The following is a 71,414-nucleotide window of genomic DNA, read 5'->3' on the forward strand; positions in this document are numbered from 1 at the left end:
GTGTGTGTGCTTGCGCGCATGTGTGTGTGTGCGTGTGAGACAGCAGGCCCTCCTCAGGGGCCCCAGGGGGACGAGGCCCTGGCCCTCAGGCTGCAGCAGGAGATGGACAGGGAGGCGCAGGTGGAGGTGCAGCCGGTGGACCTGGAGGAGGCGGGCCTGTTCTTCTGCCAGCTCTGCCAGAGGGACCTGTCGGCCATGACCGCCGAACGCCGCTCCCAGCACATGAACAGGTCAGAGCCCCCGCGTCCCCTCTGTGTATATGCGTCTATATGAGTGCGTACAGCAGGTCTGAGTTCCTGTGTCTTCATCACAGCTGTGATCTCTACGTATGCATCACCATATAATTCATCACAACCAAAATGTCTGCCTGTTAATTGTCATTACATATGTGTACAACAGGTCTCTTCATCACAGCCACAATGACAGATCAGTGTGTCTTCACCGTAGCTTGTAATCTGTAACAGGGAGTGTGAGATCAGAGCCGTGTGCAGTGTGTTGACCCCTGTGTGACTGGCGAACGCGCCCTCTCTGCCGTCCCAAGGTGTCTGGACCAGAGCGAGGACAGCGGGCCACGCCCCCCGGCCCCGCCCGCGGTACCCGAGTGCCCCATCTGTGGGAAGGGGTTCAAGTCCCAGAAGAGCCGGGCCGCCCACCTGAAGCGCTGCTCCGCAGACATGGGCGTGCCCCCTGCCCTGCTGCTGCAGGCCCTGCAGAGGCAGGCCGCCGAGACCGCCAGCGACAGCGCCGCGGGCCAACCGTGAGTGACCGCGGCTCGGCGTGCCACAGAACATACAGAACCGCAAATGACCGCAGACCGGTGTGTTAGAGAACATGCAAAACCATCAGTGACCATGGATCAGTGTGTTAGAGAAGGTGTAGGACCATGTAATGTAATGTAATTGTGTAGAACTGTGGGTGACCGTGGCTGAGTGTGGTAGAGAATACGCACAACCGCAAATGACCGCAGCCCAATGTGTTCTAGAACATATAGAACCGTGTCTGATCCAGTCCGGAGTACATGAACATGTGGAACCAAGAGTGATTGCAGCTCAGTGTGTTACAGAACATGCACAACAGTGAATGACCACGGCCCACGGTAGAATACATAAATATGTAGAACCATGAATATCCGTGACCCATTGCATTAGAGAACAGGTAGAACTGTGCATGACCATAGACCAGCATGGATTACATGAACATCTAGGACTGCAAGTGACCACAACTCATTGTAGTAGAGAACATAGACCCATGCAAGACTGCAGCCCAGTGTGTTAGAGAAGAATATTAAGAAGCTACAGGGAGAACAGCCGTCTCCATAATAGACAGCACATGTCTGGTAGACAAAGAGGAAATTCAGATCAACCCCATGGCCGAAGATGAAGTACTGTTTCTGTTAGTCTAGCTACCGCAACCTGAAGATTTTCTCTTCCTAATGTGTATGTAGTGTTCTTTGCATGTATCTTCTTTCATGAGAGGAAAATCAGACATTAAACACTAAATCTTTGTGTTTGTATTGCAAAGCACAGTTTCTATCAAAAAGTTTTTTGACCTTTTGACCTCCACCTCACCTGCACAGTCAGTTGTGAGCACGTTTGTGTAGCAGAGCTGAAGTGATGCGTAAAGCCTTAGGTAGCGGGTAGCAGGTAGCCGAGTGGTTGCAGCGGCTACGTCACTCCCCCTGAGACCTGGTTAAGTAGCGTTGTCGCCGACAGGCTAACGGCAATTTGCCTTTAGCTCAACTGGCAACGACGCTGGCTTTAAGGGGTTGGCAGCGAGCAGTAAGAACCTCAGTTCGAAACTCACTCGCTCGCTCGCCGACCCACGTAACATTATATTAAAAACACAACGCAAGATACCACCCGTTACATTTGCACTTGTTTCCATTTAAGTCTTTTATTAGAGGATTATAGCAATTATATTCTGTGGTGATTACTTTGTACCCCTCCATTATCCAGGCCCCCGGCAGCAGGTTCGAAGAGGAGGGCCTTATCGGACCCGAACCGGCCGCCCAGGAAGAAGCAGAGGAAAAAGGCTCCGCCCATGGATGAGGACACCATGGTGGCGCTGGCCCTTTCGCGCTCCATGGAGGAGCAGAAAGAGAAGGAGAGGGAGCTGGAGAGGGAGGCCCTGCTGACTGCTCCTCCCGCTGCTCCTGCTCCTGCTCCTGCTGCTGCTGCAGACCTGCGCTGGAGGTCTGATGCAGGTGCAGAAAAATGCCGGCGCTCTCCTGAATCCCTGCAGCTCGAGCCGCAGGGGGTGCTCTCTTTCGTCTCTGAAGTGCGCTCTCTGACATACGGCACAGACAGCGACAAAAGCCCAGCGTTGCTGAAACACAGTGGAAGTTCCAGATTTAGTTTCATTACATTGCTTTACATTATTGCCATTTAGCAGACGCTTTTATGCAGCGCAACTTAGAGAGGTTACAAATTATATATGTTACCCGTTTATACGGCTGGATATTTAACTGAGGCAACTGTGGGTTACGTACCTTGCCCTAAGGTACAGCAGCAGTGCCCCAGCAGGGAATTGAACCAGCAACCTTCTTGCCAGTATGGTTCACTTTCCCCAAAACCTGATCTTAATATGTTGTCATGCAGCTTTATGAAGCTCTGCACTGGTGCAGCAGAATGTGTGCAGTGTGACTGACTGCCCCTCCTGCTCCGCTCTGCAGGGAAGAGGCGCGGAAAGAAGAAGAAGAAAAAAGGGGATCCCCCCACGCCGCCCCCTCTCCTCCTCGTGCAGGACCCCGGTGCCGCCCTCGCCCGGCTGCAGGACAGAGTCGCGGCCCTGCTGCTCCGCGCGCGGCCTCCCACCCCGCCGACTCCCGCCTACCGCACCAGCTCCCTCCCGGGTTGGGATGGTGCTGCCCCCCTGTGGCAGAAGAGTGCGCTGCGGGACGGAGGAGCGAGCTCAGTGCAGGAGTACTACACCCCGGAGCTCAGTCCGCCCATCGAGCCCTGGGTGTCGACCACGGTGAGAGCCTCCGTCTCCCTCGTATACTCTCGCTCGAACCCTTTCCACGCGGTGCCACCTCTGCCTGCTGTTAACATCCCTTTCGCCTGTCTCATTACATTACGTTGTCATCATTTAGCAGACGCTCGCTCTTCTCCAGAGCGACTTACTTACAGTAGGTTACTGTTCTATCCATCTATACAGCTGGATATGTACTGAGGCAATTGTGGGTTAAGTACCTTGCCCAAGGGTACAACAGCAGTGCCCTAGCGTGGAATCGAACCGGCAACCTTCCGGTTATGAGCCCTGCTCCTTACCACCACGCCACACTGTTGTCTCCTTATCTGCCGGTCCCTGTCTGTGTGGTCGATGCTTTGCTGTCTTTCTGTCTCTGTCTCTGTCTCCATCTCTCTCCCTCTCTCACCCTGCTCTCTCCTGTCCACCCCAGCAGGAGAAGCAGAGTGTGGCCGGCCCTGTCCCGGCCCCACTGACGCCCTCGGTGGAGCTCTCCCGCAAGGACGGTGACCCCAGCTCCGTGTCCCCCAGCCCCCGGGTGGGCAGTCAGACCCTGTGTGACCTGATGGAGCTGGCAGAGGAGGGCATGACCCTCACCCAGTGGGGTTACACCCGAGGCCCCACACAGGGTGAGTCCCCCCACATACACTGACGGGCACACACATACTCACAGACGGACAGACGCTCACACGCTCACACGCTCACACTCACACACACACACACTCACACACTCACACACTCTCACACTCTCACACTCTCACACGCTCACACACACACACACACACACACACACACTCTCACACACACGCACTCTCACACACACGCACTCTCACACACTCACACACTCACACACTCACACACTCACACACTCTCACACTCTCACACTCTCACACTCTCACACTCTCACACTCTCACACTCACACGCTCACACACACACACACACACACACACACACACACACACTCACATCCACACAGTCACAGACATGCACAATACAGGGACACACACACATGCTCTCAGAGGCACAGACATGTACAACACACCAGGAACAGATATCAGGTGAAGAACACTGACCGTAAGTAAACCAGGACAGGCCTACGGTTGCTATTGTGCTCCACGGTTGTGAAATTCAGCCCAGACTGAAGCCTTAAAATATTACCGTGCTTTTTCCCTCCCCTTCCCACAGATAAAGAGGCCAGCGTGGCCGACCTTCATCTCAGCGGCTTCGTCCCGGAGAGCACAGAGCCTGCAGTGGCCACTGACAGCGCAGTAAGAGTGCCTCTCCACCTCCTCCTCCTCCTCCTCTACCTCTCTCTCTCCCTCCCATACCTCTAACTACGTGCCGTTGCATTTGCACACCAGCCCCAGCAGGTGGCGCTGTCCAGGCTGGCCGCAGACCTGAGCAGCATGGTCAACAACCCGCAGCTGAGTGACGTCCAGCTGCAGGTAGACAGCGGCGAGGTCTTCTTCGCCCACTCCTTCATGCTGTACGCCCGCTGCCCCCTGCTGGTCCAGATGGTGGGTGCGCGCCTTTGACGGTTTATTTGTACATTTGTGATTTCTAATTTTGTTTGTTTGAGTGACGTAAATGCCATGGAAAGGACGTACACATTTACAGGGACATTGCGTTATGTGTAACACAGTATGGAATAAAACCACAAAGACAGATAAGAAGTGTGTGTGTGAGTGTCTGAATGTCAGTGAGGTAGATGCAACCATGTGAGTGTGTCAGCGAAATGCATGCTCCTGCGTCTGTATCAGTGGGGTGGAAGGTACCCTGGTTGTGTGTGTATGTGTATGGGTGTAGTGTCAGTAAGGTAGATGCGATCCTGTGTGTGTGTATACGTGTGTGTCAGTAAGGTAGGTGTGATCCCCTGAGTGTATGTGTATGGGTGTAGTGTCAGTGAGGTAGATGCGATCCTGTGTGTGAGTGTACGTGTGTGTCAGCAAGCTAGGTGTCATCCGCTGAGTGTATGTGTATGGGTGTAGTGTCAGTGGGATGGAGGGTACCCTGGTTGTGCGTGTATGTGTATGGGTGTAGTGTCAGTAAGGTAGGTGTGATCCGCTGTGTGTGTGTGTACGTGTGTGTCAGTGAGGTAGATGTGACCCTGTGTGTGTGTATACGTGTGTGTCAGTAAGGTAGGTGTGATCCCCTGTGTATGTGTTGTTCCTCAGGTGCACGACTCTGGCTTTGGAGTCCAGGAGGAGGGCATGGCCAGCGCCCAGCGGGTGTTGCTGGGCGAGGTGCCCCCCGGGGCGGCACACGCCCTGCTGCAGTTCCTCTACACCGCCCACTGCCCCCTCACGCCCACGCTGGTGCCACACGTCCAGGAGCTGGCTGTCAGGTCCGTCATGTGACTGCCGCTCCCCCAGGGGGCGCTGTCCGTTTCCACAATGCGCTGATCAAACAACCGGTTACCATGAATAAAGCCTGCAGTCCAGCTCAGAATGGGATTGAGCTGCTACCTGCAAGGGACAGGGTTGAATTTTAACGGCTGGGGTAGATGACGTTAACTGTAAAGTGAAAAGCCCACAGCGCTGTACCAACTAATGCAATTTTTAGAGGTTTTGCAAATGAGCCTTATGCTTTGTGTGTGTGTATGTGCATATGTGCATGTATGCCTGTGTGTATATGTATGTGTGTGTATGTATATATATATATATATATATATATATATATATATATATATATATATATATATATATATATATAATATGCGTATAAGTGTATTTATGTACACGTGTTGGTGTTTGGTCTCCAGGCTGGGTCTCCCTGAGCTGGAGCAGCTGTGTTTGCGCTGTCCGGGGGGAGTTGCAGCGGAGTCGTGGGTGGAATTTCGGGAGCAGGAGGAGAACGAGGAGGAGAACCGCGGGGAGCAGAACTTCCTGGAGCTGCTGCGTTCCATGTGGGAGGAAGAGGAGGAGGAAGGGGAGGAAGAGGGGGGTGGAGGAGGAGAGGGGGGAGGGGCGGGGGTGGAGGGAGGTGGAGAGGGCGTGGGAGACGGGCTCGCTCTCGGAGATGGGGAGGACCTGGGGGAGGAGAAGGTGGACGAGGACGAGCTGGTGGAGATCTACCAGTTCGCAGCCACGCAGAGGAAGATGGAGTCTGGGAGAGAGGGAGAGGAAGACAGCAGAGAGGAGGAGGAGGAGAGCAGAGAGGAGGAGGAAGAAAGCAGAGAGGAGGAGAAGGAGGGAGAGGGAGGGAGTGCTGGCACAGAGGCTGATGATGAGCAGGAGGAGGGAGCAGGGAGAGAGAAGGGAGCTGAGGTGTTACAAAGCCAGTTTTCCTGCGTCAGGACCAAGGAGCCGATTACAGATACAGCAAGAGAGGAGGCAGACACAGGTCTGACCTCACATTTCCATAGCAACATCTCCAGCACACATGGAGGAGGGGTCAGCACCAGTCAGGTGGCAGATGAGGGGATGGACCAGGCCGGCAGGGGACCGGATGGGGCGTCCCAGCCCAGCCTGGGCCACAAGGCCGACACCAGCCTGGACAGGAGCTACAACCGCCTGTTCTCTGAGCCCTGGGGCGAGTACATGGAGCCCTCCCAGCAGAGTGCCCGGCGGTCCCAGCCGGCCGGGGCGGGGGGCTCCAGGGGAGGGGGTTTGGGGGCCTGCAGCCCCCTGTGTGGTACAGGGTCTCGGCTCCAGTCGTCCCACAGCGAAGCGGACGTCATCGACCTGTCCGTCAGCCCGCCCCTCCTCCCCAGCGCGGGGCTGTCCCCGGGAGAGGCGGGCGGGGCCTCGTTCGTCGCCGGGGGTCTGAGGGGCCGGTACAGCCAGACGCACCGCTCGCCGGAGCGCTCGCCCCTCCCCAGCCGCGATGTGAAACGGGAGAGCCAGGGTCGGCGATCCAGCCCCGACCGGCCCGAACCGGAGCTGATCGTGCTCTCGGATTCGGGAGAGGAGTGCGACGGGGATGCCGGGAGCCCGGCTGTGCGGAGGAGTGCCCCCCCTCTGCCCGGTGGCACCTCCCAGGCCCCCACCTCCCGGGATTCGGCGGGCGGGTGCACGGTGGAGGCCGACGGCTCGGCCGAAATGTCCTGGCTGATCCCGGGGACGCCGGAGCCGCCCGGCCGGGCCACGCGGGGGGCCGGCACTCAGACACACCAAAGCATGCGCCGCACCCGGCTCTTCCCCAGGGAGGAGTCCGCCCCCGGCAAGTCTCAATCTTCCTCCTCCTCTTCCTCCTCGGGGGAGGCCTCGGCCGTCGCCGAGCCTGCTGGTGCGTCTCAGAGCCCCTCCCAAGTCCGGCGCAGCGCTGTGGGCACGGTGGGGCCCGGGCGGAGACCGGCCGGCGGCAGCGTCCGCAACCCCAGCTGCGCCTTAAACCACGAGAGTGACGCCTCAGATGAGCGCAGCAGTGAGCGCTCCCCCATATTCACAGCCCCTTCCTCCCAGCCCAGACGCTCAGGTACGGCCAGAGGGTCCCTCCTGAACGGGACACTGTCCCACGGCGTCCCCCCGCCCGCCAGCAGCACCCCTCTCCCCCCTCAGGCCTCCAGGAGCTCCTCGGCCCTCTGTGAGCAAGAGCGCCTCCTAGAGTCCCCGCAGAGCAAAGGCAGGTCCAGCTCAGGGGAGAGCCCGCGCAGGAGGGGTCAGGTGTCGCTGTGCCTGTCCCTCTCAGACTCCTCCCCGTCTCCGCAGAAAGACACGGGCGCCGGGGGGCGGGGCCGGGGGTTGCCAGAGCAACGCAGGCTGTCCGCAGAGTCGAGGCACTTCCACAGTCCCGAAGGGGGAGCGGTTTCACAACAGAAGGAGAGGGAGGGAGAGAGGAGTAAAGGAAGAACCGAGGAGGAGAAGGAGGGAGAGAGGATGGAAGGAAGAACAGAGGTAAAGAAGGAGGAAGAGATTATGGAGGAGGAGGAGAAGGAGGTGGAGGAAGCGCAGTCTTTCCTTCAGCAGAGCTTCGGCACGATGGACCCGCCCATGGCGTTTGACGACTCGTGGGGGCTCTGTGAGATGCAGGGGCTAGCGCCCCGCTTCAGTCTGAGGCTGGACTCCAGCACAGGGGTCAGTCCACCCGAGCGGGGAGCAGGAGAGAATGGGGCACAGGACATCCGAACACCTCCCCCGCCCCCCTCACCCCCCCACGAGCGCAGCAACCCCCACACCAGCCTGCTGGACTCCAAGATCTGGGATGACTGGGAGGGAGAGGAGGAGGAGAGGGTGAGCCTTCCTCTCTCTCAGAGGGTGGCCTCAACAGCCCTCACAAAGAGAGTAAAGGAACTAAAGACGCCAGGTATTGCCTCACACTGTTCATTACCTGTTCATTACCTCTCACTCTGTCTGTTCATACCGCACACTCTGTTACCTCAACGGACACAACCTTGAAACGCCCAAAAAACGAAACCAAGCTCCAGCTCCCAAGTCGCATTCCTTTGCCACTACACCACACATAATACATATACATAAACATAGTGTGGTGGAAGTAGTAAAGAGCAGGGCTGGTAACCGAAAGGTTGTTGGTTCAGTTCCCCACTGGGGCGCTGCTGTTGTGTCCTCGATAAAAGTGCTTAAACCAAAATAGCCTCAGTAAGTATCCAGCTGTATAAATAGATAATAAGTAAAACTGTAACCTATGCAGGTCTCTTTAAGAGCGTCTGCTAAATGAGAGTAGTGTAAATATGTAAGGTAACACATACATACATGTGTACACATAGACTGTACCTATACAGATACACATCCATATACACTATATGGCCAAAGGTATGTGGACACCTGACCATCACACCTATATGAGCTTATTGGACATCCCATTCCAAAACCGTGGGCATTAATATGGAGCGCCCCCTCCCCCCTTTGCAGTTATAACAGCCTCCACTCTTCTGGGAAGGCTTTCCACAAGATTTTGTGTGTCTGTGGGAATTTGTGCCAATTTAGCCAAAAGAGCATTTGTGAGGTCAGGCACTGATGTTGGACAAGAAGGCCTGGCTTGCAGTCGGCGTTCTAATTCATCCCAAAGGTGTTCAGTGGGGTTGAGGTCAGGGCTCTGTGCAGGACACCGGAGTTCCTCCACACCAAACTCGTCAAACCATGTCTTTATGGAGGTTGCTTTGTGCACAGGGGCACAGTCATGCTGGAATAGAAAAGGGCCTTCCCCAAACTGTTGCCGCAAAGTTGGAAGCATACAATTGTCTAAAATATCTTTGTATGCTATAGCATTAATGTTACCCTTCACTGGAACTAAGAGGCCTAGCCCACAATTCTGGTAGGTAGCGCTCTCCTGGCATCTGCCAAACCCAGATTCGTCCACCAGACCGCCAGATAGTGAAGCGTGATTCTTCACTCCAGAGAACACGTTTCCACTGCTCCAGAGTCCAGTGGCGGTGTGCTTTGCACCACTCCAGCCATCGCTTGGCATTGCGCATAGTGATGTTGGACTTGTGTGCAGCTGTTTGACCATGGAAACCCATTTCCTGAAGCTCCCAATGTCCTCTTGTTGCAGCCAGAGACAGTTTGGAACACTGTAGTGAGTGATTCAACAGAGGATAGGCGGTTTTTACGTGCTACGCGCTTCAGCACTCGATGGCCCCTTGGTCTACCGCTTCATGGCTGAGCTGTTGTTGCTCCTAGACACTTCCATCTGACAATAATAGCACTTACAGTTGACCGGGGCAAATCTAGCAGGACAGAAATTTCACAAACTGACTTGTGGTGAAGATGGCATCCTATGACAGTGCCACGTTTAAAGTCACTGAGCTCTCCAGTACGACCCATTCTACTTCCAAGGTTTGTCTATGGAGATTGCATGGTTATGTGCTTGACTTTATGCACCTGTTAACAATCAGTGTGGCTGTGAAACACCTGAGCTCAATAATTAGGAGGTGTGTCCACATACTTTTGGCCATGTAGTGTATATACACATGTACATGTACACATCCATGTGTGTGTGTGTGTCTGTGTGTGTGTGTGTGTATATAGCTGTCCAAATGTGCAGTCTGGTGACCATGTTCACCTTGTTTTTAACTCCTGGCCCCTCCCACAGTGGCAGCATGTAAGAAAGGCCCGCTGGTGCCCATCACCCCCATGCCAGGGTTCTCTGACATGGACACCCCCGAACTGAAGAACCGGCTCAACAGGTAGGCCCCCTGTCGCTTGACAGCAAAAGATGGGTCACCCTAAAGTTCCTAGATTTGTTTCCTCCAAAAAATAAACCCAGGGAAAGCATTTGGTTGAATGTACAAAGCATTCACTAGTCACTCTTGTGCAGGACTTATGTCCTCAGTTTACCTGAACCTAATCGTAATCCGTGCAATCATTTGGGGAGGGGGAGATTAAACTGATCTGGGGTCAGTAGGTGTATGTGGGGGGAATTTTCCCACAATGTTCCCATGTTTGGTGGGAGCGTTTTTAAGCAGACTGCCTCACGTGCCCTCTGATGCTGCTGACAAACCTGTTTCCTCCCCCCTGCCCAGGTTCGGGGTGCGCCCGCTCCCCAAGCGCCAGATGGTCCTGAAGCTGAAGGAGATCCACCAGTACACCCACCAGCTGATGACCTCTGAGTCTGAGGACGAGGGCTCCGCCCCTCGCCCCTCCGCAGACCCCGCCCTGAAGCCCAGCTCTGTCTCCCTGGCATTCAAGCAGCCGGAGAGACCCGTGGCGGGGGTGTGGTCCAAGGACTCCCCCCGGAAAGGAGCGGGGCGTGAGGAGGAAGGGGAGCGGCTGTCGGCCTCTCAGGGGTCCACGGCCTCTTCCACTGCGGCCAGCGAAGACTCGGACAGGTGAGGTCTGCTCTCAGAGCGCTGTTCCAGCACGCTAACGCATAGCCACAGAGCACTGTGCACACTCTGACAACCCAAACAACACTGTCACAGAGTACCAACGCATAGCCACACACTCTCACCGCCCAAACAACACTGTCACAGAGTACCAACGCATAGCCACACACTCTGACCGCCCAAACAACACTGTCACAGAGTACCAACGCATAGCCACACGCTCTGACCGCCCAAACAACACTGTCACAGAGTACCAACGCATAGCCACACGCTCTGACCGCCCAAACAACACTGTCACAGAGTACCAGCGCATAGCCACACACTCTGACAACCCAAACAACTCTCACAGAGTACCAACGCATAGCCACACACTCTGACCGCCCAAACAACACTGTCACAGAGTACCAGCGCATAGCCACACACTCTGACCGCCCAAACAACACTGTCACAGAGTACCAACGCATAGCCACACACACTAACACTAGCACTGTGAGCCAACATACACCTATACAGCACTATCACAGTATGTACACAGCATGTACCTAAACAACACTGTTCCACTACACACTCAAATGGAAACTGCATAAAGACAAATTCACATGTCACTGTGTGCTAACACACCCACAAAGTACTGTCACAGAGTACCAACATTCACAAAAACACTGTCACCACACGCACAAATAACACTGCCTACCAAACAATACTTACTGGGTACCAGTTCACCCCAGCAACATTATCACTGTTAGCGGTCTCCCCTGTTCTCCATATACACAGGTGCTTCTTGGCAGGAGTGAGTAACCTGACAGTCACCTACACCTCTCCACCTCTCCGTTACAGGTCCAATCCGGAGCTGTGCCACCTGTCTGACGACGGCGACTCGGACAGCGACGAGGTGACGGCCTCTCAGGCGGTGTCGCGGGATGCACAGAAGCTGCAGGCGGTGCGCTGCTTCATCCAGTCGGACCCGGAGCTGTACGGCCGGGTCCTGCAGTACGAGCCACTGGTTCTGTCCCAGCTGCAGGCCCGACTCAGGGCCCAGGGAATCCGCCTGGGTGCCACCAAGCTGCTGGACTTCCTGGACTCCCAGTGCATCACCATCACCACGGCCAAACCTGCTAAGGGCGGCCCCACCCGGGGGCGGGGCAGGGGCAGAGGGGGCGGGGACAGGAGGAGGAGGGGAGGGGCGACTAAGGCCTCAGACTGACCCAGAGAAAAGGGAACCGCACAGATGAAGAAAGAGGAACTCTCAGCTGAGGGGAGGGCAGAGACAGAGAGAGACCAAGCACAAGCATTGGAAACGCAATTGGCCAATCAGGTCGTGAAGCCATGGCAACTGTGTCTCCAGGTCCAATCAGGGACCTCTCTGCAAGGCACAGCTATAATTGGCTGGTGTCACTGTTGGTAGTGAAACCGCACTGACACAATTTCACTGTGAATTCATGGAGAACTGTACTGTACTTGTGGGTGTGTGTTTGTGTGTGTATAAGATATTTCTTTGAAATGCCTTCTGTTGAGTAAGCCTTTTTGGAGTGATTAACTTTTTCTGCTTCGATTTCTTGAGCTGCTCTGTCAGAGGTTCCTCTCGCCTGTGGTCAGTTTGGAAGTGTTCAGTCACGGTATTGGCCTTTGCCTTACTCATTCAATGCATTATACGTTATACTATTTTCTACTTCTCTTGCAATTGACCATATTGTGGATGTTGTTGCTTAATTTAATAAGGATGTTTATTTCGAGGTGGAATTTCAGAATTATGAAATTAAAAGAACCTGCTGACTTGAAGTAGAATGTTTTGTGTTCATAACGCTTTTAAACATAACTGGAAAACGAGTTGCTCACATGGTTATAATCAATATGGACCACACTACACTGCCAAACCGAAATGGGAAAAACAAAACGACCAATTTAATGTATAGCTTCTTTTGACTGGCTTCCATTTTTCTCAAAAGACAGTTGTATCTATATTTTATGAACAGTCTGCATCATTTTTCATGAGAGATTCTCAAAACACTAACCGCAGCACAATTCCCATGATGGTTAGAGTCTGCTTATAACACACAGGAACGTCTTGACAGGGGCAGTTGACAGTAAACCTAGTGTCTGACTTGGCTTACTTACTTTAAACACACCATTGCCTGTCCAGTGTGTCACCAGACTGTAGCTTTATGGGATTTAAATGACCAGCTTTGGCCTGGACTTGTTAGTTCTGTTCAATTGCTCATAACAGGGGCGTCATGTGGTACTTTTGGATATTAATATGGTGCACATTTTATTAATGTGTCATTTCCTCCACCCCCTACATTTTCATAAAGAAGCATATTTTTTCAGGAAACGTGGCAAGGCAACTGAGAAACAACAAAAAAAAACAAAAAAATAGAATAACACCAGTCAACTTGTGTTACAGTGACCTCATGTGGAAGAAGATAGCAATGCAAAGTTATGAAACAATTTTGAGGCGTACAATCTGCCACGTATAAGCCGTTCCACACTGTGGTTTGATTACCCTAAATCTTTTAACCCCACACTGCATACAGGAGTCATGGAAGTACGTTACTTTTTTTATTTGCTTTTGTTTTTTTATGTAAACACCAGCCAAGTGATACAGACATTTGCTCTCAGACAATGAGGGCTGCTCACAGAAAACAAGAGGATGAATAAGAAAAATCACTGATTGATTATCTTCTGTCCTCTTATTGGCCAGCTGGAGGTCAGCGGAAGTGGGGCAGTAGCCAAAGGTCGGAGCCGCATGAGGGCAACACGGTTGCCGTGGGGGTGTGGGCGTGTCCCACACTCTGTCCGCCCCCTTTTGTGATGCGGCTCAGGAACAGACCACCCCCCCCCCTCGCCCCGGGCGGGTCCGCACAGCCTCGCCCGTTCCGACCGTTAGTCCTGCGTTCAAGACAGGTTGACGATGTTGGCGAGGAAGCGCTGGGCCCACCACTCCTCCAGGTCGATGGGCACAAAGTCTGAAGAGGAAAGAGAAGCCGGCTCAGTAACACACCCGAAAAAAACGAAATCACGCAAGCACATACATGAGGAAATGCATCCAATATCACTGAGGAAAACAGTCCTCTGACTCTGAGGAGAGGTCAGGTGATCGCTCAGAGACACCAACAATCTGCTGCCAGGACATTTACATCTACATTTCACGTCAACAGTATTAGAAGTGCAGCATAACCAAGGTTCAGTAGTTCGCCAGACAAGGTACAAGCTAGCTGGTAGAGATAAAAGTGCATGAAACCATAGATTGAAAATTTTCTTTAATGGAAAAGAAAGTTCACGATATAAGAAATTGCATTAGGTGGTAGTTACTCAGGTGTTCAGGTGAGCACGGAAGAGCTGTGTCTTCAGATTTTTCTTGAAGATAGCAGAATGGATGGAGTGTGGAAGTTCACTCCACTAATGGGGGACAACCGGTGGAGAAGGTTCTGGAAAGTGGCATTTGTGCCACGATGTGACGGGACCACCAGACGCCATTCGCACTATACAGAGAGTAGTGGTTGGGAAGGAGCACAAACTTAGGACCTGCAAGCGTGGCCCGCGTGTAGGTAGGGTCTGAGAAAGGCTAGCTCTTTTTCCACTGAGGTAAATTTGGGAGGTGCAGAACTAGGCCTGGTCAAGTAACTCTGCAGTGGGAGCTCTGCTTGAGCGATCTGACCCACAAAGACATGATTATACTGGCGAGAGATGCGCACGTGAGTTTGCAATAATGACCCCACAGTAGAGCGGTGACAACAAGGGCCAGCACTGGGGGGGGGGGGGTAACTGGGGTCACAAGGGGTTTGCGGACACCATAAACCCCACTTTGTAGTGGAGGCACCTCAAAGGGTTTGATGTGGAGCATTCAAATTTTTCAGTCAGGCCCAAATGTTTCTTGTGCGTAACTATTTACTACCCCTTCTTTCTGGGTCTTACAGCACATTTAGCTGCTCCTAAACCTCCAGGAAAAGGCCTGGGCAGAAGATGTCTCCATCAGGAACTAAAAGCAGCCACAGTGTGGTTCTCTGGACCCAATGCAACACACACCTCATATCCCTGTTGATGGGGTCAGTCACATTTCACTAAATCATTCACTAGCACAGGCAACCTTGTTCCTCCCAAACACTTTCAACATATCCGAATCACTTAACTGAAGGCACTGTGTAGGTAGTCACCTCGTATAACTGTGACCTGGATAACTGATCCAATAAAGTAATTAGAGGTTTGTAACACCGGCTGGATTCATCTGGAGCCAGGACCAGGACAGCACTGTTAGTCAGTGCAGTTTGAGGGGCGATGCACAGACACCATTCATCTACCAAGGAGCAAGCTATCTGTATTCCCACACATATGAACACAGCAACACCATCAGGGACTACAAGACTGGACTATTACAAGGGGGGGGGGGGGGGGGGGGAGAAGGTTTTTTGTAGGGAACCACCATTTTCTGAGCCTTTAAGGTTAACCCGAAATGAAAACCAAGCCATGATGTTCCACCATTTTCTGAGACGACAGCTATTTTACACGCAACGGTGAAACACCACATACAATCAGTGCATATATGTAACATTTGACACTCAGATATCTGACTGTGGCCTCCATTTCGGCTGGCCTGAAAGCACAGCCACAGCTGCTCGGAGCTGAGCTAGCTGTTCTGAGAATGAATCGGAGACAAGTTTGTTTACTGCAGACATTCCGAGGTTTAAACAAAGCACAATAAATAGGACAAAATATCAGCACCGGGGTTGAGCTGGAGGAAAAGAGGAGAAAGGAAGAAAAAAAAAAAAGGGGGGGGGGGGCGGCAGAATGAGTGCAGAGGAGAGGAGTATGAAAGTAAAAAAAAAAGATGAAGAAAAAGCATGAAGGAGAAGGAGAAAGTGTAAACACGGACAGACAGGAGATGCGAGTAGAGGGGAGAGTGCTGTATGAACGCAAGCAGGCAAGAGAAGAGAACAGAAGAAAGGGATGGTGCAAAACTGACAGGAGGAGGAGGAGAGAGAAAACGGCATACAGAGAAGGAGAAACGGCTTTCACTCACTCTTCATGACTGGGCTGGGGTTCTTCTCCGAGTACTGCACTGGTCCCCGACCGTTCTCTGACTGACCGTTCTCCGGCCGACCGCTCTCCGAGTGACCGTTTTCTGTCCGAGTGCCATGTTCAAGCTGCTGCTCAACCTCCTGCCAGGCTACAGAGCGACAGCACACATCAACACACGAACGCACTCACACACGCACGCACGCACGCACGCACGCGCACAGTTCACAAAGCAGACACACAGGCGCACACGTATGTGCACATCCACACCTTAGGACGGTCAAACCCTTGCCTGTCAGACTGCACCATTTAGAATTATAATTTCCTACCAAAGCACTGTGCCCTTTTGTAAAAAAACAAAGCTTTACGCTCTCATTTCTGTCCATACTCGGAAATACCTCCTTCTCTGCTCCATTGTTCTTTTTGGTTATGACTCAAAAAATGTCCATACCTCACTCCTGAAGGAGTGTGCAACTCCTCTACAGTGTGGACCCGATTTTGCCACTGGATCGTGAAGCAACAGCGTCTGCTGCTTCCTGCCGTTTCCTTTCTCTGCCTTCTCTAACATCCCCGTCCACCCCCTGCACTTCAGTCCCTGACTTAAGCATGCCGGCTCCACCGTTTGTTCTGACTTCACCTGCCAGGGGGAGGTGAACGGGATGTCGTATTGGAACAAGCAGTGAAAAAGCCAACAGCAAGCTTCCTGGCAGGTAAAGCTCTGAATTTGCTCGCACACTCACAGGGATGCGTTTGAAAACACTCTGGGGTGGTCAAACACGGATGGCTCTCATAGTGTTATGTCTGTCACAACCAAGGTGTGCCTCATCACCTCTGAAGCATGTACCATACAGGACAGGTGTGCTGAGAAGCTGGGCTCTACCCTGTTTTGAATATAGCCTTAAAGGTATCCATCTGAGGCTGCTGTAGACCAGTTCAAAAATGAGTCATAACTCCCACCTATTTATCCTGCAGACATTTCGGCTTTTCTAGATGGTTTGACTATGAACTGCCTATATAAGTAAAAACCACCACCTGTACTTTTGGCTGCACGATCTGACCTAAATCGCATTCAAATGCCGGTTCCCTTTCAAAAACCTGTAGCCATCTTCGCAAACGAAACCTCATCCCGGTGCATCCCCACGCCATCACGTCCCCGCTTTCACGGCCGCCTCACCTTCATACACGAACCTGACATTCTCCTCGTGTGCCGCGGTGAAGCCCTCCGTCTGCCCGCCGGCCTGCGGGACCGGCTGCGTGTGGTACCGCTTCCCGTTCAAGCGGTTAAACACAAGCTTCGGTGCCGGAAAGCTTCGGGCCAGAAATAAAGACAGAGAAGGGGTGGGGTGGTGGGGACCAAAAGAGCCGCAATGAGAACCAACGATGACAGCGTGAAGGCTAAGGTTTACTGATGTAGCATGCGTATTTTATTTAACTGAGTGACCAGGTACAACAAACAATATCATGCAGACGACAAACCAACTGGTCGTCATTAAAATGAGATATTAAGTTTAATAGCAAGAAATCACGTAAAGGTAGCTACCTAGCAAACCAGATTTTGGGCGAAATTAGCTAGCTAGCAGTTTCAGTCTCATGACTATAATGCCCATAGCTGTACGAAGTCATCTAGTCAATAATTAGAGAAAATGCGTCACCTTTTTGAGATTATTCTAATTTAATTAACGTTGGCTACTTGATAAAACATTCGAACAGTTATAAGTTACCCTGCTAGCTCAGCTATGGGGAAAAATACTGACTTTGAAGTTAATTAGCTAGACTAAGAAGTTAGTTCGCTGCCAGTGCTTCCACACTTAGACACCGCTAGCTAAACTTCCTACCAAATGAACAGCGATATACTAAGTTCGTAAACTCTTATATACTGCGTATAAAGCAAGTTATTTGTGCAGCTAGCATTAGCTAGGCAGTGCATGTTTTGTTTCCAGTAAGACCTTCCTTACACAGCGGCGTTACTGTAGTGATGGTTGCATTACAAAAAGACCGAATGATTCTGCCAAGTAGGCTAATCCAAGCATATTGTTATAACGCAATTTACATTAAATATGACCGGCGCGTTCAAGGTGGTATGACGAGTCCGTCTGACCACAGACCATGTGAGCAAACCAGAGCAAATGTAGGATTAAAAAAACTTAATTATACGCGATAACGTTAGCGGAGATCGAAAGTACGTTTGGATAGAGTGGATACAACGGAGCGGCCTTAAATCTCTGCGGCTTGCCAGCGATAGACAGCAACCAAACTCCTTGCCTGCGCGCTGAAGCAGTAGTCCATCGGCGTCTTTTGCAGGAATTCTTGAATATGCACGATCAGACCCGTGTTACGACATACGTTACAACATTATCTCCGACAGTTCTGACGTCTGAGGCAACTTGTCCAGACACATGAAGCGCCGACAGCTTCATAGTTAACCTTGCCTAGCACAAGGTCACCACATGCCGATTCAATCATGACCTGGCAGGGATTCTGAAAACTCCACCGTCCATATTAAACAGGTGGGTCTGTGTGACTAGCGTTACAGCTGGTTAAGGAAACCAGAAACGACTCATCTGCAAAGTCTAAATTATGGCGACCGTGACGGGTCTGACAAAATTCAAACGTGGCTAGTGAGTTACACCACACGTAGCAATTACGCACCAGACTTGCAGTCAAAAAAGGCATTCCTGTTTTGTAGCAAAGTTATAGTGATCGCTCGCATAGCTATTTTTAGTTAACTTACCTTGCTGTTGACCAGGGGGTTTGTTTGTGCTTCAGGTCGTTGATTTTGTTTTCAATCTGCTGCGTAGGACCTCCAGAACAAAACGAAGACACACATTCTGTATAATACTCAGTCTACAGGTTTACTTAGCTAGATATGATTGATCACATGGCGGACCAAATGAAGTCGTAGGCTACGCGTTCTGGCCCTGGCTAATGAAATACGAATAGGCAAGAGACATGGCCTCAGCTTGAACAGTTGCGATCCCGAGCTAATTGGTTTTGATTGGACCGTAAGTATTATTAATTAGAAAGGACAAAGCGCGTATAAACAGATGTCTAGCTAGCTAAGCAGACAGCATTAATCGCCACTCACAGGAACCCCGCAAGGTTAACTTACGCAAGCCATGAACTCCACGCGTTCCTTCCTCGCTAGTTACAAACGCAGTGAAATATTACAATGATTCGCTGGATCGCTGTTTTTAGCCAGCACTACCAGCCAAATTACAAATGTCGTTTGCTATCAATATGTGCGAGTGATCGACGTATTCTCACCTGTTCTCCGTTGTGTAACAAGTTTGCTTGGACCTCTGGTTATTGTGTACATCATGTGATAGCAAATTCTCCGTGAACTTCAGTGTGGCACGGCAGAAAGTGTCCTAATGCAAGGTTGGAAGTCAGGTTGAGAGAGAAAGAGCAATAGTTATTCGCATGAAATCCCCGCAATCTCCCGGCTTCGTTTGGTTCTCCTGGCGCAGCCACAGTGGAAAAATATCCAAGTCAGCTGCTCCGCGTCGGCCCACCACCTCGTCTCCCTTTAAATGTTGCCAGCTCGCTGGGAGGCTGACATAAGAGCGATCCCGGTATTGTAACGCGTTTCTGTCCTTGAGAATCGAACTGTTATGCGCATTCAGTGGCCAAGCGCTGTCCGTCTTGGTGTAGCTAGGTCAAACGTGCGCAGTCTTCAAATCGCAAATTTGCCTTTTAGCTGTTGTAGCCGAGCCGGCTTGAACGGGACTGCTGTCCCTCTGTAGCCCACTCTGTTCCACCGCTCTCGAGAAATAGTTAACTTTGCTCCTCAGGGGGGCAACCCGGTCGGTGCTGCACCAGTGCTGATGAAACGAGAGATGTCATTCAACCGCTCGGCATACGCCGCTAAAACCCGGCCTGGCCGGCCCACTTGTGACGCGGCCACACGCCTCCGCCAGCGATTTAAAGGAGGAGAGCGCCTCAAATCACGCCGTCTGGCCCTTCACCTGTAAGTCATCGAAAAGGAGGCGTCCATCCGGCAGCGCGGTGCCCCCAAAATACGACTTGGCATAATTTGCAGAGTCAAGTATTGGTCAGCATTTTAGAGCGAAAGCCAATTTGCCTGCAGACAACTTGTTTTTTGCAACTCCCCGTCAGTAAAGAACGCCAGGTGAATGCGTTAGGAAGTACCTTACAAACACATTGCAATATTAATTTACATGTATAGCGTCTGACCGCCCGTATATGTAAGGGAGGGGGGGTCGAACGAGGAGAGAGTAGGGGGAGATGTTTTGTAACCAGGAATTTGCACAGCGGCTGAAGGCGGTTGAGACAGGCTGTGGCAGGACGATAGTTCTGTATTGCTATCTCATTACGATGTTGAGACCGTGGTATCTGGGTCAAATCGTTTGTCTGACGTTGGTAACGTTATGCAATAAATAATTAAACGGCTATTTGGGGTAGTCATTGTCCCAATAAACAGAACGGCGCATTGTGCTAAATGAATTGACGTGACTCGACATAAAATACAGTGAACCAATCCATTTTTAAGAGGTCTGTGGAGGTATATATCCTCGGTCTCACTTTGTAGGATGAATATTCATCATACAAAGTGCATATTCTGGATGAAGCATCCTGTAAAATAATGATGCAATTTGTACAGGTGTGGAATACTTAACCTCTGGCATTTTTACCGAAGTTTGTGACCCACAGCTGAAATTTTGAAAACGGAATTGAGCTGTATGGCAGCCAAACGGATCTTAAATGCAAACTTGTTCGATGAATACGATGAACCATCTATCTGACTGCCCTAATGATTGTACCTTTGACAAAATTCAGTGATATAGGATATTTGACCTGTCAGACTAGCTTTCAAACCCGATGCATCTCATACCCCGTCACCAAGGGCCATATGGTTGCTTATTATACACCTTTTATTTTACAAATAAAAACAGGGCTTGTAATTCACCCTACCACAATATGACGGGAACTATATAAGATTCTTGCTCCTGATCAAACAACAGTGCATTTTTTCCTTTGTATTTGAGCAATTTATTCACACGTTACGTTTTGTTTTTCTCTTAAGTTGGGGAGGCATTTTTTCAATTACCTCCAAACTGTGGATGTCATTTAAGAAAAAAATGTAATTGTTTCTCAGAGTTAAGGACAAAATACATAGGAGTTTAACAGAATCCCAACCTCTGGGTTTTCATTTACCTGCTTGTTTCCTTGGGCCCCTTTTCTAGCTGTAGTGGGAACCTGCCTGGTAAGCATTTGAAACATTTGCCTTTTAACAGTCTGCTCATATTGTTTTCCTAGTTTTGAATCAGGGGACCCAGTATGAGTGTTGGCTTTCAAATGAGCTCTCTATGAATCCAGTATGACTGAGCTGTTCAGCGGTTTATATTCGACATCATTGACGCATCGCTTAACCGATTTCTGCTGCGAGTCGTTTGCTGTTCAACAGGCTGTTCTGAAACCGAAGCCAGTGACAGCCAAGACTGCGCCTGAGCGTAACGGAGGCAAGTGATGTCATCGTTTGCACGACAAACATTCCCTCAGTGGCACCTGCTTGTTTGGAAACAAAGAATCTGTTTTCTTTACCTCTTTAATTTCAATTCATTTCTTTGACTTAAAGGACCAAACCTTTCAAACAGGTACCTCCCAAACAGAGGAACCGTACAGATCAGTGGGTGTATTTGACAAAGTTAAAGCACCATTATAAATGTAATCTTTTTTTTTTTTTTTTCAAAATGGCTAAACTCAAAGGCTAACTATTAGTATTAAGCAAGCTTTCATGGCGTAAACACATAGCTTCCAGTTTAAGAGGCACCATCTGCACAAGTTGTTGAACCATTAAGATGAAAAAGAAGAGATTAGTGACCTGTAAAACTAAGGTGTGTCCAATGGAGAGGTAGCAGATTAATAGTAATTTGTTATTTGGTATGTTGTATATGCAGAATAGATAACTGCATCTCCATTTGGAGGGAAACACTTGCACAGCAGCTTTAATTTTCATCTTGCAACACAATTTCCTATTTCAGAATTTCATGGTGGATTTTCTCTGAAACATCACATGAAATCATTTACTTTGCAAATGTTGCAATTCAGGGCGGCACACAAGTTATGACCCTTATTTGCCTTGTAGCTCGCACCCTGGTTACACATGTCGAGGGCGTTTTTTTTTTTTTTTTTTTACTCTCAGCAGTGAATTCTTCAGGTTATACTCCACCACCCTCACGTCGGGAGACATGCTATCAGTAGTATGCTTTCCATTAGACTCCAAGGATGTTTAGCCAGCAGCTAGTTTACTTTTTTCTATGTGTATAGTTGTATAAATTGAGTGATAGTCAGGAACATGTTTTTTAAAATGCCTTCATTCAGAATACATACCCCGTAATTACTTAATATGCACTCCCCATATATGATTCTCTCAAAATAAGAGCTGCTCATTTAGTTTATTTGCATTCATGTTTCCATTTCAGCACGCATAGCAATTTCCACCTTTTAAACCACTTTTTTTTTTTCTCAGAAACGTAACAAACATAAAACTAAAATTCAAGCAAGTATCAGGACTAATTTTTTCTTTTTCTTTGGGACTACATCATCTTCAAGGATTAATGAGGTGATTGTTACACAATGGACAATATCTGGCCCAGGAATGGAATGGAGGACGATACTGGTTGACACTGTAGTAGCTGCCGATCCACCGAGTGGAGTTCATGGAAGAGTCCTGGCCGTGCCTCTTGAGTTATTGCTGTCACCTCAGGCTCTCAGACCGCCCTCAGTTGTCACGCCACCCTCTGTCAGTGTTGCACTGCGAGGGAGTGACACTTCCCCAGAAGCAGAGCGACTACTCAGGGTTCGACTCAGGGAGGGCCCCTGCGAGAGCCGGGCGGCCATGTCAGATGGGATCAGATCACAAGCTTTGCTCAAATTCAAAATGCAGTTCCTTCAGCTAACGTAAAACTGTCTGAGAGGCCCTTGCGCTAGGTTGCTCTTGCTTGTGTGGCTGTGCATCCCAGAGGCCATTTTGGATTAACACAAATGTGGTGATTTTTACGTCTCTGGGTACCTGACAGTTGTCTTTGTTGAACAGTTGGTGCTGTTAACCAGTTCTGTGACTGGAGGAGTGCTTTTAGTATTAGGAGGGAGACCTGATCAATTAGCAACTACTTCAACTACAAGGCGCACATTTTGAGTGTGTGTGAAACCGACATTCTACTTCTCTCCCAGGCCTTGATCCCAGGCCTCTGTCCAGCCCGTGAACATTTGCACTTGCTCACACTCATGTATGTACGGACTGCAGAGCTTCCACAGCAAGCCTGTGGCTCCAGGTGCAACCAATGAGCACTCACCTCTGGTCAAAATCCAGTTTTGGCCAGATGAAAATAGCCCCCCCCTCCCCCCCCCCTCCCCTTCCAGGCTGTTTTCACACTGCCCTAATTATTTTGAGGTAATTTACTGTTACACAACACCCCCTTCAACTCCCCGTACTAAAATCCGTGTATGTCTTACTTGTGCAGTTCGGCGAGAAGTAGCAGCCGACTGTACTTCTCTCTGGCCCGCGTCTCTTGTCCCAGCGTTAAAGTACTCTCAGCTCTGAGACTGTGAGACTGTGTGAGTGTGTGGGGTAGTCCTGTGTTCGTTCCTGTGCAGTGCTACATTCAATAGTGTGGCTCGCAGTCCTCTCTCAGGCTGTCTGTGATGTAGCTGATCTTCAGCAGGTCCTGGTAGTACTGCTTCTCCACGGCTGTGTTGATGGTCCAGCCCACGACCTCCACTCCCCTCTCTGCCCAGTACTGCACATAGTCCCTGCGGGTGTGGGAGGGGGGAGAGAGTTGTTAGCCGAACAGGCTGCCACTGACCGCATGGCAATTTGAACCACCTGTTATCGCATGCGTCTTAGGGCTGCTGATTAAAAGGCATGACACCGATGTTCACTAAGTTGTTTTACATGATAGCTCCTGTTAAAAAAAAAATATATATATACAAATGACAGAGCGAATGTGGAACACTAGACTAACAGGCTCAGTTAAAGGGCATCTAAGGTTGCTCTGTGGAAAAACCTCTTTAACTTTACGCTGTTTGCAACATCTGGGTAATTTTATGTTCTCTGGAAGAAATCAGTTGACAATTGAACTCACAGAAGGTGTTTCAGTGGCCATACCAATCAAACAACTAAATGGCCTCTACCAGGCTGGTCAGTAAATAATTGGCCAGCCTGGGTTATTATTACATGTTAAAAACAACATGTTTTCAGCAAACAGTCTCAAGAAAGCACAATAATTAACAATAGCAAAAAGACTAATAATAATATAAGAAATATTCATATGTGGATGATTTCCTTGTTTGTCTGTCATCATTATTGTTTTGTGTCATTTCCTGGATGCCCTTTGTGCTTGACTTCCGGAATTGATCTGGACAAGAGCGTCTACTGGACTGTCAACAATGTAAATATAATGTTAAAATGTACTCATCTTGTACATAATGTACATTACTGTACATTAAATGTGTGTATTTGATGCCGACGCTGTAAATGTGATGCTAAATGTACTCATCTTGTACGTCAGTCTGTAAAAGAGCATCTGCCGTGTGACAAAATATAAATGTGAATAATAATCTTAAAATAAAAAATATTAATATTATTATTAGTTCCAGTACTACTAGGGGCACCAGTAGTATTAATAACAATATTATGTATAGATATCTATATACTGTAGATATACAAATACTATTGTAATAGATCATTATCAGAATATATTAAAATATTAATAAATTAATATAAATTATAAAGTAATATATTTAAAAATATATCAATATGTATTATTAATGCTATTATTATTAACATTAACAATATTATTAACATATATTCTACTGCGGTGCTGCACCCACGGGGAGATGAAGCTCTTCTGCACCAGGAAGGCCGACACCCCACACAGGTTCCACAGCAGGTGGTGGTGCGCCCAGTCCAGCAGCACGTCCAGCGCCTGCATCCAGTGGTGTTTCCACGGCGACTCGAAGCGGGGCGTGCCGTCACCCAGCCGGCTCAGGCTCCACGGTCGGTGCGTGAGCGCCGTCACCACCTCGGGGTCCGCCTGACGCATCTGGGCCAAGGGGGGGGAAGGGACGAGGTTACGGCGGACTTACTAACCGAATGTTCTATTGCAGAGATTAATTTTTCAGTATTATTTTCAGAAGTGTAACATAGTGGTAAGAAGCAGGGCATGTAATCGAAAGGTTGCTGGTTTGATTCCCTGTTGTGGCACTGCTGTTATACCCTTGGACAAGGTATTTAACCCAGAATTGCTTCAGTAAACATCTAGCTGTATAAAACAGATAACATGTAATAATTGTAACCAATGTAAGTGTCTGCTAAATGCCTGTGATGTAATGTAATGGCTACTCGCACTGAAATTGCATCCACAAACAAAGACCGATCTCCTGTTCTCAGGTTTAAATCAGAATGGACAGACGTAAAATGCTCAGATCTGTTTAATCCCCTCCCCTCTGGTGTAAATCACGTTAACTGGGGGCTATGAATGCGAACATTGGTTTGTAACAGATTAGCCAGAGTTTAGCATACAATCAGCCAATCAAGGCACTGTAAATCTGCCTCATTGACAAGGTAATTAGGAAACCGATAATATAAAAATAAACCACGTACCTCTGAATGACGGGCTCTGCTGTTAAAAGGGTGCAAGCATAAGGACTGCTTTTTACAATGTTTACTAAAAGGCTTTAAAATTATAAATGGCATTAGTATATTGCACAAAGACACAGATTGTAGGCAGAATTTACCTTTGTAATGCCACTGAGCTGTTTAGTAATACCAGCAATAATATTAATAGCAATAAATAATTACATTACATTATTGCCATTTAGCGGATGTTCTTATTCAAAGTGACTTACATATTCTGCAGTTTTTGTTTTTTTTTTACGTTACCGTTACTTATACAGCTGGATATTTACTGAGGCAAATGTAGGTTAAGTACCTTTCGGTTTCTACCGCGCCCATGACAACCACGCTCCAACCACACCAAGGGGGAGGGGAGACACATGCTGCTCCAAACAGCTGGTAATTTTAAAGTGGCTCAGATGACCATTAATATCTACCACCAGCAGTACGCTTTAGAATGTTCACTTCACTCTGACCCTGGGCTGCCTGTTGCGTAAAGGGGACCTACACGGCCAAAGTGCTTTCCAGCGGTGACAAAACATTACACTCTGCAACGTGAGTGGAGGTCATTGGTTTGAGTCCTGAAATGAGACACCACCATTGTCCCCTTGAGTATGTAAAACGAGTCCAGCTTTGCAAACAGGCTACAAGCACTGGAAACTGTAAGCACTCTCAGTAGTAGACGAGCAAACCTTTCTTGTCAACCCATCCATCCCATGACCCCTCACTCCAGGGTACCTTGTAGATGACTTTGGGCTCGAAGGAGCAGACGATGCTGGTGTTGTAGAGCACGGGGTGTTTTTTATACATCTCCTTCAGAGCCGCAGCTGCCTGCGCACACACAGATAAGACAAATAAAATGCATCTGGTTTCACTTCTCACAAGGAAGAGAATTTCCCTCCTACACAAAGCTCTCAGCATTACTCACAACGCTGTGGTCTTACACAAGTCGATTTGAATATTTCAATTAGAACTTGCAGTTAAAAGAGAAAGAAATGAAACTGCCAATCCAGTTCTACAAGGAAGCGCCTTCCCATTTGCTTGTGGTGTCTTCCCATTTGCTTTGGGGAGAATTTTTTGGAGGGTTTAAACATCATTCAGACCAGCTGTAGGCACAGCTGTGAATCTTTCAGTGACCGTTCCCCGCTTGAACTCTAAGGGCTGGATTCCTGGGGCTAGCTGGCTGACACAAATTCAGTTTGCCTTTGCATCATTGAAATAAAGCCCACTGCACCCTCAATGCTGGTACTTGAGTTCACCCATTTCTTTCCTAACATTACAATACTGTTCACTTGTAGTTCATCACAACACATTGCCGTATATAACAGTCATTCAGCAATCCCCCCTGTATCCACTAGGGGGCAGGTGTGTGGACCCATGCAGAGAAGATTTAAGATGGAAGAGGAAGACAAGATTCACTTCCAGATTAACTATGGCTCCCAAAGAAGAGTGGGGAAAGCTAAGATGTATTCTCCAGAATCCACACCAAGTCTAAACAAACTGTGTTTACTGCAAACTGAGCACTGTGTACTGTTTACACCTGACACAACTGCTTCTGTCCTGTATTTAGGTTATCGGTGTGTATCAGCGTTGAGTATATTACGGGGGTGCATTCAGTGGTTGTGGCGTTTTATTTGGTTAATGACATTAATCCATTGCTCAGGAGCTGCCTCAGAATTGAAATGGTTTCCGCAAGCCAACTGTGTCAAAGGCGTTTGTCCCACCCTTACCTCGTCCGGGTGACCTTTGACATCGAAGTAGATGGTCAGCTGGTGTTTGATGCACTCCTCCACCGCCTCCTGCAGAGTGGGGACCCTCTCGCCCCTGAACTTCTCCCTGGGGACACAACAGACACACACACACACACACATCATGGCCTTGCTTTCTCTGCCCGTCCTCTCTGGGGACGTGCAAAATAAACCACAGCCCTGCTATCTCTACGTAGCTGCTGCTATCTTTGGTCCTGTCCCATTTTTCCACTCAGTTTTTTTTTTTATTTTTAGTTCACGCTTTCTAACTCAACTCTAATGGAGCTGCAGACAGGGTGAAGAGAACACACACAAATCATCCCAGATATAGTCCATGAAGCTATTTTGTGATTTAAAACAAAACAAAACAGCGGTGCTACTTGCACCACATTTGGGCCGTAGGCTATTTTCTGCTAATATCTGTCCTCCGCACCCTTGGAGAGATGACCCTGAATCTTTCTCATCTTCCTCAGCTTTCATCTGTGTCATCTTTCTTATTGTCCTTAATTAATACATTTCAGTTCATTTCTAGTTAATTGCACTTTGTTTTAACCTCTGCAATGGATTCCAGACGACGCTCCCAACACCCTTCATATCAGGTTACACTGCTCCCTTTAATATCTGGGCCATGACATTTCTCAAGTTTGATGACCCCCCCTCTCTGTCTGTCTCTTTGTCTCTCTGTCTCTGTCTCTCTCTCTGTCCGTCTGTCTCTCTCTCTCTCTCGCTCTCTGTCTCTGTCTCTCTCTCTGTCTCTCTCTCTTTGTCTCTGTCTCTCTCTCTCTGTCTCTCTCTCTCTCTCTCTCTCTCTGTCTCTCTCTCTCTCTCTCTGTCTCTCCCTCTCTCTCTCTGTCTCTCTCTCTCTCTCTCTGTCTCTCTCTCTCTCTCTCTCTCTCTCTCCCCCCCCCCTCTCTCTCTCTGTCTCTGTCTCTCTCTCTCTCTCTCGCTCTCTGTCTCTCTCCCCCCCCCCCTCTCTCTCTCTCTCTCTCTCTCTCCTTCTCTCTCTCTCTGTCTCTCTCTCTCGCTCTCTGTCTCTGTCTCTGTCTCTCTCTCTCTCTCTCTCTCATCCTGAGTGCACTTCTCACCTGAGCCTGTGCTTGGCTGAGGCATCCAGCTGGCTCAGCTCTGAGAAGCGCAGCTTGCTCAGAGGTCCTGATCCATTGGTAGTCCGGTCCACGGTTTCATCGTGCATTAGCACCGGAACGCCATCAGCTGTGAACTCCAGGTCCAGTTCCACTCCTGTCGCCCCGTTCGCGCTGGCCTGGTGTGTGTGTGTGTGTGTGTGTGTGTGAGAGAGAGAGAGAAAGAGGAAAGAGGTAAGAAATACAGTATTAAAGGAATAAAGAAGAAAAGGAGAGTGAGGAAGCACATCACATTATTGTCATTTAGCAGACACTCTTATCCAGAGTGATTTACATAGGTTACATTTTTTTCTACATATTATCCATTTATATAGCTGGATATTTCCTGAAGCAATTGTGAGGGTACACCGAGGGCACAACAGCAGGTAATTGAACCAGCAACCTTTCAGTTACAAGCCCTGTTGCTCACCACTATGCCACACTGCCACCCATGAGGGGAAGAGGGGACTGTTGGCGTATACTGTACTTCAGCAGTAATCAGAGCCGCCAGCTGGATTCCAGCATCCACAAATCACTTCATACATGTCCTTACTTGCCATCAATGCCAAATTAACAATTTTGACAAGAGTTCCCTTTTTGAAGCAATGTGTCTCCACTCCTGGGAATGTGGTTACGCTGGGCATGTTGGTTGTTTCAGCTGACCTCTTGGTTACAGCAGGTTTCGGTCTTAATGTTTTAGTTTCAGGTCTTCGGCTTGAATGAGCTTTCATTACATTACATTATTGTCAGTTAGCAGGCATTCTTATCCAGAGCGACTGACATAGGCTACAAAACAGTAGCTTTCAACTGAATGATGATCCGAGTTTGACTTCATTCTCACAAATTCCCGCTTTCTTTGTGTGTCAATGAAATATACTATTGGAATGGTATTTGTGCTAACGGAAAACTGCAAGTAAAGGTATTTCTTGAACTTCTATTGATTTGTGCCTTCTAAGAAATGAGAATTCAATTAATGGTCTAGTGCCACCACGGCATTTTTAATGGGGCATGTATTAACAGGTGTTTTAAGGATGTGAAAGGTATCTTTTTTTACTCACAACGAAGCACATCCAACAATACATGTTTCACAAGGGATAAGCACCAGATTCAACCGCTAACAGACGTTATAAATATAGGTCAGCGTTTAGTTTAGAGCTCAAACAAACCTTAAAAATGAAGCGCACTTGCTACACAGAACAACACCACGCTTAGCGCGTACTCTCAATATCACGGCTGGGGAAGCGGAGGAGTGCACTGTTAGCGGTGTGGAGGGACGTTTATTGGTTGAACCAAAGCAACGTGACTCGGGCAGAAACAGGAAGTGCCCGGCTGAAATACAAGCCTGCAAACACTGCAATTCTCCAGGACCAAGGTTGAGTAATCCGCGACGGTTACACGAGTATAGACGAGGCATTCTTTGATTGATTAGTCACTGTTCGCTCTTGAACAACAAAATTACGGAAGCATTAATCGCTTCTTATAAACCATTAAAAATCAGCAGTCATGGGAATCACCTGGAGTATTGTCAGTAACTAAGTAACTAAAACTAAAAAAGTAGCCAGTTTTAGAGTATGTAATTTGGATGAATGTAATGAGAACTGTCAAATACACGCTCAACGTCGGACTGACTAAAAAACCGAGACGTCTAGATAAGCAGTTGTCTCCTGTACAACAGATTTTCACAGCTAACTTACATGTAGCAGGAACTAACTATATACTTAATGATACATGTACAGTGTAGCGGTTTCCTTTCCATACAGACCGCTACATGTTCATATATGAATATGTGAATAATGAATAAAATGTATGTTTTAGTATAAGGCTGCAATATGCATGTTTTTGTCGGTGAGCGTCACATAGAACAGTTTATGTTTAAACAGATTTTAAACAGTTCGCCCTGAACTTGTTTTTCACGATATGTAAACAAGCAGACAACAGGTCAAACGAGACAGGGCAGATATTTTATCTCAAGCATCAGCGGTACCATTTTCCATTAAATATATTCAGTCCTAACAAAATATAATGGAGCTAGCTAAAGCTAAAAGATATCCCGACCTTCACTCACCTCCCGGATCGCTGCAAGGGTGTTCTCCGGGGCGTCGTGCCCCCCACCGCGGTGAGCAACCACAGAGACGCCGCCGCTGCCTGTGACCCTCTTACTGGGCCGTAACACCTGTCTTGCCCGACCCGGGGGGACTTGAGGGTACCGGTACATTACGAGGAAGATGTACAGCGAGGCGGTGAGGACAGTGGAGTAAACGGCGCTCCTGGTTCCGAGCAGAGCCACAACGAACACCACCGAGAAACAAGCGAGCCCGTCTCCGATCTGCAACATTTCTGCGGCGGCCGCATTAAACAATCAAAACGCTTAACAGTCTTTAAAATGCGGCTAGCTGTGAGCGCTGACAGTAGGTTGACGTCCAGAGTTAGCCTGCTAATGCAAATCGGAACGCAAGACGGTCATATTCCCGCTGCCTGCGTAGGGACCGCGGTGCGTTCAACGACGAAGAGGTTCCGTGACAGGAGGAGATCGGGCTTCATTCCCGCAGCGCAGCGGCGAGTTTAGGTCCGAGGTCCTTCTGCATGAACGCTTCCTAAAATACACGCAGTGTGACGCAAGGGGTGGAGAGCAGGGAACGCGTTTTTGCAACATTGCATAATGTCACAGATTGTGACATTAGCGAACACGCCTTATAGCGGTCGTGTCACGTGACCGGTAGTGTTCACTTTTCCCCTGCCGGTGCCCCGCCAGCTGTGTCAAGAGGTCCTTCACATGTGCCGAGCCGAATCGCGACTCAGGTGTTTTCTCATAACTAAGCAGTGTCAGTATCACTCATTGTTTTTAGCGTCTTCACATGTCAGAACCTGATTGCAGTCAGAGTTTAACGAATAACAGACTATTTGATAAAGCGTGGTAAAGTTGGTTTTTTATTGGGATATTGGCTGGATATTCCGTTTTCCCTCACCTATACCCCGAAGAATCGCTTCAAAAAAGACAAAACCGGTATTATTTGTTTCAGCAGATACAGAATCTACTACAACATGACATAATAGCTGAAATTTTCGATATTTGTTTTCGCTTTACAGTGTAGTCTGAACACAGTAACTAGTCGTCGCTTCAATTTCTGCGTTTCGTAAGGGACCTTTAAAAAATGCACGTACTGCACTGAAGGAAGAAAGGGTCTAAGCATTTATCGATGAAAATTCGATTATACTCTCCTTCAGCTGCAGGTTGTAGTAGCAAATGGCATGCTTGATTTCTTAAAAGTGAAAGGTAAATAAAAGTACCATTATAAAATACATACAATTTTAAAACCTCAATAAAAATCAAGTAAATAAAATTTTCTCCTTCTGTTGTTTGTAATAGGCTCCCAGTGAGATGACTGATTTACATTAAGTGAAATGTGGCAGAAGTCCTGTTGTAGGGATACAGCACTAAATCAGTTTTGAAAAAAAAAAAAACAACAACGCATTTACAATCAACAGAATGTCTTTTTCAAAGTATGAAGGTTGTAGTAGATGCACATTAAGATGGATGACTTACTGCAAGTGAAATGTTATGTAAAAGTCATTCTCAAAACACTTTCTTATCAGGTAAAATCACATACAGTAGCTAGCCAGCCAGCAAGATGGGGTGATGTTAGCTATCTTGTAACTACAACATGACAGAGCTTGTGAGCTAACTAGTAAAGAATTTGCATGATTTTCTGACCATAAAACAGCCTTTTCTGGCCCTTTAATTTACTTAAATAGTAAGACAGTGTACAGGAATCACAATTTTCTCAGCAACAGCCAAAGCCCAGTTGCTAAAATGCATAGGGTAAATGTGTTGTGCAATCACTCCACTCTCTTTGGTTGAGAGACTCCTGGGAAAAAAAAATGGGAAAAGATAACATTTCCAGAGATTGTTGACAGGATGGCTCTGTTGGGCTCAGGCAGGCTACGAAAGGAGGCCTTCCACCCAACAGCAGCCATGGAAACAATGTCATGGGTTTTCCAATCAGTATATGCTGATCAGCGAGAGGTGGGGCTGGAGAAGCATTTGTTGTTGAGATGGCATGAGGGACAGAGGAATCAAGAGAGAGTCCAGGAGGCATTGATAAATTTGGCAGCCTTTTCAGGTTTGGTTTTAGTATTATCTCTTTGTCAGTCATCTTTTTGAAATGGGGGAGAGCCGCTGGCCTCTTTTTACTGACTATCTCCATTGCTTGACATTATTTGCTACATTTTGAAAGAAAGTGGATCTCTGTCTCCTCTCCTACATCGCAGTGATCACAGAGCCTGTCCTCGTTGCCTTTCCAGGGTTGCCTGTGTTGTCGCTTTTCAACGGCCAGGCCGTGATCACTCGTGCCATGTTTGGTCAGGGTCTACATCTGCTTTTCATTTTTAATATTGATCGTATATTCTGCCAGGATATAATCTCTAATTTTGTGCGATACAGCCTGTTAGGTTATGTACCTCTCTCCAGGGGCGTAGGAACAACTGTTAAGCATTATAATTAGATATATCATTACATCGCTAATATTTACACATAAAAGTACAGTTACTCTTCCACTATATTTGTCGGAATGACCTACGGAGGTCACTGCTACATCCAACACGCCCATTTTCTCGGTGCAATGGTACTGAGATTAAAGTAAGACTTTCTATTTAAAAAGAAAAAAACATCAAATGTCATCAAATCAAATGTTTTTATATAATATTTTTCTTCCTTTGAAATCATGGGTATGAATAAGCTACTTTATTCTGAAAACTTGCATTTTCATGTGGACTGAGATTTTTTTAAAACGGTGCTTGTGTGGACGGGATTTTTTTTTTTTTTTTTTTAAGAACAAAGGAGGAAAACCCACGTTTTAAAAAATACTCATGTACGTGTGGACTTGGCCCAAATCTTATGCCTCTCCGCTTTGGCTGTCTGCTTTTTATTCTACAGGTTCTACAAGCAAGTCAGTGCATTCAGTAGGTTGTTTCAGAGTCATTAGGTTCTGTAAATGCATTGTGGCAACAATAGAAAAATGTGTTGACATTAAAAAGAAAATATACTTTTGAATACTTAAGTATTTTTAAAAGCAAGTACTCCAGTACTTGCAAGTATTTTAACTCAAGTAAGAATTTGACTGAACAACTTTCACTTGTATTGGAGTAATATTTGACCAGGACTATCTATACTTTGACTCAAGTAATGGAGTTATGTACTTTGTCCACCTCTGCTGCAATCAGCTGTTGCTATAGCTAAATAGCTAGTTAACACCATGAGTAGTTGTTCTGCTAGTTTGCTACATTTTATAGCTCCATCAGAAATCCTTAAAATTGATGTCGAATACTTTCCCCTCGCTTTACCATATGTACTCTAATTCAAACATAATCATTTGGAGCTTCATATATATTTTGTTCATGATAATGTGTAAGTTGCATCAATGTCCTTTATTTCAGGTAAAACTGTGCGTGCTACCTAGTCAGCCAACAACCTGGAATGATTTTATCTGTCTTGCAGCTACATAGTGGCAGATTGAGCTCACAATCTTACTGTTAAACGAGTTTTGTAATCACAAACAGCAGTTAAATTTTGTTAACTTTGGTGTTTTATCGCATTAAAACAACCATTTTAACGATTGACAAGTAAAAGAATTTAATAATCACAAACATCAGTAAGGTTAGCCATTACCTTACTTTTACAGTAGCCTGTATCTTTTTGATTGTAACATTAACTGGCATTCTGTTTGTCTTCTTTTTCAACTTGCAAACAGCCCGCAAATTCTGAGTGACTGAAATTACTGCTTGCAGTACGCATTTGTCTTTCTCTGAGTCATGGGAGGGAGGCTGACAAAGAGTTGTTGGAATTTTAGTATTTTCTGTGTAAGACAAGCAGAACAGGCATGGGCATTCTAAAGTAATCGTCTTTCTCACATTGTGTAAAATATAGCAAAGGGTATATAGTAATCAAAATAAATAGAATCTTGGGCTTCTGAAGGGTGAGATTTTGAGAAAAAAAAATCTGATATGACCACACTTCGATTCAAATCAAATCAAATCTTTTATTTATTTATTTACTTTTTTTTGTTATAGTGCATTTTTACAATTGACACTGGTACAAACCCTGTATATACAGGTTGGTGGATTTTCCAGAGGGAATCAAAAAACCAGAAAAAAACCCAGGCCAATCGGGAAGAAACTGGAAAATTATTCCCTGACCCCGGAAAAAGGCGGTCGAGAGACTCCTGGAAAATAGTGAAAACGTTGTCAAAGTGATAAAAACACAAAAGGAGTTGAATTCGATAATCAGAGAAGTGAACATTGGATGATGTGGTGGGTTTGGGTCGGGAAGACTGTAAGTGAGGATCCTAAACCTGACAGTAGACAGTGCAGCGATGGTCCAGGCATCTCATTCTTTGCAGGCAGTAGATCAGCAGGTGGCGGTGCCGCAGCAGCAATCTAAAGCTCCAGCAGGTGCTCGGAGTGGAAAAGGGAGAGGAGAGAAACCATTATTAGGGAGACAAACAGATTAGAGAAAAGTAGCCTGTTAGAATAAGGATGTCGCAGCATAACTAAGGGATGGGATGTAGAGAGCTGGCGCAGTTAGACCTGAGTCAGGGCAGTCAGGGCAGACCTGAGGCTGCTGCCACCAGATCACAGCTGGAACTGCTAAACATGGAGTTACCATCCGTAACGGATCAGCTGCATGATAAATGTGACTGTATTGAACCACACACAAACAGATAGCCGACAAGTCACCAGGTTTCTCCAGGAGCACAATATGGGAGGTTTAAAACGATATGTCTTCAGACATAAAATTCTGCCCTCTGAACATACACGCATGCACAACGTGTGCTCATAAATATCACATCCCACTTCTGACGTCTGCTGCGTATGTTAAGCCCTGCAGGAATAGAATGTCTGATCTTGATTGCAATGACTCTCTCCCTCCTGGATACACTAATGCATGTTTTGTGAAACAGCCATAATACGTGAAAAGGTCGCATTCGTGAATAGGAATGCACAGAGAAAATAACAGGCCGTTTTTCAACATGTTAAAACTTACATGGATGCAGCACAAAACAAAGCCACGATTTGAGTATTGAAAAATTTCAAACTTATTTCAAAATAAAGCTATACCCAGGGGAAGTTTGTAAATATAAGATTTTGGCCTCAGTCAGAGGTGTCATATACTGCATCTAAATGGTGACTTGACATGTTTTTAAGCAATTCTTGTTTTCATTTTTACACTAAACTACAGTAGTAGAAACAGGAAGAAAAAAAAAAAAGTTTATTCTAATTTTATACAAACACGATTCCACAAACTCCTCCGGGAGGTGCCACGAACGCCTGCTGAGCCCTTGGGAAGCCATGTACCTCTGACTCTGAAGTGGGGTACTCCTAGGTATGCTCCCTACAACACAGACAACACAGGGGCTTCAGCCTCAACTTCCGAGGAGGCATTTTCAGTTTGTGATTTCTGTAGTTTTCAACTACGTCACATAGTTAGACACTGAGATATGCTGCCTCCATTGAATTCAATAACAGATTTGAACAATTCAAAAATATCACAAAATGTCACATACAATCTACATTATATTACAACTAAACGTACTGTGAAACCAAGACGCCGAACTTGACACCCACACCTATCTGTGCGTTTCAGTGGCCGACGTGAATTTACACAGTCACTTTTCCTCAATGTCATTTTCCTTTGATACTTACCCCTGTGCAGCAGCCTCATTTTCCTGGCACTTGAGAAGCAATGCCCAGACCTCATCCTGGATGGCTTGGATCTGAGCTTTCCTACAACAAGAGAGTACAGTGACTGCAGCCTTTATTCTGATGTTTTATTACATTTACATCCCAGAGTTACACAAGATACAGTGAATCTCTTTCCGCCAGGAAAAGAGTTGAACAATTAAAAACCAACATATGGAAAGTGGGGATATGGTCAATGGCTACATTGTTTATCTGGAGTTAGGATTCAATTTCTTCAACAAGGCTTCTGCAGTCTTAGAAACAACATGTGATGTCCCTTGTATGTATTGATACAATTCGACTAATGTTATTATAAAATCAACAGTAAAACTCTATATACACAACCTCTTTCCCTCTGCAACATCGTCTGTGATACTTACTGCCGTGCAGCCCCGTCTTCCTGGCCCTTGCGAATCAGCGCCCAGATCTCATCCTGGATGGCTTGGAACTCAGTTTTCTGGTCACCCCCCAAGACGTGGCTTTGTTCTGGAGCAGAAGTGGTGACATTTCATATAAAGGCTTCAATATAAAACATTACTAAATATTAAAATATTAAAACATTACTATATTAAAATATTTCTAAATTTGTAGACTACAGTCGTCTCTGTGCAAAATACCCTCTGGCTCCAGGGTTTTCTCCTCAGTTTCGTAGGTCTCCTGGCTCTGTTTCCTACAATAAGAGAGTACAGGATCTTCAGCCCTTATTTTCAAACAAAAGGTTCCAGCTTTTAATTTCTGTAATTTTATACTAAATTTGCATCCCACTGTTAGATAAGGAAAAGTGGCTGCATTGGTTTTCTGGAGTGAAGACTGAATTTCATTAATGAGGCTTCTGTAGTAATTTGATTCTGAATAAGTTTACTATAAAACCAAGGTGATCATCTTATCAGTTACAGATGTGAAAATTTACACAGCCTCTTTCCACCAAGAACAGATTTGAACAACGTTTTATAAATATGCATATATATATATTGTAAGATTATAGTGCTTCTAACTTCTGACCAGACGTGGTTCAGAATCAGAGAACTGTTAACCTGATGGCCTTATTATCATAGTTACAAAGGAAGCTCCACACCTTGGTGCCACGCTACAGTTGGAGCCAAGAGCAATTGATTACGGCAGGCAGCAGCCATCAAGTCTAGCATACAACCGGGAGTGGGCAATTGGCAACCATCACCACACAAAGACGCGGTCAGCATCAAAGGATCCCGCTTTGCATTGGGAACATAGGTTGATGCTGCAACAGTGTAAAACCTATTGTTTGTTGCCATTTGTTTCATGGTATAAAAGGCCGATCACGGTAACAGTTCTCTGAGTTAAAGCTTCGCAGGCAGAGATGCTGCCGGATTCCATCGCCGAATAAAGCTTTTTCTCCAAGCGCGCTTTTGGTCCGGTTCGTTTACTTTTAAAATTAGAACAAAATCCAACAATATATATGTGCAAATATGCAATGAGTCTTCTTTGTTGATTTCATGTCCCATGTCTGAATAAGCTTATTATAAAACCAAGGTGATAACCTTGGCGAACCTATCTCAGCTTTGCAGTTGCAGACATGTGAATTTACACTACATCTTTCTCTCTCAGCACCTCTTTCGATACTTACTCCAGTGCTGCCACCTCGTTTTCCTGACCCTCGCGAATCAGCGCCCAGATCTCATCCTGGACGGCTTGGATCTCAGCTGCCTGGTGACCGTTCTCATTGCGGCCGCGGTCACCTTCCAGGACGTGGCTTTGTTCTGAAGGAGAAATGGTGACATTGAATATAATATACTGGCTTAAATATGAAAGATAAAAGCATTGCATCTGTAGGCTACAGTAGTCTCTGTGCAACATACCCTCTGGCTCCTGCTTCTGTTCTTCTGGTCTGCAGGTCTCCTGGCTCTGATTCCTATAACAAGAGAGTAAAGGAGCTTCAGCTTTTATTTTTGATTCATAATTTTCTACAATTGTATGTTATATTCATATCCCAGAGTTATATTCTCATCCCAGAGACAAGATACAGTGCATCTCCTTCTGCAGAGAACAGTTTGAACATTTTTTTTTTTTTTAAATATACATACGGTCAATGGCTCCATTGATTATCTGGAGTTAATTAATTCATTAATGACGCTTCTGTAGTAAGTTGATGTCCCGTGTCTGAATGAACTTACTATAAAACCAAGATGCTAACCTTGATCAACCTATCTGAGGTTTTCAGTGGCAGACTTGTGAATTCACAATCTCTCACTGGTCTGGGAGTGTTGTTAGCCTGGTCTGACACTGTTGCTCATTAAACTTGAATGGATACACTTATGTTCTACTGTGCTGGAAATCATTCTGCATAAGTTAATGTGATGTAATGTAATGTCTTTCCCTTGATATCATCTTCTTATGATACTTACTCCAGTGCTGCCACCTCATTTTCCTGGCACTTCCGAATCAGTGCCCAGATCTCATCCTGGATGGCTTGGATCTCAGCTGCCTGGTGACTGTTCTCGTTGCAGCCATGGTCACCCTCCAGGATGTGGCTTAGTTCTGGAGCACAAATGATAACATTTAGGATACAGGTTTAAACATGAAGCATGAACAGCATTATATTTGTAGGCTACTGTCATCTCTGTGCAACATACCCTCTGGCCCCTGAGTTTGCTCCTTGGTCTCCTGGCTGTGTTGCCTACAAGAGTACAGGAGCTTCAGTCTTTATTTTCAAATAAAACATTCTTAGGCTCTTAATTTCAGTAATTTTATTATTATACTTATTATTATATTTATATCTAAGTTACACAAGGTACAGTGCAACTCTTACTGCCAAAAACAATTGCTGTGTTAAGTTAATAATCAACTTCTTCAGTGAGACGTCTGTATTCATTTGATGTCCCTTGTGTGAATAAGCTTACCAAGATACAGAACTCGAGGAACATATCTCAGCTTATCAGTTACAGATGTGAAAATTTACACAGCCTCTCCCTCCTGACGGCACCTTCTTTCGATACTTACTCCTGTGCTGCCGCCTCAGTTTGCTGGCACTTTCGAACCAGCGCCCAGATCTCATCCCGGACAGCCTGGATCTCAGGTTCAAGCTGACAGTTCTCCCCGCAGCCGTGACCATCCTCCAGGACATGGCTTTGTTCTGGAGCACAGGTAATAACATTTCATATAGAGACTTCAAAATAAAACATTACTCAATTTTAAAACGTTGAAACATCACTGTATTAAAAATGACTAGATTGGTAGGCTACAGTAGTCTCTGTTCAACGTACCCTCTGGCCCCTGGGTTTTCTCCACAGTTTTGCAGGTCTCCTGGCTCTGATTCCTACAATAAGAGATTACACAAACTTCAGGCTCAGAAACTTTCCGATCTTAATTTTATTTTATATTTTTATCCCAGAGTTAGATAAGTTACAGTGCACCTCTTTCCGCCAAGAACAGATTTGAACAACGTTTTAAAAATATGCATATGGGCAATGAGGCTTCTTTACTAATTTTATGTCCCATGTCTGAATAAGCTTATTATAAAACCAAGATGTTAACCTTGACAAACCTATCTCAGCTTATCAGTTGCAGACACGTGAATTTAAACTGCATCTTTCTCTGCACCTCTTTCGATACTTACTGATGTGCAGCTGCCTCGTTTTCACAGCCCTTCCAAATCAGAGCCCAGATCTCATTCTCGATGGCATGGAGCTCAGCTGCCTGGTGACCGTTCTCATTGCAGCTGTGGTCACCCCCCAGGACGTGGCTTTGTTCTTTAATAAAAACAGTCATGTTTAATATACTGGCTTAAATATGAAAGATAAAAAGCATAACATTTATAGGCTACAGTTGTCCCTATGCAACATACCTTCTGGCTTCTGCTGTTGCTCCTCTTCAGCCAGCTCCTGATTTTGACACAGAAATAGAGACCACTGTCTGAGAATCTCTGCATTGCTCCTCACATACTTTGATTGACGATGGGCAAGACAATAAGGTTTAAAAATGGCATTTCCAAGGCATCACTGCATAGACAAAAAATCAGTGATACCAGACATGCTCTGTTAATGAAGGGGAGGGAAGTGTGTTACTATTGGCTGGAGCAGCTCACCTGGATCTCCTGCACGCTCTCAGCTTTCTCCAGGCGATACTCGCTTGCCTGGATTTCCTGTTCAAAGGTCTTAGGCTCCTCCACTTTCTCAATCTTGGGGAGCTCAACCTCTTCCTGAACCTCTTCCCTACAAAAACAGAGCACAGGGGTTTCAATACTGATTTTCCTTTATTTCTTTAATTTTATATTGTATTTATATTTAACAGTTACACAAGATACAGTGCATCTCCTTCTGCTAAGAACAGATTTGAATGATGTTGAACAATGAACAAAGACAAATGTACATCTTTCTCCTGACAGCACCTTCTTTCGATACTTACACCTGTGCCGCCACCTCGTTCTGCTGGCACTTTCGAATCAGCGCCCAGATCTCATCCTGGACAGCCTGGATCTCAGGACCCGGCTGACTGTTCTTACTGCAGCCTTGGTCATTTTCCAGGACGTGGATTGTTTCTAGAGCACAAATGGTCATATTTTATACAATTAAACGCAAAACTTAAAAAATAGAATGACATTTTACAAAGCAACAAGCTGTAAGAAGAACATTATTTTCTGGGCAACATACCTTCTAGCTCCTGCTGCTTGTCCTCTTCAGCCAGCTCCTGATTTTGACACAGAAAAATAGACCACAGTTTGAGAATCTCTGCATTGCTCCTCACATTGTTTCATTGAGAATGGGCATGAGAATAAGGTGAAAAGTGATGTTCCCAAGACACCATGACAAGACAAAGATTGGCACCACACAGCTGTGTTAAAGGAGGGGAATACAGTGTTGGCTGGACCAGCTTACCTGGATCTCCTGCAAGCTCTCAGCTTTCTCCTGGTGATAGTCGCTTGCCTTGATTTCCTGCTCGAAGGTCTTAAGCTCCTCCTCCACTTTCTCCACCTTGGAGAGCTCGACCTCCTCCTGAACCTCTTCCCTACAGAAGAGAGCACAGAGGCATTAACATTGATTTTCAGGTAAGTACTTTTAGCTCTTAATTTCTAAAATTCTAAAATTCGTAATTTTATAATGTATTGATATCCCAGAGTTACACAAGATACAGTGCATCTCTCTATGTCAAGAATGCATTGAACAGTTACAAATAAAATATGCGTATACAGTCAGTGGTTACACCGATTATCTAGAATTAAGATTCAGTTCCATCAATGGAGGTTGTGTAGTCTTGGAAACCACATTTTACATCCCTTGTATGTATTGGTACAATGCAACTCAACTTATTACAAACAGACATGCTAAACCTGATATACCTATCTCAGTCCTCAGCAGAACATAAGCAAATTTATAGACTGTCTTTCCCTCGACAGCGACTTACTGCAGTGGAGGCACCTCAATCTGCAGGTCCTCCTGAATCATCGTCTGGGCCTCACCATGGATGGCATCGATCTTAGTTTTCAGGAGACCGGCTACACTTCCACCTCGGTCATCATCAACGTGGATTGGCTCTGGAGCACAAATGGTCAAACTTCATACAAGGAAAATTACCCACAAAACTTACAAAACACATGCCATCTTACAGAACATGAAGTGATAAGAAGTACATTACTGCAACATACCCTCTGGTTTCTGCTGCTGTTCCTCTTCAGCCAGCTCCTGTTCAGAAGGCTTCAGCTCCTCTTCCACTTTCTCCACCTCAGAGATCTTGACTTCCTTCTGAATGTCCTCCCTCCAGCACTGAGCAACGGGGCAGAGTGTAGAGTGCAGAGTGATTTTGCTCTCTTTGTGCATCACGCCCATGTCCTCAACTTGGTCTTGGATGGCCTTCTTTTCCTTCTTTCTCCTTGCAGTCTTCATTGCTGACTTCAGGTAAGTACTTTTCTCAGCAATTTGGAGACGTGTGTTCTGGAGCTCCTTGGAATTTTCCTGAAATGGCATAAAGTGCTGAATGGAGAGTAGCTGACTATTCCATGCAGGTCATAATTCTGGGTGAAATCATGAAAGCTGAACTAGGAGATCCACCTGTATCACAATGTTAGGCATTATTTGCAGTGTTGTCAGTTTTGACTGCATTACTGACAATTGGCAATTTCAGCCTCTCACCTTTCGCACCTCTGCGAGCAATGCTTCCAGTTCTACGACCTAAAAGAGAAAAGGACATGAACCTTGAGAATTAAAGTTTTTCCTGCAAATATCAGTGGGGAAAAAAAGGCTTATGGAACATACTTCTGTTTTCAGGTCCCCAATCCTGGCAAGAATTTCACCTTGCTCATCAAAGAGTTGGGCAATCTTTTTGTGAAGATGTTTTTCTGCCACTACAAGAGAAATGAAAAGGACATAAAAACAAACCTTGACACATGTAAAACATGATTCATGTACACATCTATATTACAAGTATTACCCATAAAATTGAAGTAAAGATACTTACATTCATATACTTTGCCATGACACTGGAGGGAAAAGACAGAAGAGAAAATGAAAGAAGAATCAGAACTGTATGTGATTTAACTGTATGTATATTTTCACTATAGACAGTATTACTGTCTGTAGTGAAAATGGGTTACGGTCCTCACTTCTGTCCAGATGAAGCCGAGGGCAGTGAGGAACTGAAAAGCAGCAGCGATCAGCGCGGCCTGACGAAGCAGAGCGGGATGCCATTCTGGCTGCCATTGCTCAGGCAGGCCGGCCATGAGCTGAACAAAATTCAACAAAAAAGAGTCTGGGTTAAAACACCTGCTCCATGAGACCACACGCTAGGTGATGGTGGAGGTTGAGTTAGTGTAAATTTCTAAGCTTCTTGTTATTCAGGACATACTGTGCATCCACACTTTTAGCCAGTCTGACGATACATATCTGCATGTTTACTTACAAACTCTGACCACGTGATCAACATTCCCCGGACAGTTCCGAGTATGAAGCCGTGGCCGTCAGGTCTGGGGAGCTGTGGGTCTGCGGCGCAGCGCTGCAGGCCTGGGGAAAGGAAAGAATCGCTCTGCATAGGTAACGCTGAAATAACACGGTGATGTCTGCTCCACACGTTTACCTTTTAAACAGACCATTCAACCGATCCAGAAATAAGTCCATTATTACTACTTAATGATAGAAGATAGCCATTACAGTGCCCTTCTATTTTTGGCCCTGACAAATAGCCTATGAACTGAAGCGAGCGTATGAAATAAACAACTATTGCACTGTTTTATTCTCAAACAATGGACAATAATATACTTTAATAGTAATGCAATTTCAGAGTAAATTGTTTATATTCTGAAGAAATAATCTATTTGCCATTGAAATTAAGGTATTTTGAATTGGGCCATCCCAAAGACTTACCACCACATTCTGCAATTTCTAGTATCCAAAAATGGTACACTAAATTCAGGATCCACCAACACCAAATCAGCGCCATGTCGGCGGGCTACAAGTTATGCTTGAAAATGCATGACATACGCATATGCATAACAAAGAATAGCTTCAGGGTATTGTGCTATGTTCACGATACTGATACTGCAGTATTCCGCAAAATGATACCGAAGTCGAACGATCGTCAATTTAAACATAATCATCATCGATGTCATAGACTTGTCACAAAGGGCCGGTTGAACGCTTCTATGACGTTTGAAAGTTCCAAATATAATGAACTTAGTTGCATTAAGCTGTTGACCTGCACCCGTCTATTTATCAGGGGCGTAGGAACCGAAGAGGAGGGGAGGGACACGTCCCCCCCAAAAAAACATTATTTGTAGTCGTGTCACAACAACCGGCAAATTTAGAATAAAATTTTCATTTGGAAACGGAATATCATTCTGCCTGATCACGTTTTGTGAGGGCGCCACTTTTTCTGACTTGATCATTATCAAAACACGCAAGCACAATCAACTTTCACGTTTTACGTTAGTCATCATTTGAATAATTTGGCAACAGCGATTGTAGCCAAGGCTATTAGCTGGCTTGTTTCTGTACTGTACGTTAAATAAAATTTGCTTTTCAAGATACGTTGAATTCATGTTAAACGACGACCGCAAGCACAGTAAACCCATTAAACAGGTGTTTATTTTCGAAGATAACTCAGGGCTCCCGCTCGTTGACACAGCCAGAGGCTCTGGCTACAACAGTCGTTTAAAACGCACTGGGCTAAAAAAAACATTTGAGTTCACGAGGTAACCGCCTTTGTAAATCAAGGACGTAGGAAGTAATCTGGGCTACTCGCCGCACGCTATTTTCGGTATCAAATTCTCTGTAGCCTACTACTGAACAGTGTTCTGTTTGAGTATCAAATTCTCGTTCTGTTTGAGTATGTTGTAAATTTTCATATATAATGTGGTGGATATCCCCCTGGTCTGGGCCAAATGGACCGAGGGTCTTCCTCCACATTTTGATGCCTTCCGATGTAATCATGGTTGTTTGGTTTATTGCATATGGTGATCAATCACATACAGTAAACCGGGTTGGTCCGCGGAGCAACAGGTGTATATGCGTGTGTATACATTCACAAACACTCCCCAATCACTTCCCCCTTCCCCTCAGCCTACATCCATCCTTTATGCCTTTTCTCACTCCTCCTATCCCAGACCACAACTTCCAACTCCTCCCAGGCTCCTCCTTCAAGATCATCCCATTTTCCATTTTAATACACCATTATTTAATTTTTAAGCTGTTACATTTACCCCGCCTGGAAAGTCCCATAAACTCCATAGTCATTAATTGTATATTATTTTTAAACATAACACTTCTGAAATTTCCCATTATTTCCACTCCACACCTATATGATTTTTAAACATAATTAAATAATACACAGCATATATGCCTGGAATATTACCATTATTTCCTGGCCCACATTTAAATAATAAAAAAGGTTAAGTAACTCAGTTAGCCAGACCACGGTGCTGAAGACTGTAAGAAGGCACACAGATATCTATGTGCCATAAGCTACAAGGTTAAGCCTTAAAACAAAGGGTTAATGTAAGAACTAGGCCCCGTCTGGACACGGCCCAGGAGATGGGCCAGAAGAACTAAACCCTGCAAAGGGGGGCCGTTGGCTCAGCACTACTATGATGGGCAACTATGACAAACAGCAGTAAATCCACATACAGTTGGCAAGCATTTGCCAGTAGATGTCAGCTAGGCCAAAGCAGGCAATCAGCTCTTATTTTCTAGCTGTATGACTCCTAAAAGAAAATATAAAACTAATATGGGATGCATATGTTAAAAGGAGGCAAAAACATGCTGACACGCTGTAGGGGCATGTCAGGGGGAGAAGATACAATAAGCGAAGGTGGCATGACTATGAGTCAGAGGAAAAAGATACAATAAGCGTAGACCGTAAACCAATAGGAGAAGTGAAGGGAGAGAAGATACAATAAGCGTAGATTATGAACCAATAGAAGTTGGCATGACTATAGAACAGCAACATAGTGCACGAAGGTTCTGGGGTGACTTCCAGGGAGGGCCAATGCTGAAGGCAGTGTTCCTTCTCCAAGGTCACCCACTGTCCTGTAATAGCCCCCAAGATTACCCCCCTAGCGGTGTTTTACAATGGCCTACATGCAATGTTTATGACCTAGGGTAACCCCCAGCATTATTTAGGCATAGAATCACATCATATTACTTTTCAGTAGTAGTGCTTAATGCAAACAATATTTTCCACCATACGAAGTATAATAGAATACATATTATTTAAGGCTAACATATTAGATTGTCTGGTTTCCTTATACACTTCCAGACCTCCACATGTACAGTAAAGATAAAATAAATATCTAATGTAATATATCAATAACTTCAGTTAATATGTCAATAACTGTGGTTAAAATCAAAAGCTAACATCTGTTGGCAATGCTTATGATGTTTGCTGGCAATAACTTATTTCCACCATGTAACAAGCTTAATCGTACCACGTCAAGCTCCGCTTTTCTCTGGGGGGGGGGGGGGTGAAAGTGGCAATACTCATAATTTACATATGGGGTATACACTTTATCAAAAATTTTCCACCACAATAACGTTAGCTTGTTACTTATTTCGCTGATCGTTAATGAACAAGCTAACGTTAGCTAGCCAGCTGTTTTGTCACTGACATAGGCCTTTTGCTGAGGGAAAGTTAGGTACTTTAGATTAGGTAAATTAGGTTAGTGAGGTATCAGCTAGCAAGCTAGTAATACCGGTGGGAGAATTATGTGACCAACTTTGTGAAGAAAACTTCACCACAGTATTCAGTCAACATTTTAAGTTTTAGAAACTGCAGACTAATAAATGTTTTAAGTTAAACAAAAAATGTACACACAGTATGTACTGTTCTTCCATGCTTTCCTGTTGTTCAAGGCCATAGATTTTCATCAACATTGCACCTGCTTTCCCTGGCTATACAGTGAGGGAAAATCCATCTGCTGTGTATAGTCCATAATTGGCAGTCTTCTGCTGTGATCGGATGGCATGCTATTGTAACGGGTGGTATCTTGCGTTGTGTTTTAATATGATGTTAAGTTGAGCTCATCTGGCAACGACGCTGGCTTTAAGGGGTTGGCAGCGAGCAGTAAGAACCTCAGTTCGAAACTCGCTCGCTCGCCGACCCACGTAACATCATATTAAAAACACAACGCAAGATACCACCCGTTACATTGGTGCCGTGACCCGGATCACTGGCTAAAGCACAGCTTGGCCGCCAGTGGTCACTGAGGAGTCAGAGGAGGTCAAAGGAGGGTGAGTGTAGCAGAGCTGAAGTGTTTAGCTCGTGTGAGTCCTGCGTAAAGCCTTAGGTAGCGGGTAGCAGGTAGCCGAGTGGTTGCAGCGGCTACGTCACTCCCTCTGAGACCTGGTTAAGTAGCGTTGTCGCCAACAGGCTAACGGCAATTTGCCTTTAGCTCAACTGGCAACGACGCTGGCTTTAAGGGGTTGGCAGCGAGCAGTAAGAACCTCAGTTCGAAACTCGCTCGCTCGCTCGCCGACCCACGTAACATTATATTAAAAACACAACGCAAGATACCACCCGTTACACTATCATTACATCAAAGTGTGACATTTGGTTATGTGGATTAGTGTCATACATTTTCCATCTCCACAAGGAAAATAACTCTTATATATACTGCCTAATGAGACACATCCTAATGTTGGGTGACACACCTTCATGTTGGGCAAACTCTGCCCCAGATGTGCATCTCCTATGTCCAGATTTACATTTTACATTTATTCATTTGGCAGATACTTTTATCCAAAGCGACTTACATAGGTTAAAATTCTTTACAATGTTATCCATTTATACAGCTGGATATTTACTGAGGCAACTGTAGGTTAAGTACCTTGCCCAAGGGCACAGCAGCAGTATCCCAGCAGGGATTGAACCGGCAACCTTTCGGTTACGAGTCCTGCTCCTTAACCACTATGCTACACTGCCGCCAGATGAGCTTAGTAGTAACAGAGGTGTGCAGCTCTTCTTGAAAGCACTGAAGCGATGTTTACACGTGCATACCTTCTTATTTCAAGCCATCCTGATATTGTTTTATTCTTCAATCAAGATATATGCTCCTTTAAGGACTGGGATTACATATACAGACATAAAATTCATAGCAAGTTGTGTCTCAAGTTGTGAGTGTGTGTGAGCACGTGTATGTGTGAGAGATCTGCTGAGAACTATGTAAAAGTGAGAGCCTTGTAAGGTCACAGGACACAGTTTTGCAGTGATAGAGCGAGGGTTAAGGTTAGGATTACTGAAATGCTGATACAGGTTGGGGTGTTATAACAGTGCTGAGAGACTGTTGCATTATGGGTATGGAATACTGTCTGTCTGCTTTGTATCCTCATTCCCTTCTGACTCGTTTAGCTACCTGGTACCTGCTGGTTAGCAGAGGAATAAAGGCTGATGTTATATGAGAGGCTGGAGAGAGTGTGGCAGGGGGCCAGACAGGAAGTGACCTCATCTGGGAGCCAGTGATAGTGTGTCAGTCAGGGTTCAACATGAAGGTTTTCTCTCGCTTTCACCGTCGGGCGAGTGGGTCAGAAATCTACTGACCCCAACTAAATTTCTACTTGCCCGGATATGGCCCAGTTTAACTGTAACATGGAGTCAAAGTGTAAAAATGCAGAGATCCATTGCGCCTGTCCCAGGGCTGTCATGGCTTTCTAGGCTCCAATTTTCATAACTGTTCAAACTCTACTCAAAGCGATTAATGATCCTGAATTACTGTCTTTAAAGAACAAGTAAATAGGTGCCACATTTGTCTCGTCTTCCCAGCACCCCATCTCACTTACATTTTAATAAATGAATCAGTATTGTTAATGTAGCCTGTCACAGGAGTGGTGGCCAGTCAGACAAATGTTGCCAATGAAAGGCAATAGTCTCCTACTGCCGGGTCAATATGGCTCCTAGTGACCCCCTTACCTCTGCCTATATTTCCCCTTAGTGTGAAAGGCAAGTTCTTCACTTAAGTGTCTCTTCCTCCTTCAGTAACAAGGCTGTTTAACTCAGTGTATTAGATTTCCACAGAAGCTGGAGGGGACAGTTTACAGTGTGAACTACATGCTGGGATTGCTAAAACGATCAGTTTCACTCTATTTGCGCTATATTTTTTATGTATCTGTTTTTTTATGTATGTTTTAGTTTTTATGTTTTTAAATATCACTTGTATTATTATTTTTTACTGCTGTTACAAAAAATGTTGCTTTTTAACATTTTATTTTATACTTTCTTTTCATTTTACCAGGTGGTCTTATTGAGAAAAAAACTCTTTTTCAAGAAAGACCTTTAACAAGACAGCAATGACAGTTACAGAAATTACAAAAACTCACAGTGCAACCAATATCAAATACAAAACATACAAGAAGTTAACAATATAAGTACATAACAGTGTGAATGTACAAGTAATCCAGCCAAGAGGTGAACATTACATTATTTAGCAGAGAGACTTACATAGGTTACAGTTCTTTTACAATGTTACCTGGGTTTGTTTTTGTTTTTGTTTTCCCTGTCCATGTGCTTTTGTTTTTCTCTGTGTTCCAGCCCTGCCCTGCTCTCCGCCCTGTCTCCGCCCACCTGGTCACCTGACTGGCTCCACCCACCTACCTGCACACCTGAACCCCATCTTGTCATCTTGCGACCTTGCGAGGATCGTGGCCTTTTCGTTCTGTTGGTGGAAGGAACGAGGCGTCTGGATGTGGCAGAGCGAAGTTGTCGAGCGGATGCGTAGGTTAGGATGAGGTAGGTCGGGGCAGTCTTTTTTGCAGCAGAGAAGGTGAGCGTCAGGGTTTAGAAGCGGATCCTGGCTTCGACCGGGAGCCAGTGGAGGGACCAGTAAAAGGTTAGCGCAGAAGCCTATGCGTCATTGTATCATAGCATGCACACATACTCTATGGTCACTGCTTGAAAACAGACACTGAAAGATGCAGGTATATGCAGAACATGTCAGGCATTGTTGCGGTGTTTACACAGGACACGCAGGAGTGGCGTTCACGCCCGGCTTATGGCACAGAGTCGATGGGGGGAGGGGTTGAGGGTTACCCCAACAATTGGGGTAAGGTCCAGCTCTGTCTCAGACACCCCAGGGGGAACAGAGAAGCGGAACCTCTGCAGCAGGGAGGTGAAGAAGAGGAAGAGCTCCATTCTGGCCAGACTCTCTCCCAGACACACCCTCCGCCCTGCAAGAGGGACAGAGGTTATCCCTGTGCCTCCACAACTATAGGGCAGAGGGGTGATTGTGGTTCCATTCTACAACTGTTAGGGACAGAAATTGCTCTTTCTCTCTGCAACTACATGGGACAGAGGTTAGCCCAATGCCTTGCTACAGAGAGAGAGAGAGAGAGAGAGAGAGAGAGATAAGTCCATTCTACAACTACAGCTATATGGGAGGGTGAATAAACCTTTATTCAGGATCTCACTGCATGCATCACTGACTACAGGCAAAGACATAAAAGACATATACAAAGACCACATTCTGGACAAAAATGCTAAACTAAAAACAATGTCAATGGCTTTACCTGCAGAGAAGGGCAGGAAGGCGTCTCTCTTGATGAAGTGGCCCTCCTCATCCAGGAAGTGATCAGGGTTAAAGCTGTAGGGGTTTTTCCATTCACTCTCATCCTGAAGCACTGAAGTCAACAGCGGGATCACTGTAGTTCCCTGCAACACGCACACACGCACACACACAAACACGAACACGCACACACCCCACAAACACAAGCACATAGAAACACACACCAACAGAATTGACAGTGTGTGACAGAGTGCCATCACTACGGTTGAGTATGCACTATGACTGCCATACCAACGAGCCTGGCTCTTTGGCGTCGCGGTCAAAGTCGCATGTTTGGTACCCCGTAGACCCGGGTTCGAGCCCGGGTGGGGTGACTGCTCTCGCCCTTCGCTACAAATGGTGTTAGCAGTGGGATGGCTTGCCACGAGGCCATCGGAGGCGTGCCCGGTGTGTGAGCTGTATGAGGGACCCCCAGGTTCGGTTGACCCTAATGTGTGAGGGACCCCAGAGATGGGTGAAGCACTGGTAAGTGGCGCACCCTGGGATGGGAGAAGTATGGCAGGAGAATGCGTGAGGGACGCCATGGTGCGTGAAGCGCATGGGCGCGCTTCCCGAAGGGGAGGGCAGTGTGACGGAGTGCCGTCACTACGGTTGAGTATGCACTATGACTGCCATACCAACGAGCCGGGCTCTTTGGCGTCGCGGTCAAAGTTGCATGGTTGGTACCCCGTAGACCCGGGTTTGAGTCCGGGTGGGGTGACTGCTCTCGCTCTTCGCTACACAGTGCAAAGAGCAAAGTTAGAGGGAAAGCAGCTGACAGACCATTCCTGAAGTTAAACAAACTCACTGTCTAACTCCCCCGGGTAAAGGGATCTGCTATGAAGATGAAAACATTGATTCCACTTGTTGTTATTTGAACACGTACTTTGGTAACATAAGAATATCATTCCATGTCAAAACAGAGAGAGAGAGAGAGACAGACAGGTGAGGAGAGGGTGCTGACTGACCTTCTTAATGAAGAATCCCTGGAAGGTGACATCACGGCTGGTGACATGGGGGAGACTCAGGGGAACAATGTTGGCCAGTCTCTGGATCTCGTGGATCACGGCGTTGGTGTAGGGCAGGCTCCTCCGGTCCTCGGTTCTCGGCTGCCTGTCCCCGATGACCCGGCTCATCTCTTCCTGGACGCGGTCTGTGAGGGGAGTGAGACAATGCTGCCCTTCTGTGTGTGTGTGGTGTGTGTGTTTGTGTGTGTGTGTGTGTGTGTGTTTGTGTGTGTGTGTATGTGCGTGTGTGCGTGTGTGAGTGTGTGCGTGTGTTAGGGTACCCTGTATGTGGGGGTACTTGGCCATGAGAAGCAGCCCCCAGCGCAGTGTGGTTCCAGTGGTGTCAGTCCCGGCTGCAAACAGGTTGCCGACAGTCATGATCAGGTTATTCTGGTGAAAGTGGGAGCCCTTCTGCCCTGCCTCCTGAATGGGAACAGACACAGAACACCACAGAGACTGTAAGACTGCTTCCAACAGAGACAGAGCACCACAGAGAATGTAAGACTGTTTCCATCAGACTCGGAGCATCACAGAGACTATATGCTTCCAACAAGCACAGAGCACCACCTCTCTCTCCGTACCTCCTGCTGTCGAATGAGGAAGCAGTCCACAAAGCACCTGCACTGCTGAGGGTTCAGCGACTCCTGCAGTCTCTTCACCAGCCCTTTTGCTTCCTCAATGTTGGAGTAGGAATTCTTCAGCAGCAAGGCACGATTCCCTAACCACTGCCCCAGACAGCGGCCCAGCCGTGGAAACAGGTTGAACAGCTGCAGCACCACCCCAAACCCAAAACAGATCAGAAAACTCTTTATTAGCACCCAGCATATGCTGGGAGAAATGGTGATTGGCATCATACTTATAAAACACACCTTCATTTTACAATAAGTAACTCAAATATACATGGATATAAATGCATATAATACAAGCACAATTTGGATACAGCTCTGGAATACAGGAGTGACAACATGAAGAGTAAACAGTGACACATTTTAATATAATGATATTAAAATACATTAATATAATGATATTAACCCAATGCTGAGATGCTCATTTATCTGAGTTATAGTTTATTTGATAGTTATATATAAAGTTGAGGATAAAGATTTTTCTCTCATAAAGTCTTACTGTAATTCTTTACTGTAATTTAGGGTAAAAAAATGACCATCTGTCTAACCTTGCTTACCCAGCTCATGTACCACCCAACCTGCTCCCGTGAGAAGGTGCTAAGTGCTGATCTAGGATCAGGTTTCCTCTCCATTGTTATGCTTGAAAACAACCAGATCATTTTGGCTGCCTTACTACTGACATCGTCACCCTTCATTTCCACCTTTTTTTATGAGTTTAAGCACCTATATTGCTTAAACTCATAAAAAATTAGCACATTTTTCTAAACATTTAACATAGCACTGACTCAAAAATCCCTCCGTGACTGTCCATTAAACCCTAGTGTGCTGTGTGACTTGTGAAACAGTTCTTGGATGATTGCATTCCTCTCACCTCAATGCTCTTGAGTGAGTGCAGAGATTGAGGCAGTCAGACGACCCCATCATACAAATGGCAATAGGGCTGCATAAAGCTAAATAAACCTTTGTTCACAGAGAGTTTTGGGAAATTGCTGAACTACACAGAGGTAATGTTAAAAAAAAATCTGTAGGAAGGAACATTTGATGCAAAAAAGTCAGTGCGTTTAATGGAGTAAAACATTGCCTGTATGCAAAACTCCCTCTCCCATAAATTTACATTCTTCCAGTTTTAGTGATGTAATAGTTTAACTTGACTATGTGTTGTTTATGACTGAAGTCAGGGGGGTGGATATTTTCTGTGATTCTGAAAGGTTTAAACCTTTAAATCCACTATGAAGCTATCACAATTTCTGTTCACTAATTAAAACACAACAGAATCACTCAACTGTGTCACCACGGTTTCATAACTGAATGTAAGAAACTTTCATCCATGTGGTCAAATTCAATACAATCACTGGTACATAGGAATTTTTCAGTGAAGCTGTGGTTGAATTTAACCATATAATTCAAAGATAAGCTGGATAAATGTACATCCTTGGGTATCAGCTGAATGTCAGGACAATGTGAAGCATACATACATGTACACTCAATCAAAGGGAGCCACCCTTTGGGATTGGTACATCCTCAGAAATGCAGTTTGGAACATGTATGAGAACATCTGATGAGGTCAAAGTTCAAAGGTCAGCACCTGTATTTCTGCAGAGCCAGCAAGCCGGATGTTCTCGCTGGCCCTGTCGACCATTTTTTGAAAGACTGGGTCAGCATATTCAAAGCGGCTTCCATAGACAATGGAGGAGATGATGTTGGAGACAGCATAATTCACTGGCTGGGCTGTGTTGAAAGGTTCACCTAATGACCACAAACAGACAAAACAACATAAGAGTTTTCCAATAAAGCTCCAATTATAATCCTGTTTGCCAATCGACTTCAAGGAATAAACTTCTAAATGTTTTTTCATTTTGAAATGGTCACATGATGTCAATGTGAAGACATTACATAAGGTGTTTGTTCTCCATCTCTCACCCTTGAACTTCTCGAACACCTCCGCCAGGTGGTGGACCTCCTGGATGATCTTCTCCTCACACCCTCTCTTACCCATGCCAAAGTCGCGCAGCGTGGAGAGGGCGAAGCGTCTCATCTCTCTCCATGAGTCTCCATTGGCAAACAGAACACCTGTAGGAGAGCCATCAACATGACATTCTGCATAGGACAATGACAGCAGTCAATCATACAATATGGTTCAGAGATGTAAAGGACTCATTATAATGACTGAAATCATGAGATTTGGCAGACTTTTCGCCTGTATGTGGGTAACAAGGAGCAGGGCGAATCCAAGTACAGAAATGACTCGGGACACCAAAGGTCTGGTTCAAGGAAAACAAAGTTTCTTTTACTATAGACTTCAGAGAGAAAACCCAAACCATGCTTGGTACAAGAGTTTCACAATAAGCAAGGCAAGTCAAGACTGAATAACTAGGTAGACAAACAGTAACTAACAGATAACACAGGTGAAACCAATAAACAATCAACACAGGTGGAAGACATCGACTACATGAGACATGGAACACAGGACATTGAGAACCCATCTGGTGGTCATCCAACGAAGCAGCAGCTGAAACACTGATAGTGCACACTTAAATGTAACTCAGACAGACAGATTTATTTTAGTCAGCCTATTTTTATATGTAACACTTGCTGAGTCACTGATCACACACTCACTGGCCAGTTTATGAGGTACACCACCCCAAAATGGGTTGCTCTTACAGACAGTGACTCAGGTGGCCTTGCTATATAAAGCAGGCAGACAGATATAGAGGGATCCAGTTACTGTTCCATTAGATTAGAATGGGCACAATGAGTGACCTAAGTGACTTTGAGCATGGCATGGTATGACCATCAATGCCAGGTGCACCGGTTCCAGAAACAGTCACCCTCCTGGGCTTTTGACACATGGCGGTCTCTAGGGTTTACAGAGAATCATGAGATAAAAAATATCCAGTCAGTGGCAATTCTGTGGGTGAAAACTTGATGACAGAGGTCAAATAAGAATGGCAGGAATCGCGCACGCTAACAAGCGGACCACAAACTGACAAATAACAGCATAGTATAACAGTGGTGTGCAGAACAGCATCTCCAAATGAACAACTCATCCTTCAGGGTTTCCTGGAGGCAAGGGGGGTGTCCCAATACTATATGAGTGTATCTAATAAACTGGCAGCTGAGTGTATATACCACTGCTGAGTCATTAGTCACACAGTCCTGCAGTATATATTTAATTCTCTCTGAATGGTCACACAGGCCATTGTTACACACACTCTGCCATCATGTCCCATACCGTGTCCCTGGAGTACATCATGGAAGATGGGGGTGACATCCCGCTCCCCAAACTGCTCAGCGTAGTCGACAAGTGCTTGTTTGACGGTCTTATATCCTGCCAGCACAACCACTTTCTTTGGGCCAAAGTGCACAGTGAACACGCTGCCATGTTTCTCTGATAGCTGCACAGAAACAGAAATAAGAGCCAGGTTGAATCTGAATCTTTTGGTTGTTGTTTGTCTGTTCATTATGATAGGATACAGAAATATAATAAAAAAAAGTTTTGTTAGGGCATGTTCCCGTGATGATATCTGACATATTTCCATTTTGAAAGACTGTTCAAAGACTGCTGGAGAGACAGAGACAGAGCTGTATCTGACGCCTCACATGTGAGGCCCAGGCTATGCAGCTGATTATAGCTGATTATGCAGCTCATTTTCAGATCCAGGCATCTGATAGAAGCCGAACTCCTCCTTATATAGTCTAATCATTATGGTGCCTGAGCATACCATACATACAGAAGTGCTTCATTTGTTTTATAGCATTACAGAATATTCTTAATGAATTCTGATCTCAAGATAAGGAGGAAAAATCTAAAATAATATATACATCCCCACAGTTGACAGTTAATGGGCTAAAGAAACTTAGCCATTACACAGAGTGCCCCCATCACATACATCTCTAAGGACATTCATTTAAAAGAAATGTTGTTAATAAAACAGTATAAATACCAGTATCATCACCAATACTGAAAACAGCAGCAATAACTACTTATATTCTGTAACTTAATACAAATATAAAATAAATATAATACATAGTCTAAAACAAAAAAAACCCCCAATATGTTCCTACCCAGTATTTCTACAGTCCCACTGTCAGCCTGTTAGATGTAGAGCATGAGCGAATAAAGGCCACAGCGCATTCTGAGTGAGCGTTCCCTGCTTTCCTCCTTACCTCACAGAGAGATACATGCAGGTTTTTCAGATCCAGAAGAAGCAGGTTCCCCAGGAGAGGCAGGGGCCGGGGGCCTGGGGGCTCCCTCGCCGAGTCGGGAGAAGGTGAGAGCAGATAAAGCAACAGCAGCACCAGCACAGCCCCCAGAAGAGTCACAGGAGCGGGGGCCTGGAGAAGAAACCCCTCCATTACAGCCATGGTCTCCGTCTGTGCCTGTCCACAACTGCAGGAGAGAACGTCTGACCTGTCACCGTTCCAGAGACAAAAAACAGTAATTCTGTTCCTCAGTAGAGCCACAGCCTCTACAAAGGTGTCTCCACAGCACAGAAATACCAACTGTATTTATGTTCAACACTGAACCTGAAAAACAAGCCCTGACACCTCCCACTGAATCCCTCAAAGGAACAAATAGGTGTGTCCTGAAACTGGAGGCGGCTGGTGGAATAGGTCATTTGTTTTGGTGAATGATCCCCAGGAAGTGTGTCAGGGTTTCAGGGACGGCTTCCCGCAACGACCAGCAGGCGTCCTCATGACAGTCTCTCTCTCCCAGTTGCTTGCTGCTTCCTTTAACATCCACCAGAGGGACTTTTCTTTCTGTTTGTGTTTGCACTGTGTATGTCTAATCATTGTCTGATTGTTCACACCTGTTTGTAATTAGTCTTCAATGTTTGCTGTTTTTAAACCCTGCCTGTTGTGGTATTCTTTGCACAGTCTTGAGCTTGCCTGTGTTCTGTGCCTTTCTGTGCCAATGTTTGCTTGTTGTTAGTAAAGATCCTTTGTTTTTTTTTTTTTGAAACCCTTCTGTGTTTTGAAGTATCTCTGCATCTGGGTCCTTCCTGCTTACTGTTACATCATAGAAGTGTTTCATGCCCCAGGTATCACAGGGCAACGCGGCCTGCCCGGCTGACGGCTCATTGTGGACGTCTAATGATCACCTGAGGCTCAGTTTGGCCGAATGAAAACTTTTGTATGTTCAAGACAAATCTTCTCCACTCAAAGATCTGATCATCAGCCTGGAAAACGCCATAGTGTCAGTTTCCCCGACTGTCAAAACCTTCATAGTGACACTCAACAGTCAGCAGGACCTGCAGATTTGTCCTGTACATCATCAGGAGAATTTGCCCCCCTTCTTCACCATCAGCTCCACCCACCTACTGCTCCAAGCCGTGATCCCTTCCTGTCCGGACTGCTGTAGCTCCCTGCTTGCTGCCCTCCCTGCATTGCAATCAAACCCTTGCAGCTCATTCAGAATGCTGCTGCTCGATTAGTCCAAAATGTCCCCAGATTCTCCCACTTTCCCCCATCCTTATCTCCCTCCACTGGCTACCAGTACATTTGTTTCAAAAAATAGTGGTGTGAGCGCACTGGGCAGTGTGAGGTTTGGCTCATTCTGTTTGCTGGAAAGGGAGCTGGTTAGCTAGTAGCAAGCCACCATTTTTCCAGCTAAATTAGCTGTGTTTTCATTTCAATTTCTGACATTTTTCTAGCACTACTATGACTATGAAGTAAGTAACTAGCCAACCACTACTAGCTAGTTAATCTAGTGTATGTGAACTGTTTTTATTCAGACAGCCAGCTAAATTGCTACCCAGCTAACATTGGCTAGCTGGCTAACCTTACACAACCTTTCAACAGGCAGGCTTAGAATATTGTATGCGGCTACTCCTGAAAAACAACACAGACAGTTTGTGACACATGAAAACACCTTTGCACCCTGCTTAATTCACAGACTATCTGCTCCTCACTGTTTAGGCAATACCATATTACATTCTGTGCTAGTGATAAAACAGGAACCAGGTTGTTTGATTCCCAGACCAATATGGATACAAAGGTGAAAGATAAATACAAGACCCAGTATTCAGCAAATTATTGCAAATTACTGTGCATCATATGCTGTCCTCCTTTTCCCTTTTCTTTAAAATGTACGACAAGCAAATTAGCTTTAAAATAGCAGCCCTAATTCTCATTTTTAATGTTTAACAATGTGTCAATGCACACGAATGATTGTGCCGCTCAGACTTGGCCTGATTATAAAAAATTGAGAAGATAGTCAACTTGTTAATCTATAACCAAAAAGTACATGGTGTCCCCTGTTCTATCTATTCTATTGTTTTAGCAATGTTTGCCAAGTTAAGATTTGAAATATTTGATAGATTTCATATTGATGGGTTCTGTATACATATCTAGCATTTCTCACATGGGCAATATGATGATACTGTAACAAAGGAAATGGTTGTAATTCTTTGTCTGCCACCATTGGCCACAGGACACAGAATTACTAATGTGGGCTTTTGGGCTGGTGTAATGTCTGTAACTGTATGGAAGGTGATTATCACGTTTCACTTAGAATAAATTCACCTTCATTTCCGCCCAGTCAAATGGTATTTTCTTGCATGTCATCGGCATGATATTGAGTTAATATGTTAAGACTGCACACACTAGCACAAATCCTAGAGCTGCAACGAAATTAATCTGCGGATTATATTTACATTTACATTTATTCATTTGGCAGACGCTTTTATCCAAAGCGATTTACATAGGTTACAGTTCTTTACAATGTTACCCATTTATACAGCTGGATATTTACTGAGGCAACTGTGGGTTAAGTACCTTGCCCAAGGGTACAGCAGCAGTGTCCCAGCGGGGATTGAACCGGCAACCTTTCGGTTACGAGTCCTGCTCCTTAACCACTACGCTACACTGCCGCCCCCATTATATGGATTTCTGCATTATTAAATTTTGAAAATGTACCTTTTTAGCTCCTACTGATCATAAATGGTACACGTTTGACCACATTCTGTTGTGCTAGAGTCTGAAAGTTCAATGCTTTTTAATGGATTCTTTTCCCTCACAAACAAAGCATACAGCGCTTTAATCCGAGGAAAATCATTTTTATTGAAAAAGAAAACAGAAGGAAAAATAGAAAGCTGAAAAATCCAACTTGGTTAAGTATTCAACTCACTTATTTTGCATTTTGTTCTAAACTGCTCCCCCTTTTGCAGCAATTACAGCCTCAAATGTTTTGTGGTAAGTTTTCACAAGCTTTTCACGTTTGACAGGTGTAATTTTTTCCCACTGTTCCATGCAAACTTGTTCTACCTGTTGCACATTATGTGAGAAACAGAGGTATACAGCAGTCTTGAGTTCATGCCAAAGATTTTTTATTGGGTTTAATTATAGACTTTTACTCTGCCACTCTAGGACATTCACCCCGTCATTTTTAAGCCATTGCTTTGGTTCTGCATTTCGGGGAATTGCCAAGGCTGGATTATGGACCAGGCCAGTGGGGCCAGTGCCCCAGGGCCTGGGACTGCCAAGGGGCCTCCAAGCCTCAGGCTGTGCGTGGTGCATGGCCCAAGACCTCTGAAGGAAGTTGAACGCCAGGGCCCTCAGTGTGCACAGCACAAGCTGACCAACAGGCCCCTGGGTGCTTGTAGTGTGAGCTAACCACTAGAGCCCCCCAGACCCCTCAGTGCTAACAATGTGAGGGTCCCCAGACCCCTTGGTGTTTAAAACATGAGCTGACCACTTTGGCCCCTGGGCCCCTGAGCGCTTACAATGTGAGGGTCCCTGGGCCCCTCTGTGCTTAAAGCATGAGCTGACCACTAGGGACCCTGGGCCCCACAGCGCTTACAATGTGAGGCCCCTCTGTGCTTAAAGCGTGAGCTGACCACTAGGGCCCCCAGGCCCCTCGGTGGATACATCGAGCGTAACACCTGGGCCCTTTGGCACATACAGTGCATGCTTAAAACGAGAGCCTGAGAGTACAGTGCTTCTGTACAACTGAGCTGGGGGGGCTCCAAAAGACATGTGCCCAGGGGCCTCACGGGACCATGATCCGGCCCTGACAGTGTTCTGTCTGTAAGATAATTTTTAAACCAGTTTACAGCCCCTTCACATAGACCAATATTATGAAGTCTAGCTAACAACAGTTGATGATCAACTGAATCAAATGCTTGATAGGTCAACAGATAATGCAGCACAGTGCTGCTTTTTTATCAAGTGCGTTTATGATGTCGTTTGTCACTGCCATGGCTGCAGTGACAGTGCTGTGCCCTGATCTAAAGCCAGCCTGCATCTCACTCGTAATGGTGTTTTTAAGCAGGTAATTCTTAAGCTGAGCAATGATTAAAGAATCAAGGACTTTGGCCAATATAGGAAGCTTGGAGATAGGGCAGTACTTATTTACATTTGAAGGTAGGGCAATAAAACTAGTTCTAAAGCTTTATGTCGGTAAGAATGATAAGCTTTGGAACTTTTTACTCGATATGGATAGACCTAACAGCCTATCACACAGCAGAAATAAAACAGCGACAACAGCCAGTCACTCTGCAGTTTGTGGCTTGCACGTCAAAGTACACGCCCATTTCCTACCGTAAAGCATTGTTTGAGCTACCGGCGGTGAAGAAAGCTCTGGAAACGAGGAAAAAATTAAGCGGAGCCGGCGAGGGCCACAGTAGCGACAGTGAAAGTGAACTCGCGTTACACTGAAAATTCCGTCCATGTTGCGGTTTGTGGACTCGTCAACGTTCTGTGAAAACATCTGTTTTGACAGCTTGTGCGCTAAACATTGCCTAATGTGACAGGCAATGTCGTGAGTGGATAGGTAGCTGGCCTGTGTATTTGACACGCTAAGCTTGGAGAGTGCAGTCCTGTCCTGTGATGTTTTGCACAGGTCAGCTAGTGCTGGCGCTATCCTGAAAGAAAGGTCATGTTCTATAAATTAGGACTTTATGATAGCACACGCGGTCTTGCATGGATGAAGCGGCCACCGCTCCCGGCAACGTTGACGTATAACGGAGAGCCCGAACAGCTGCTTTGTGTGAGGGATCTGTATCATGTTTAATTTGTGACAACATACACCGAACGTTTGTCCGTCATTACCGTTTTCATCTAACCAAGCCTATCACCATTTATTTTTCACCCCCGTTCTATTGTGCTTGTGTCTGCGCCAACCTTTACAAGTTTTGCTTCCATGCTCCATCTATTTGAATGCATGCTAGCCTATTGTGCAGTAATCAACTGATACAGTCCTTGCAAATACTTCCTGACACCACCTCACAGAAAGTTGAAACTAGTTGCCAATTGGATAAGAACAGTGCTCTCCTGCCAGTACGTCGCCTAAATAGGCTACCCTTGGTTAAAACACATCCGAAAAAACACCATGTCAGTGATTGTTTTTAATAAAATTGTGTTCCGGTTTGGTAATATCAGAGCCCATATGCGCTACTGATAATTTATTGCCTGATCTAAAATCTCTGCACGCCGGATTTCTGGAGTGGGGACAGAGATCTTTAACCCATGTATACCGTGACAGATATCGATATTGATCAATATGGAAAAAAATATTGTGATCATATTTTTTGCCATATCGCCCAGCCCTATTTGAGGGGTCTCCACCTTTTAACAGGGGGAGAACATAAGCTGATTTCCAAACCTCCAGTATGGAATTGGACAAGAGGCTAAAATTAAAAATATGAGCGACTGGTTCAGCAGTAACAGGGGCTGCCATCTTTAAAAGGTAAGGATCCAGATTGTCTGGGTCTGCAGACTTTTTAGGGTCTATGTATTTTAAAGTGTTGTAGACCTCGTCTTAAGAAACGGTCTCATGAGGCCCTGTATCAAAAGGCCCTTTATCAGTGCTCACTGTAACAGGGAATACATTAGATGGCTGTGCCACATCACCAAAAGATATTAAGTGTTTATTAAAAGCCTCTACAATTTCAACTTTGTCCTCCACTTCATTAGAATCCATCATTATATTGTTTGGACGAACAGGACATACATTAGAAGTTGAAGCTGTTTTAATTAATTTCCAGAATTTAGCAGGGTTATTAAGGTTCTCTGTGATTGCTTTCAGGTAGAAATCTGATTTAGACTTCCTGATCAACCTTACACTTCAACCGTACACTTGTTTCTTAGAGCCCGAAAGGAGTTCCAGTCAGCAGGTGCTTTTGAGCGTCTAGCAATAGCCCAAGATTCATCTTTCTGTGTGATTAACTTAGCTAATTTATCAGACATCCAGGGATTGTCCTTCCCACTAATTCTAAATTTCTTAACGGGGGCATGTCCATCACAGACGGACATGAACTTTTTTGAAAGTAGTCCCAGGCGGAGTCGACATCAGATTTACTCTGTCAATATTATGGAAGAAGTCATGCAAGAATGCCTGCTCATTAAATGTTTAAAATATCTTTTAAAAATGTAACGTGGCTTGGCTTTGGGCAGTTTGGTATTTCTAATCCAAGTGATTGTACAATGATAACTGATATCATTACCAAAAAATTTCAGTACCTGTATAGTTATGGGGGGTATTTGTCAGGATGAGGTTGAATAGGATTTATCTGGCGCCTTGGAGTTTGGTTTTGTGGGCTTATTAATTAATTGCGCGACATTCAATGAGTCACATAGATCTTTAATAGAATCAGAAACAGACGTAAACCAATCCAAATTTAGATCACCTGAATGAATTCTGATTTATTTATCGTGTGCAGAACCTCTGAAAAAGAGAGAAGGGCCTCTCCCAAAGCAGAAGGTGGTCTGTAACAGCCAACAATAGTGCGTGAGTTCTTTGTCACACTCACGAACAGCAAGTAATTTTATGTTTCGCTTTCGTGAGCGATGCCGTTACAGGGGTGAAAAACTTGGACTTCATATAAATAGCAACCCTTCCTCCTTTACTTGCACGATCAGTTCTATAAACCGTACAGACATCAATAGAAATCAAATTATTTGATACCGATTTCTTAAGCCAAGTTTCTGATAACACTATAATATCCGCATTTGTGGTAATTGCCCAAATTCTAATCATACCCATTTTTTGGATAAGACTTCTAACATTAAAATGAATCAATCCAAGACCAATCAATCCAATCCATTTCCAGAGATCAACAATAAAAGCATTACAAATTGTGTCAAATTATTAACACGTGAGGACTTTACAAAAGCAGCATCAGCAATAATAAAACGAGAATGAGAAGAGTCTTCCGATACCGCGAAAAGGTCATGCAAATGTTTGAGACTTTGAAGTTGTGCAGTGCAGTGCAGGCACATTTGTGGATGATATAGGTACAGTTGGAGAAAGAGACCTAGTTCCTGATGGAAATGGCATGAGGGTCTCGTTGGAATATTTACAAACTGTTGGGCATGAATGGAAGAGAAGCCACTCACCCTTTGCTGATTTTGTCCATTTAATCCAGGATGGCAATAGATGAATAGCAAACGTAATAGCAAGCACATGATGTCTGCTCAAATAGTTTATAAATTTTGGCTAACGAAAGTAACACAGAGCCGTCAGCAGGCCGGTAGCCAGCGCTCCGTGGTGGCCAGTTTCGTGTTAATCGAGTTTCAGGAATATCCTCAACAGACTGACCTCGATGGTACAACTTTGTAGGACCTCCTTCCCTTAGATGGTTCTTTAGCGATCCACGTCAATGAATTCCCCTGTTGATACCCTGTTGGAAGTGTTGTGTTGACTCGCTTTTCCTACGGAGAAATCATCACCAGGTTCCCCACTCTGGCAACCTCTTCTCTGCTCGCAGAAGTCGTCGCGGAGCTATTTATTTAATAATAAATAAATAGTGGCCTAGTCTTAAGAATAACTGGATATATGCTGCGTCCACATTTACATAAAAATGTTTGCTCCCAGAAGCAGAATCAATTAAAACATAAACACTTAAAAACTCAGATCTCAGTGATTCAGACATACAAACTAACAAACTGGCTGGCTGCCATCTTGGATTGTGTGTTAGCAAGACATCTCCCATATTTTCAATTATAACGGTTCATTTTTTAACTTAAACTGGCAGTTATGGAGAACAGTAAATTAATTACCTTCCTGTTTGCTAGTGTCACTTCTACCATCAACTAATCATGTGTCTAAATCGCAAGGTAGGCGACAGTACACGAAGGACACGTGCGAGCTGTGTAATGTTTCGTTGAGTTGGGAAATCGCTATCTGCTACCGCACTTACTCAATACAGCAGTCAGGAGTTGTTTTAACCTATTTATTTGTTCTGTAGGTAGGCTGACATCTCTTTATTCACAAGGGTATAAACCTAGAGGTTACATCAATCACATTCCATCTCTATTGGCTCAACTCCACAAGTTAGCACTAAGGCTACTAACGTTACTTTGACAAATTGAAATGCAAACACAAACCAAGAGGTTAATGTGGACGTTGTTACAGCACAGCTGGAACATTTCGGTACATTTGTGTGAATTTCCTTTTACGCATCGTAATAAATGGTTATGGTAATATCAGTGTGTGTTGCTGCTACCGTTATTAAACCGCTAAATTTTGAAATTAAATTGATTACCTGCTTCATCTAATTCTCGTTTTCTTGCATATCCAATAGAAATGCTTCTAACGCTATGACGTAATGTAACAGTCTGGTGGTGGGTCATTCACAGCAAGTGCACAAGTGTTAATAATATTTTAATAATATTTAATAATAATATTTTTTATTTATTTAGCGTCTGCTAAATAAATAAATGTAAATGTAAAATGTTAATAATAGCCTAATATTATAATAGAATGTCTTAACTCTCAAATTCAGGGAGGACAAGATTTCGTGAGGCTGTAGCTCCCTCTAGATTAGATTAGATTCGATTCAACTTTATTGTCATTACACATGTAACAAGTACAAGGCAACGAAATGCAGTTAGCATCTAACCAGAAGTGCAGTAAGCAGCAAGTGCAGAGGATATATTATATACAGTTATATGTATGTACAGTATAAGATCATTGCTATGGACATTTTTTGATGTCCATAGCAATGATAGGATAGGATATAGGAATATACAATGTGATATGTACATTATGAGGTCAGTGGTTATGGCCAAATGTACATATAGATATATACAGTTGATATATACAGTGTATATAATATATACTATGATATTTACAGTTAAGAATTAAGAATAACAAATAATAGACTGATGGTATGTGCAGTAGCTCTAAATGGGTCAAAGAATAGTGCAGTATAAGCTACGGTAAGCAACTGTGTCAAGTCATAGTATTACTGTAAGTGCAGATAACCTTCTAGTAGTGCTGGTGGGAAATGTATTACAATCGGTCCCGGCCAGGGGGTTAAGGATGTGAGGGGCAATGAGATGTGCATAGTGGTGTAGGGGAGTCAGCGGGGGACAGAATTCAATAAGGAGACTCTAGTGACGTTGTGCAGATGTTATTCTAGTAAATTGGCCACAGACAATATGCAATGTGCAACATAAGCCAATATTAATATTAATAATAACATATATAACCTATATACACACAGAAAGATTATAATGTTAAGTAAATGCAAATATGATGCGCAGCACATCCTTACAAATGTAGTAGGCTAGGTATTTTAAAGAGACGCTTAGGACAGCCTAGGTCAGACTGGCCTCATATGATTCATGTCGTTTAGGAGGGGGGTGGGGGGGAGATCAGATTTGCTAAATGATGCAGCTCATGATATCTGGCGAGAAACCCCCAGACCCCCGGATTTGGCTTGGTTCAGCATCCCCACTTTGAAACTCCTTCCAGCGCTGTTGGGTATGGAGACAAGAGGGTTCTCACATGCAGGTAAGCTAGCAGAAATGACAGACGTAGTATTTCGGTTTGAATACAAAAGTTTATTAATAAATAAATTAAAGTTAAAATGCAAGTCTGCAAGTTATTACTACGAACTCTTAAAAACGGGCGAGAATGTACTAAGGGCAACAATGCCGCCAGAGGAAGGGGTAGTGGCTGCCACCAGAGATGAACAACTGTTGGAAAAAATGGTAGGGGATGAGTAGGCTGACTGCGGGGGAGGTTACCTTTGCTGGGAGGGGGAGAGACCGACACACCACGCATGCCCTTGTTCCTGGTGCCTGCTTATACACACGCACACACACACACACACACACACACACGCGCACACGCGCACGCACGCACGCACGCACGCACGCACACACACACACACACACACACACACACACACAGACACACACACACACACACACGCACAGCAAGTAGTGACCACAGTAAATGGTGAAGTGCACTTTACCACTACAACACCGCATGCAGTGCATGAATGAGGGGACCCAGATCCAGCGACCTGCCCTGCAGCCCAGCAGCTACACTCCCTGATAACTATGTAGGGGGGAAAGATTAATTAGAGCCTCAACCAGCTGGTTAAAGGCTAAATACAAACTTGAAAAGCCTGCAGACACTGGGAGGCATGAGCTGTAGCCCAGTTCTGAAATACTAATACTAGAAAGATGTTCATTTTGTAACTGGCAGAGTTACCCTTTTTTTGCCTCTCAGCCACCGTAGCTCCTTCCCTTCTTGCCGAGTCTCCTGGTTTACTGCTTTCCGGTATGTACTGCGATTAATGCTGAAAGGTATGTGCTCCGTGTTTGGTTTTTTAATCACTGTAGTGATGGGCGGACAAAGCCTTGTTAGGCTTTTGAAGCTTCTTCCTGATTGTGCAAAAAAAAAAAAATCCAAAGCTTCGAACGAAGCATCAAAGACAGACACAGTGACATCTGGTGGTTTGCAGAAATTACAGCAGCCATGAGCTCGACGCTCAGGACGAAGACTGCACACAACACCTGGTTGATTTCAGTTTCAGAACGTTATGTACTGTGAAAGCCTAAGAACGCGATGTGTCTTCAGTCTGATCTTCGATCACTCATTAAAGTCCTGCAAGAAATGTATGTTGCTACCTGTCTCTATTTGCTACAATAAAATTATGTTTAAATGTGTTGTCCTTGAATTATAGCTGCCATGACAACATACAGTATAGCTACCATCGATACTTGTGATGACCGAGGCTTCATGCCTATCGACTCAGGTTGGGCATGTGCCCACCTAAGTGATTTGACCTAGGCTAAAGAAACAAATTAAATATTAAAAATATTTTTAAACATATAATTGTGGCTACAATGTCTGACCATTACAATTAATGGATAACAGGTCGAAATGTTCCCACACTCGCGATCGACGCTTTCCAGTTGTCATCTCCATATTTTACGTATCAATTTATCTCGGCTCACTATGAAACACCGAAAACCTGCCGGTTCTCTCTCCATTGTTTTTATAGCTAATGGGGTATGGGATAGCGCCAAAACTTCGAATCGTTCAGTGACGTACGAAGCTTAGGACGTCATCAGTCACGTTGAAATGGCAATTTGACACAAGCTTCAACACACTGTTTCGAACCAGCGTGCTTTGCGAAAGCGAAGCGAGCTTCGGTGCCTCGGTGTCGAACGTCCCATCACTAAATCATTGTTAGATCGTTGCTGTTGCTCACGCATGTGTCTAAAACTGAACCGTTTGGTAAAAGGTGTTTGCGAGTCTACGAGCGCTTCCCGTTGGTGTGTATGCGTGTTCCACCGAAGGTGTTTGTGTTTCATTCAATCTGTTGCACCCGTAGCGTCGTTTAAATCCATGATACAAACGAGTAATCTTGTATTTTAAATATGCGTGTGTGTAACGGCGATGTTTTAATTTAGGTCTGTGTTGGAGACGCCGAGTAAGCGCCAGTCACGCTCACGTTAATTGGATGGCATGTAGATGTAAAATTAGACTAGGGTTGTTTCCTCCTGAGTGTGTAGCTCGTAGCAGTTGGGGGTTAATGCATGTTGTGTACATATTATGTGAATGTACCACCATGATGCATATTGGGGTTTTTTTTACCTCTTTAGGAAGATTTGCCACTGCTGCTTTGCCTCTTGTAATTTTAGTTTAGCTTTTGCATTGCAGGGTTTATATATATATATATAAGTGGGCTGAATTGGTGGGTGTGGACGGATTTTGTGGATGTTGGTCAAAATCCCTCAACATGTGTACACACAAATAGTGTGTTCGAACAATATTTCATATATGACCCCATGTGACCTTCTGTTGGGGGGGGGGGGGGGGGTGTATTACAAGTACATAGTTTAAGTGACAAACCTGGGTAAGTTGACTCAAAGAAAGTGGTAAACCTCCTAATAGAAGAGCTCAATGCAGTGACTATCAATACAGGTTATGCAGGCAACATTTCAAACACATTTTTTATCTCAGCACACTGGCTTGATTGACCAGGCATGAGAGCAACAGCTTTTCACTGATCAACAAGGAACGCTAAGAATCAGACGTTTACCAGAAACTAGATCAGTTGTATCCAAAGCACAATCAGGCAGACCAAAAGTGACCACAACATCAGAAGATCAATACATAAAGCTTTGTTCACAGAGATAGAAAAACAAATTCATCACAGATACAGAATTTATTAAATAAAGAATGCAACACTCCAATCAGCAAAAGTACTATCAAAAGAAGGCTGTCTAATAGTGGTCTGATAGGATGAGTAGCAGTCTCTAACACTTCTTAGAAAGGGAAACTAGGCCAAATGCTTGGAGTGGGCCAAGACATAGAGCATTTTGTAGTGGATAACTGAAAAAAAAAACCTGTTTACTGATTAATTCAAGTTTGAGATTTATGGCAGTAACAGAAAGGTGTATATAAAGAGATGAGATGGAGATGAACAGGAGAGAGATTGGTACCTCAGTGTAGCGAACTGACAGTGAAACTTGGTGGTGGGAATATTCAGTTTGAGAGTGTTTTGCCTACTCTGGGGTTGGACGCCTGCATCAAATTTTAACTTCAGATTGAACATACATCAACGATGCCATACTACATCCATTTCTAATGGATGTAGCCTTTAGCCTGGGGGAGGGGTCATCAGGTGGTTCCCAACCATCATCGGGTGTTTCGACCCAACCACGACCCCCTCCAGATGGTGGATCGGCAGTGGCGGCCAAGTCACTGCCCCCCTCCTCCAGGCCTCCAGCTAGTGTCCTCCCTCTTATGCCAGAGCCAGCAGGAGGCTCTCTCTGCCTCTTCTCCCAACCTTCAAACAGCCGCTTTTCTCTTCAGTCCTCTTATTCCAACTTCAGATTCCATACTGACTGTGCGGGGAATCCTCGACATCCCACTTCGACAGTGAACAGCCATGTTGCCCAGCCTTTGTCCCGGCAGTCTTGAACCAGCTGCTGGTACTTAGCTTTCCTTCTCTCTGCTGCTTCCTCTTAGCCCTCCTCCCAAGGGACTGTCAGTTCCACCAACATGGCTTTCTTTCCCTCCTTGGACCGCATCACAATATCTGGACGCGGGGTTGTGGATAGGATAGTTTTCTCCAGTTTTCTCTCAGTTCCCATCCCTGAGTGGTCTGCAGAAGCTTTTGTTTTGCTCCACCCAACACGACTGGCTTCTGCCCCTCCATGACAAAGTTGATATTTTTATACATATATGTGTTTAGCGGTAGGTGTAAAATAATATTTGTTGCGTTTCACACTCTATTGAATGCACTGAGAACAGTTCCACTCTGACATTAGACACCGTATTGTACCTGCGTTAATCGTAGCGATGGCCGATATCAATTCTAGCAGCACCAAGGCACCTTAAGTCATCATTCTTCTGTCTTCTCAATCAGACGAGGCTGTAGTGACCGAACAAAACAGACAAAAGCATAAAGGTAGCAACATAGTGAGAGTGAGATAGTGAGATTTATACAGTATGTTTTTTACTGATATCTAATGTATTTATTTGCTGTTCATTCTCTGCTGTAATTTATATGTATTTATTCCTATTCGTGTAGTAAAATAATAAATGATAATTATTATCCACTTACCAATTGCTTAGTGAGGTCTGTTGCACTCTTCTGTGCCCGCAGGTTTATATACCCACTGCAGTGGACTTTAAGAGAGTGTGACGCTGCTCAAACTTGAGGGGGTTTCTGGGAAGTGATGAACTTACCCGCATGTCAACCTCCATAAGAGATATATTACTACATAGTAACTATGTTATTACACCTTGGTTGTGTTAAGTCTCACTCATTACTGTTAGGGATTACGCAATGTGGGAGGAAGCAGGAGGGAGTGGGCGGACTTAGACCATTTTGATCAACAAACCATAATATTTGGTAATAATTCTTTATATTAATGTCAGCAACTGAGAGTAGGGAAGCTGACATCAGCAAGTGAGCAGGGAACCTGTGGATTTAATCACACCAGTTCCCAATTCTCCATGTAGCCTTTACAAAACTTTACAATCATTGGTGTATGCAAAAAGAGTGAAAAGCACAGTAAGCATGACAAATGGGATTACGTAAAATGAATCTAGCGATTCTTTGCTGTAGATTTTCACCAGAGATGGAGGCTTCAGCATGAAAGCCAACCTTCAAGTAGCAATTACCTCTGCCATAACTCTTATACTGCCATATATTTAATACATGGTATTAATATTTATATGCTGCTATAGGTGGTTTTCTACAATGTATTTTGTGTTTTACAATGATATGCAGATGACCTTCAGAAACACATACGCACATAGACATGCATATACACACAACATGAAAGGAGTTATGGGTAAATATGCAGAATTGGACATAGAGCAATGTAATATTGTAGAATGAAGAATTCCTTGCCATTTTCTTGCTGCAAAAACTATAACTATAGTACTGTTTACAGATAATACTACAGATGAAATTTTGCCCTTTGTGTGCGTTGGCCTTTTGCTTCATATATTCACAAAAGCTAGGACTCGCTGTTCCTAGCTTTGTCTGTTCCTGGTTCACAGAGAGCTGTTCCAGCATCTCCACTCTTACATTTATTTTACATGGAAAATGTGTTTATCGTAAATGAGAGGGTGAATTGGTAGTCCAAGCACCTGGGGCTACTATTCTTTGTTTAAGAGAGACTACAGAGACTACATAGGCAGAGATTGGTGTGTTGATGAGCAAGTGTGTCCTAAAATGAAAACATAGTGTAGTTTTATTGCTTATAGGTTAGCAGCATACCATATTGCAATTCTAGTGTGTATGCAGATGGTAAAAAAGAAGCTGTATTTACTGTAATGTAGCTGAAACCCGGATAAATTCAACTCCCGTACAGTGGTCACACCATGTCCAATTTGATCCAGCTTCATGGTTAATTGAATGTTGTAAATGCTGTACTGCAAAACACGTCTGTGCAACTAAAATGTGTGCTTGGCTGCCACATTTTCATTTTTGGTAGCCTAGAGGGCTTGTCAGGGATTTGGCTGCTGCTTATCAAGATGACCACCAGTTGGCCTCATAACCTCCTGTGCTCTATGTCTTATTTAATTAATGTGTGTTAACAGTTATTTGTTTCACCTGTATTTTCTGTTATTTAAGCCCTGCCCTTGGTCCATGTATTTGCTCAGTCTTGAGTTGTCATGTTTATTGTGTGTGAACAAGCCTGTTTTGCCTTTTCTTGAGTTCATAGTCAAGGAAACATTGCTTTCTTTAACCAAGGCTTTTGGCCTTTTGACAAAACCTGAAGGAAGGAAGAAAGCAGAATAGTTCCAGGTTCTCTATTTGTTGTGTGGCCATAGAAAGTTGTCTCTTGAATTCTGTATGACACCTCAAAAAGGACCTAACTCTTGGTGCTGTATGTATAGGTGTATAGAAAGACCTGCCATCCTGTAACTACCACGTTTGATAGATTTCATACCTGCCATCCCAGTACCTGGAATGTTGATCTGGAACTCCACATACTGACAATATAGCATTATGAATATGGCCTTATTGATTAAATCAATTGTTATTAAAAATGCATAGCTAATGGACACAAAACTTCAATTGAGGCACTATTAAGTGAGGAGAGAATCGAAACTGCTGAATTGAGGGGTAAGTGCATTTTGC

At 45.2% G+C, this 71,414-nt stretch overlaps 4 protein-coding genes across 4 annotated transcripts in view; 1 reads left to right on the forward strand and 3 right to left on the reverse strand.

Moving 5' to 3' along the window:
• slx4 (SLX4 structure-specific endonuclease subunit homolog (S. cerevisiae)) overlaps positions 1-12,031 on the forward strand; it is a 14,141-nt gene extending 2,110 nt beyond the window's left edge. The window contains 11 exon segments of the mRNA XM_036541976.1: positions 44-230; positions 542-757; positions 1,956-2,203; positions 2,672-2,973; positions 3,401-3,596; positions 4,154-4,485; positions 5,143-5,312; positions 5,730-8,212; positions 9,959-10,052; positions 10,389-10,694; positions 11,529-12,031. Coding sequence (XP_036397869.1) covers positions 44-230; positions 542-757; positions 1,956-2,203; positions 2,672-2,973; positions 3,401-3,596; positions 4,154-4,485; positions 5,143-5,312; positions 5,730-8,212; positions 9,959-10,052; positions 10,389-10,694; positions 11,529-11,895 — 4,901 coding nt within the window. The 3' untranslated portion in view covers positions 11,896-12,031.
• A 1,266-nt stretch (positions 12,032-13,297) lies between these two features.
• Positions 13,298-19,520, reverse strand: LOC118782902 (MAPK regulated corepressor interacting protein 2-like). Its single transcript, XM_036536526.1, has 5 exons — positions 18,966-19,520; positions 18,433-18,502; positions 16,876-17,009; positions 15,706-15,852; positions 13,298-13,654 (listed from the first exon to the last, which is right to left on the reverse strand). Exons 1-5 carry the CDS (start codon positions 19,018-19,020, stop codon positions 13,584-13,586), a joined length of 477 nt encoding a protein of 158 aa, XP_036392419.1. The 5' UTR covers positions 19,021-19,520; the 3' UTR covers positions 13,298-13,583.
• A 2,107-nt stretch (positions 19,521-21,627) lies between these two features.
• Positions 21,628-30,801, reverse strand: gde1 (glycerophosphodiester phosphodiesterase 1). Its single transcript, XM_036549883.1, has 6 exons — positions 30,273-30,801; positions 28,172-28,347; positions 27,069-27,174; positions 26,077-26,169; positions 24,555-24,766; positions 21,628-23,474 (listed from the first exon to the last, which is right to left on the reverse strand). Exons 1-6 carry the CDS (start codon positions 30,540-30,542, stop codon positions 23,327-23,329), a joined length of 1,005 nt encoding a protein of 334 aa, XP_036405776.1. The 5' UTR covers positions 30,543-30,801; the 3' UTR covers positions 21,628-23,326.
• Positions 30,802-48,949: 18,148 nt separating this feature from the next.
• Positions 48,950-56,054, reverse strand: LOC118775047 (cytochrome P450 2K1-like). Its single transcript, XM_036524742.1, has 9 exons — positions 55,732-56,054; positions 54,797-54,959; positions 53,485-53,634; positions 53,150-53,310; positions 51,520-51,705; positions 51,220-51,361; positions 50,900-51,084; positions 49,897-50,038; positions 48,950-49,557 (listed from the first exon to the last, which is right to left on the reverse strand). Exons 1-9 carry the CDS (start codon positions 55,927-55,929, stop codon positions 49,370-49,372), a joined length of 1,515 nt encoding a protein of 504 aa, XP_036380635.1. The 5' UTR covers positions 55,930-56,054; the 3' UTR covers positions 48,950-49,369.
• Between the last annotated feature and the right edge of the window lie 15,360 nt (positions 56,055-71,414).

This window comes from Megalops cyprinoides, chromosome 1 (genome assembly GCF_013368585.1).
Source record: "Megalops cyprinoides isolate fMegCyp1 chromosome 1, fMegCyp1.pri, whole genome shotgun sequence".
Taxonomy (NCBI): domain Eukaryota; kingdom Metazoa; phylum Chordata; class Actinopteri; order Elopiformes; family Megalopidae; genus Megalops; species Megalops cyprinoides.

Excerpts from the sequence above, each read along its gene's own strand:
- LOC118782902 (XM_036536526.1), bottom strand. The coding sequence starts at position 19,020 with ATGATGTACACAATAACCAGAGGTCCAAGCAAACTTGTTACACAACGG. Across the intron at positions 17,010-18,432 it reads ACCCCCTGGTCAACAGCAAG|CTTTCCGGCACCGAAGCTTG; the intron begins GTAAGTTAACTA and ends TCTGGCCCGAAG. Across the intron at positions 13,655-15,705 it reads CCCCAGCCCAGTCATGAAGA|ACTTTGTGCCCATCGACCTG; the intron begins GTGAGTGAAAGC and ends TTTCCTCTTCAG.
- gde1 (XM_036549883.1), bottom strand. The coding sequence starts at position 30,542 with ATGTTGCAGATCGGAGACGGGCTCGCTTGTTTCTCGGTGGTGTTCGTT. Across the intron at positions 26,170-27,068 it reads TCAAAGGTCACCCGGACGAG|GCAGCTGCGGCTCTGAAGGA; the intron begins GTAAGGGTGGGA and ends GTGTGTGCGCAG. Across the intron at positions 23,475-24,554 it reads CAGAAGAGCTTCATCTCCCC|GGACTATGTGCAGTACTGGG; the intron begins GTGGGTGCAGCA and ends CCACACCCGCAG.
- LOC118775047 (XM_036524742.1), bottom strand. The coding sequence starts at position 55,929 with ATGGCTGTAATGGAGGGGTTTCTTCTCCAGGCCCCCGCTCCTGTGACT. Across the intron at positions 54,960-55,731 it reads TGCATGTATCTCTCTGTGAG|CTATCAGAGAAACATGGCAG; the intron begins GTAAGGAGGAAA and ends GTTTCTGTGCAG. Across the intron at positions 51,085-51,219 it reads CAAGTACCCCCACATACAGG|ACCGCGTCCAGGAAGAGATG; the intron begins GTACCCTAACAC and ends CTCCCCTCACAG.